General features: G+C 44.7%; 1 long non-coding RNA gene and 1 other non-coding gene across 2 annotated transcripts; both read left to right on the top strand.

Moving 5' to 3' along the window:
• Nucleotides 1–2,365: 2,365 nt before the first annotated feature.
• On the top strand, nt 2,366–2,525 carry LOC144577585 (U1 spliceosomal RNA). Its single transcript, XR_013521760.1, has one exon. It is a non-coding gene; the product is annotated as a U1 spliceosomal RNA (small nuclear RNA).
• A 21,697-nt stretch (nt 2,526–24,222) lies between these two features.
• LOC144577576 (uncharacterized) lies at nt 24,223–52,038 on the top strand. Its single transcript, XR_013521753.1, has 3 exons — nt 24,223–24,296; nt 51,592–51,699; nt 51,884–52,038. It is a non-coding gene; the product is annotated as an uncharacterized LOC144577576 (long non-coding RNA).
• Nucleotides 52,039–72,089: the final 20,051 nt, after the last annotated feature.

Here is a 72,089-nt window from a genome sequence, read left to right as displayed (position 1 = left end):
GCTCCAGCACAGGGGAGAGACAGAGGCTGGGAGGCTAGGCCAGTCTAATCTTTTCATGTGTGTTTTTTTTTCTGCCTGCTTTATATTCTGGCTGCACCAGCAGCTGATTAGATTTAAGGGTGGGTGTGCCGTTCCCAACCCCCTGACTCAAATGTGAGTCTCTTGGCACAGCCTCACAGACACACCCAGGAACGCTACTTTGCATGCTTCAATCCAGTCAGGCTGACACTCATATTGACCCTCACACGTGTGTTGTTTCCACAGCAGCTGCACCCTTGTCATTCCCACCAACAGCGTACAAGGGGCCCGATTTCTCCACATCCTCCCCAGCACTTACTTTCTGTGTGTTTCGATAGTACACTTTAACGAATGAGCTGGTCTCTCCTTGTAGTTTTGATATGCATTTCCCTAATCTCAATGACTTCTAATTTCTATTTTTATTATTATTATTTTTGATTTTTTTCTTTTGTAGAGACAGGGTTTCACCACGTTGCCGAGGCTGGTCGCAAACTCCTGGACTCGAGAGATCCTCCTTCCTCGGCCTCCAAAGTTCTGGGGTCACAGGCATGAGCCACCGTGTCTCTGGCTTCTAATACATATTTTTCTATAACTTCACTTTGATGAACCACCCAGATCCCTCTTCCAGGAAGGACCTGTCACCTCAGCTGCTTGGGGTGCCTTCAACTCTCAGTCCCTTCAGAGACTGTTCAGCTGCAAAGCCACCCAGTCCAAAGCCGGGACTCTTCCTGGGCAGCTGTGTCCAGTGATAGCTCAACATGGGGGTCATCTCTGCCCAGTCAGGAAGGGCTTCCGGGACCACGCTAGCTCGGTGGCTCCTGTGGGATGTTTGCGGCTACCACCGGGTCTGCGTGGACGTTTCCCTTCTCCCTCATCCAATCCTGCCTCTCTCTCTTCCACCGATGCCAAGGCGAGCCCCTGGTAAACTTCCTGTGGAGCGTCCCTAAGAACCCAACTGGCAAGGCTCACTTGATGTAGAATGGGGACTGGAGACTGATGCTTGGGCACCGTGTCAGCTTGACGGGTGGGAAGATGTCTGTTTTAATTTGCATCTCTTTGTTAACCGTCGAGGTTGAACTTTTTTTTTTTTTTTTTTTTGAGACGGAGTTTTGCTCTTGTTACCCAGGCTGGAGTGCAATGGCGTGATCTCGGCTCACCGCAACCTCCGCCTCCTGGGTTCAGGCAATTCTCCTGCCTCAGCCTCCCGAGTACCTGGGATTACAGGCACGCGCCACCGTGCCCAGCTAATTTTTTGTATTTTTAGTAGAGACGGGGTTTACACCATGTTGACCAGGATGGTCTCGATCTCTTGACCTCGTGATCCACCCGCCTCAGCCTCCCAAAGTGCTGGGATTACAGGCTTGAGCCACCACGCCCGGCCGAGGCACCGCGCCTGGCCTTTTTTTTTTTTTTTTTGCAAGCATTGACTGAATGACTTCCTCTGCCTGTTTTTCTACTGATGTGTTTGTCTTTTGCTCATGGCTAAGACTGCACATACATATTACCGTCATAAAGATATCATCTTTGCGTTTCGGATATGGTTTACAAGATGTTCTCACGCCCCCCCAGTCTCCGTGTGCCTGTTCCTTTTGTGGTTCTGGGCATAGGCGTAGTCACTCTGCCCCACCACTTCCTAACCCTCACTTTGGGTGCGTTTCTTCGCTTACCAGAGGCTTCGTAGTACCTTGGAGGTTTGTTGTGGAAAGTAGGTGAGTTAATAAAGTACTTATAACAGGGCCTGGAATACAGTGAGTAGGAGGTCATTATTTGCTATTTTTTTTAGTGTCCATATCATTTTTTCTTTCTTTTGAGGTGCAGTTTCTCTCTTGTTACCCAGGCTGGAGTGCAATGGTGCCATCTCGACTCACCACAACCTCCGCCTCCTGGGTTCAAGCGATTTTCCTGCCTCAGCCTCCTGAGTAGCTGGGATTACAGGTATGCCCACCAGGCCTGGCTAATTTTGTATTTTTAGTAGAGATGGGGTTTCTCCATGTTGGTCCGGCTGGTCTTGAACTCCCGACCTCAGGTGATATGACCGCCTCAGCCTCCTACAGTGCTGGGATTACAGGCATGAGCCACCGTGCCTGGCCTATATTATTTTTTCTTATTGGCCGTATATGTAGTATTATATTTCATGTAGTTAAAGCTATCTTTTGTGGTTTTTGTCTTTGGAGTGATATGTAGAAAGAACTTATTTTTATTTTATTTTTGTAGAGACAGAGTCTTCCCATGCTGCCCATGCTGGTCTCAAACTCCCTGACTCAAGTGATCCTCCTACCTCAGCCTCCCGAAGTGCTGGGCTTACAGGCGTGAGCCACCGTGGCCAGCCAGCTTCTTTATTTTAAAATCATATACCTGGCAGGGCAGATACCATGATCACGAAGGTGGTTTTCCCAGGGCGAGGCTTATCCGTTGCACGCTGGATGTGCGGACCCCGGCGATTTCCTCAAGTGTGGGAAAGTCGACTGCACAATTTGTGGTAGTGGGGGACTTCGCGCTTTCTCCTGGTTATTCAAAAAAAAGATCACGTAAGTATTTACCTCCATCTTCTTTTTAGTACCTTTGTTACTGGTAGAAGGTGTCCAGGTTCTTGGTGTGTTGAACAAAGAAGTGGACAAAACGCACAAGCAAAGCAGGGAAGGAACGAAGAGATTTATGGAAGATGAAAGTGCCCTCCACAGTGTGGGAGCGGCCTGAGCATAGGGGCTCAAGGCCCCGGGACAGAATTTTTGGGAATGAAAATACCCTCTAGGGCATCCCTTTGGTTACTTGGGGTATGCCTGGTGCAAATGGAGAGGATGAAGGAAAGTTACAAAGTCATTGAAGGCGTGTGCCCTCAGGAGAGGATGTTTCCTATGATAGCTGAAGTGTGAATCAGCCTTACGTTCCCTGCTTCCAGACCCTATTTTCCTGCCTCGAAACCTTCAGGGTTTCATTAAAAAAATAATGTATACATATCATATATGTATGATATATATGTCTGCATATATACCTATAAGATTGGTACATACGGTGCATTTCTCACCATTACCACACTGTTATTGACACCTTAAGTCCACACGTTATTCAGACCCCTTAGTTTTTCCCTAATGTCCTCTCCGTGTTCCACGATTTCACTCAGGATCCCACGTGACATTCAGGTGACATGCCTCCTTAGGCTTCTCTCAGATGACAGTTTGAATGTGACAGTTTTGTGGATAAGTGGCAGAATGCTCCATATATATATTTATGGAGAGAGTGAGAGAGAGAGAGCGACAGAAAGAAAGAAACAGGGTCAGGGTCTAGCTCTGTCACTCAGGCTGGAGTGCAGTGGTGTGATCTCAGCTCACTGCAACCTCCACCTCCCAGGCTCAAGTGGTCCTCCCACCTCAGCCTCTCAAGTAGCTGGGACAACAGGTGCACACCAGCATGCCTGGCTAATGATTATTTATTTATTTTTTTTGGTAGAGACAGGATTTTATCATGTTGCCTAGGCTGGTCCCAAATTCCTGGGCTCAAGCCATCCACCAGCCTCAGCCTCTCAAAGTGCTGGGATTAGAGGCATGAGCCACTGCACGTGGCCTAAAAATACGTATGTTTGGATCTTATATCCATCTGGAATTCAGAATGTAGTTTGATGTGAATTTTAGTAGATACAGGTTTCTTGAGTATCCACCATTCTTTTTTGGCCCCAACTGGCCCCGTCTTTTTTTTTTTTAATTGATACTTTTAAATAAACCTTTTCTTTGAGGGCAGCTTTGCAGCCACAGAGTTATTGCGAAGCGAGTACAGAGAGTTCCTGTGCACCTCATGTGATTTCCCTTATGAGGAAGATCTTACAGCATATGGTGCATCTGTCACCATCACGGCACTGTTACTGACACCTCAAGTCCACACTTTATTCAGATCCCTTTAGCGTTTCCCTAATGTTCTCTTCCTGTTCTACGATTCCACTCAGACCCCACGTGACATTCAGGCCACAGGCCTCCGTAGGCCTCTCTCGACAGTGACAGTGTGAACGTGGCAGTTTTGAGGATAAGTGGCTGAGTGCTTTGCAAGACGTCCCTCAGGTGGGATTTGCCTGATGTTCTCACGGTTAGATTGGGGTTATAGGAGGCCATTTCATCACTTCGAGGCCAAGGGTCTGTCCATCAGTGCCACTTATCCCTGTTGATGCTGGCCGTGACTACCTAGTGGAGATCATGCGTATCGGGTTTCCCCAGACAAAAAAAAAAGAGGAGCTCCTCCCGCTGCCCCACTCCACCATGCTGTCCTCTCGGGATGCCTCTCAGTGCAGCCCAGGCTCCAGCAGCCGGGACTTCTGCTGCACCGCCTTGAGGGAGGTGTTTCTCCCTGCATGAGGCGGGATTCTTCTGCGGGACAGTCACCTCTTCTCCCTCTTCCGTTGTTTATCCAGTCATTTATCTGATCCCTACAGACCCGGGGACGTTCGCTTTCTGCTTTGTGTCATAACCCACGACTGTTGCCTGTTTTGTGGCTCCATTGTCCCAGCCTTGGCCATCGGGAGCTCCGTCAGGGGCCTGCTGGGTCCTTTGTCATCACTGTGGGTTCCTTCTGAGCTGCCAGTTTCATGTGCAGCCCCTGAAATCTGCTGTGTCCTATGTCCTTTTGTCCTTGTGTCCTGTGTCCATTGTCACTGTGTCTTATGTCCTGTCATCCCTGTGTCCTGTTGTCACTGTGTCCTGTTGTCCTGTTATCACTGTGTCCTGTCATCATTATGTCCTGTTATCACTGTGTCCTGTTGTCACTGTGTCCTATTGTCACTGTTACTATGTCCTATCCTGTTATCACTGTGTCCTGTCCTGTTATCACTATGTCCTGTTGTCACTGTGTCCTGTTGTCACTGTTATTACTATGTCCTATCCTATTATCACTGTGTCCTGTCCTGTTATCACTGTGTCCTGTTGTCACTGTATCCTGTTATCACTGTGTCCTGTTGTCACTGTATCCTGTTATCACTGTGTCCTGTTGTCACTGTTGTCCTGTTATCACTGTATCCTGTTATTACTGTGTCCTGTTGTCACTGTATCCTGTTATCACTGTGTCCTGTTGTCACTGTATCCTGTTATCACTGTGTCCTGTTGTCACTGTGTCCTGTTATCACTGTGTCCTGTTGTCACTGTATCCTGTTATCACTGTGTCCTGTTGTCACTGTTGTCCTGTTATCACTGTATCCTGTTATTACTGTGTCCTGTTGTCACTGTATCCTGTTATCACTGTGTCCTGTTGTCACTGTATCCTGTTATCACTGTATCCTGTTGTCACTGTGTCCTATTGTCCTGTTATCACTGTGTCCTCTTCTGTTGTCACTGTGTCCTGTTGTCCTGTTATCACTGTGTCCTGTCATCATTATGTCCTGTTATCACTGTGTCCTGTTGTCACTGTGTCCTGTTGTCACTGTTACTCTGTCCTATCCTGTTATCACTGTGTCCTGTCCTGTTATCACTATGTCCTGTTGTCCTGTTATCACTGTGTCCTGTTGTCACTGTATCCTGTTATCACTGTGTCCTGTTGTCACTGTTGTCCTGTTATCACTGTATCCTGTTATTACTGTGTCCTGTTGTCACTGTATCCTGTTATCACTGTGTCCTGTTGTCACTGTATCCTGTTATCACTGTATCCTGTTGTCACTGTGTCCTATTGTCCTGTTATCACTGTGTCCTCTTCTGTTGTCACTGTGTCCTGTTGTCCTGTTATCACTGTGTCCTGTCATCATTATGTCCTGTTATCACTGTGTCCTGTTGTCACTGTGTCCTGTTGTCACTGTTACTCTGTCCTATCCTGTTATCACTGTGTCCTGTCCTGTTATCACTATGTCCTGTTGTCACTGTGTCCTGTTGTCACTGTTATTACTATGTCCTATCCTATTATCACTGTGTCCTGTCCTGTCATCCCTGTGTCCTGTTGTCCTGTTATCACTGTGTCCTGTCCTGTTATCATTATGTCCTGTTATCACTGTGTCCTGTTGTCACTGTTACTCTGTCCTATCCTGTTATCACTGTGTCCTGTCCTGTTATCACTATGTCCTGTTGTCACTGTGTCCTGTTGTCACTGTTATTACTATGTCCTATCCTATTATCACTGTGTCCTGTCCTGTCATCCCTGTGTCCTGTTGTCCTGTTATCACTGTGTCCTGTCCTGTTATCATTATGTCCTGTTATCACTGTGTCCTGTTGTCACTGTTACTCTGTCCTATCCTGTTATCACTGTGTCCTGTCCTGTTATCACTATGTCCTGTTGTCACTGTGTCCTGTTGTCACTGTTACTATGTCCTATCCTGTTATCACTGTGTCCTGTCCTGTTATCACTATGTCCTGTTGTCACTGTGTCCTGTTGTCACTGTTATTACTATGTCCTATCCTATTATCACTGTGTCCTGTCCTGTCATCCCTGTGTCCTGTTGTCCTGTTATCACTGTGTCCTGTCCTGTTATCATTATGTCCTGTTATCACTGTGTCCTGTTGTCACTGTTACTCTGTCCTATCCTGTTATCACTGTGTCCTGTCCTGTTATCACTATGTCCTGTTGTCACTGTGTCCTGTTGTCACTGTTATTACTATGTCCTATCCTATTATCACTGTGTCCTGTCCTGTCATCCCTGTGTCCTGTTGTCCTGTTATCACTGTGTCCTGTCCTGTTATCATTATGTCCTGTTATCACTGTGTCCTGTTGTCACTGTTACTCTGTCCTATCCTGTTATCACTGTGTCCTGTTGTCCTGTTATCACTGTGTCCTGTTGTCCTGTTATCACTGTGTCCTACCCTGTTGTCACTGTGTCCTGTTGTCACTGTTACTATGTCCTATTCTGTTATCACTGTGTCCTGTCCTGTTATCACTGTGTCCTGTTGTCACTGTTGTCCTGTTATCACTGTGTCCTGTTGTCACTGTGTCCTGTTGTCACTGTGTCCTGTTGTCACTGTTGTCCTGTTATCACTGTGTCCTGTTATCACTGTGTCCTGTTATCACTGTGTCCTGTTGTCACTGTTGTCCTGTTATCACTGTGTCCTGTTATCACTGTGTCCTGTTGTCACTGTGTCCTGTTGTCACTGTGTCCTGTTATCACTGTGTCCTGTTGTCCTGTTATCACTGTGTCCTACCCTGTTGTCACTGTGTCCTGTTGTCACTGTGTCCTGTTATCACTGTGTCCTGTTGTCCTGTTATCACTGTGTCCTACCCTGTTGTCACTGTTACTATGTCCTATTCTGTTATCACTGTGTCCTGTCCTGTTATCACTGTGTCCTGTTGTCACTGTTGTCCTGTTATCACTGTGTCCTGTTATCACTGTGTCCTGTTGTCACTGTGCCCTGTTGTCCTGTTATCACTGTGTCCTGTTGTCACTGTGTCCTGTTGTCACTGTGTCCTGTTGTCACTGTATCCTGTTATCACTGTGTCCTGTTGTCACTGTTGTCCTGTTATCACTGTGTCCTGTTATCACTGTGTCCTGTTGTCACTGTGTCCTGTTGTCACTGTATCCTGTTATCACTGTGTCCTGTTGTCACTGTGTCCTATTGTCCTGTTATCACTGTGTCCTCTTCTGTTGTCACTGTGTCCTGTTGTCACTGTGTCCTGTTATCACTGTGTCCTGTTGTCACTGTGTCCTGTTGTCACTGTGTCCTGTTATCACTGTGTCCTGTTGTCCTGTTATCACTGTGTCCTACCCTGTTGTCACTGTGTCCTGTTGTCACTGTTACTATGTCCTATTCTGTTATCACTGTGTCCTGTCCTGTTATCACTGTGTCCTGTTGTCACTGTTGTCCTGTTATCACTGTGTCCTGTTATCACTGTGTCCTGTTGTCACTGTGCCCTGTTGTCCTGTTATCACTGTGTCCTGTTGTTACTGCGTCCTGTTATCACTACGTTCTGTCCTGTTGTCACTGTGTCCTGTTGTCACTGTGTCCTGTTATCACTGTGTCCTGTTGTCACTGTGTCCTGTTGTCACTGTGTCCTGTTGTCACTGTTGTCCTGTTATCACTGTGTCCTGTTATCACTGTGTCCTGTTGTCACTGTGTCCTGTTGTCACTGTTGTCCTGTTATCACTGTGTCCTGTTATCACTGTGTCCTGTTGTCCTGTTATCACTGTGTCCTACCCTGTTGTCACTGTGTCCTGTTGTCACTGTTACTATGTCCTATTCTGTTATCACTGTGTCCTGTCCTGTTATCACTGTGTCCTGTTGTCACTGTTGTCCTGTTATCACTGTGTCCTGTTATCACTGTGTCCTGTTGTCACTGTGTCCTGTTGTCACTGTATCCTGTTATCACTGTGTCCTGTTGTCACTGTGTCCTATTGTCCTGTTATCACTGTGTCCTCTTCTGTTGTCACTGTGCCCTGTTGTCCTGTTATCACTGTGTCCTGTTGTCACTGTGTCCTGTCCTGTTATCACTGTGTCCTGTCCTGTTGTCACTGCGTCTGTTGTCCTGTTATCACTGTGTCCTGTCCTGTTATCACTGTGTCCTGTCCTATTGTCACTGTGTCCTGTTGTCACTGTGTCCTGTTGTCCTGTTATCACTGCATCCCATTGTCATTGTGCCCTGTTGTCCTGTTATCACTGTGTCCTCTTCTGTTGTCACTGTGTCCTGTTATCACTGTGTCCTCTTCTGTTGTCACTGTATCCTGTTATCACTGTGTCCTGTTGTCCTGTTATCACTGTGTCCTGTTGTCATTGTGTCCTGTCCTGTTATCATTGTGTCCTGTTGTCACTGTGTCCTGTCCTGTTATCAGTGTCCTGTTGTCACTGTATCTGTGTCTTGTTGTCACTGTGTCCCATCCTGTTATTACTGTGTCCTGTCCTGTTGTCACTGTGTTCTGTCCTGTTATCACTGTGTCCTGTTGTCATTGTGTCCTGTTGTCACTGTGTCCTGTCCTGTTGTCACTGTGTTCTGTCCTGTTATCACTGTGTCCTGTTGTCATTGTGTCCTGTTGTCACTGTGTCCTGTCCTGTTGTCACTGTGTTCTGTCCTGTTATCACTGTGTCCTGTTGTCATTGTGTCCTGTTGTCACTGTGTCCCATCCTGTTATCACTGTGTCCTGTCCTGTTGTCACTGTGTCCTGTCCTGTTATCACTGTGTCCTGTCCTGTTGTCAGTGTCCTGCCCTGTTGTCACTGTGTCCTCTTGTCACTGTGTCCTGTTGTCCTGTTATCACTGTGTCCTGTTGTCACTGTGTCCTGTCCTGTTATCACTGTGTCCTGTTGTCACTGTGTCCTGTGTCTTGTTGTCACTGTGTCCCATTGTCACTGTGTCCTGTGTCCCATTGTCACTGTGTCCTGTGTCCCATTGTCACTGTGTCCTGTGTCTTGTTGTCACTGTGTCCTGTGTCCCATTGTCACTGTGTCCTGTGTCCCGTTGTCACTGTGTCCTGTGTCCTGTTGTCACTGTGTCCTGTGTCTTGTTGTCACTGTGTCCCATTGTCACTGTGTCCTTTTGTCACTGTGTCCTGTGTAAGCTGCTGCCTGGCCTCTGTGAGTCTCTCAATACCTTAGCCTTGAGCTCCTGGAGGGAGTGCTTCCTGTCTATGGAAGTTGCTGAAGGGACAGGCACACACCTGAAGAGTCACTCCAGGACAGAACCAGGGAGGAGAGGGCCACTGGGAGAGGCATTCGTAGAAACAGAGAGAGATGGGACTTGAAACATCTGGAGACTGCTGTGCCTAGATCTATGTTTGGATTGTTCAGTTGTTTAGCTAAGAACCTCCCCTCTCCTCCCATCCACCCACCCTCTCCTCCCATCCCCCTCCCCTCTCCTCCCATCCCCCTCCCCTCTCCTCCCATCCCCCTCCCCTCTCCTCCCCTCCTCTCCCCTCCCCTCCCCACCCCCTTCCTCTTTCTTGCCCTCTCCTCCCATCCCCCTCCCCTCTCCTCCCATCCCCCTCCCCTCTCCTCCCATCCACCCACCCTCTCCTCCCATCCCCCTCCCCTCTCCTCCCATCCCCCTCCCCTCTCCTCCCATCCACCCACCCTCTCCTCCCCTCCTCTCCCCTCCCCTCCCCACCCCCTTCCTCTTTCTTGCCCTCTCCTCCCCTTCCCTCTCCTCCCTTTTCCTCTATTCTCCTTTTTTTTTTTGAGACAGGGTCTCACTCTACCACCCAGGCTGGAGCACAGTGGCACTATCTTGGTTCTAGCCTCAACCTCCCAGGCTCAAACAATCCTCCCACCCTCAGCTTCCTGAGTAGCTGAGACCATAGGCATGTGCCAGCACATCAAGCTATTTTTTGGTATTTTTTTGTACAGACGGATTTTACCATGTTGCCAAGGCTGGTCTCAAACTCCTAAGGTCAAGGGATCTGCCCACCTTGGCCTCCCAGAGTGCTGGGATTAGAGGTGTGAGCTACCATGCCCAGCTAGAGATTTTCCCGTGGTTAAAGTGGTTTAATTTGGGTTTATGTCATTTGCAACCAAATGACAGTAGATAAAGCTCTGGGTGGCATTTTCTTCTGCTCAGGTTGCTATAAGAAGTGCCACAGACTGGGTGGCTTAAAGAGCAGAAATTGGTTTTTCATAATTCTGGAGGCTGGAAGTCCACAGCAAGGTGCCCGTGAGGTTGGTTTCTGGGAAGGCCTCGCTCCCTGGCCTGTGGGTAGGACACCTTCTCAGAGTGTCCTCGCGTGGCCTCCACACTTAGACGGGGGTGGTCTCTTGTGTCTCTCCTCTCCTTGTAAGGACACCAACCCTATCGGGGTGAGTCCCCACCCCGTGGCCTCATAATCTCAGTTACCTCCCGAGTGGTCCTGTCTTCAACTGTGGTCGCATTGGAGGACAGGGCTTCAGGATGGGAATTTCTTGGGGACCGTTCAGTCCGCAACAGGTTGAATCGTGTCTGCCAAAATCCACGTGTTGAATCCTAACTCCCAGCATCTCAGAATGTGAACTTTCGGAGCAGGTTCATGCAGATGTGTTTAAGTGAAGATGTGGTTGTTGTGGGGGTCCTAGGCCACCTGACGTGTGTCTTTATCCAAAAGGGGACATTTGGACACAGGCACGCACGCAGGGAGAGGGCTACGTGTGGACCGGAGCTCTGCCGCCCCGAGCCAGGAAGCCAGGTCCTCCCCAGCGCCCGGGGGAGCATGGCCCCGCCTGCACCGTGCTCTCAGACTTCTGGCCTCCAGAACTGCGAAGGGGTTGTGTCTAGTCCAAGCCATGATATTAGTCAGCCAGTGCTGCTCTAACAGATGCCACTGACCGCGGGGCTTAAGCCACAGAACTGTGTCCTGCCCCGGCTCTGGAGGCCGGAAGTCTGAGAGGAAGATTCTCCGGAGGCCTCTCCCCTCGGCCTGCAGGCGGCCGCCTGCTCACGGCACCCGCACAGCCTCTATTTTTATGCACTCACACCTCCCTCATGTCTCTTTGTGTGTCTGAATAGTCTCTTTTTTTTAGGACATCAGCCAGGTTGGATGAGGGCCAACCTAAGGGCCTCATTTTAACTCAGTCACCTCTTTAAAGACCCAGCCTCCAAATACAGCCACATTCTGAGGTGCTGGGGATTAGGGCTTCAACATAGGAATTGGGGGTGAGGGGTGACTGGGGGACAGCCGGCAAGCTTTGTTACAGCAGACCCCTCGGGCCGGCTCTGTGCAGTCCCAGGGTGGTCTCCTCTGCTCTCACCCTCTAATGCAGACCCTCAAAGCTGTGGCCTGGCCTGTGACCCTGGTGCTACAGCCCCTCCCATCCTTCCCAGCTCCTCTGCACTCCCTGCCCTCATTAATGTCTCCCCGGCTGCGGGTTCCCAGGCGCCTCCTGTACTGTGCCCTCGGCATAACTGCACCTGTCCATTCATTGGGTGTCTAGGGATCTGCCCTGGCAGTGCCCATGGTCTAAAAGGGAAGTCAGACAAGTAAAGACAGCAGGTTGTGAGATAATTACAACTGGGCACTGTCTGGGGCAGACACTTCCCTTCACAAGCCCCCGCCCTGCGGCCAGCAGGGGAGCCTTTTCCGTGTTGGCGCAGAGACTCCTTGCAGGCCAGCCAAAGAGGGGGCACAGGGTGGGCATTCTGGGAGCTGAGGGTGGCTCCACTGAGGAGTGGACACTGAGCTAGGTATTGGCTAAACTCTCCTGTTGAGATGCTGCTCAGGTGGTATCAGGCAACAGGGGGCTCCAACATGGGAATTTAGGTAGGTGCAGCGGTGGGAGAGCCGAGAGGTGCGGAGATGGGTCAAGGGCCCGGGAGAGTGCAAGGGAGAAACATGTGAAGGCATGAGTAGAGGCAGCCATGGTGGGAACGAGAGGTTGACATGGGTGCCAGAGGAGTGGAGAGCTGTCGTCCTGCAGGGGCACCTGGGGCAGGAAGCGACCCCCTGGCAGGCCTGCTGAGAGGCTGGGATGGGTAAGGTTAGTGCCTGGGTCAGTGGTTCCACTGCAGTCTGTGTCAATTCCAAAATTCTGTGCCGCAGAAGAGAGCGAGCCTCAGAATCTTCAACACTGCAGCCATCTGGCAGTCCCTGGTTGCCATCCTGACTTGGGGTGTGGCAGGCAGGGGGCGTTGCTCAGGCCCAGCAGACAGACCTCAATGAGTTCTCTCCAGCGTGACTGTCCACGTTGCCGCCCACGGCCCCTGTCTGGCCATGTCCTGTTCTATACTCATGACCCTGACCCCAGGGTATGGTTTGCATCTGTGCCTCTGCCCAAGTCTCATGTGGAATTGCAATCCCCAGTGCTGGAGATAGGCCTGGTGGGAGGCAGCTTTGCTAGGTCTTGAGGTCACCACCTGGTCAGCCATGTGACTTATTCATCCCCAAGGGGGCTCTTGGCTTAGCGTGGGGTGAAGGTCCACAGGTCCCAGATGACCGAAGAGCCGAGGCTGGAAGTGGAGCTGCCCCTGCAGAGAGCCGGGTGCTGGAGTGTAGTCCGTTCTCGCACTGCGGTACAGAAATGCCCAGCCTGGGTAATTGATAAAGAAAGGAGGTGTCATTGGCTCGTGGTTCCCAGGCTGAACGGACAGCATGGCAACTTCTGCCTCTGGGGACGCCCCAGGGAGCTTTGACTTATGGCGGAAGGCGAAGCAGGAGCACCAAGGGGGGTGCCGTTAAACCATAAGACACAGCCCCACGATCCGACCGCCTCCCACCACGCCCCACCTCCAGCACTGGGCTTTGCAACTGCAGTATTCCCAGCTCTCCCCAGGCCTTCCCAGACAAACCCCTGAAGACCTGGAAGACAGAGAACCAGAAGCCCCGAAGCTCCCACTCACCGCCCTGCAACACCTGGGCCGCCTGCCTCCCTCCACAGCATCACACACATTTAACTCATCAGCCCAAGAGTGACAGCAAGATCCTCTTCACCGCTTCTGCACCCCGGAGGGGAGAGCACGTATGACTCAGACAATCCGAGGCTCAGAATCCTCCAGACCAGCTCCGCCCAGTAGGAACGTCACGTGAGCCACAAGTGCGAACCACACAGGTGATTAAGAAATTCTTAGTGGCCACATTTCAAAAGTTAAACGAAAAAGGTGACACTGATTTTAGTAATTTATTTAATGTCATTCAAAATATGCTCAAAACATTATCATCTCAAAATGCCGTCAAAATGAAACTTAATAAGATGTTTTGCCTTCATCCTTTTTTCCTACTAAATCCTTTTTTAAAATTTATTTTATTTATTTATTATTTATTATTATTATTATTTTTTGAGACAGAGTCTTGCTGTTGTTACCCAGGCTGGAGTGCAATGGCACAATCTTGGCTCACCGCAACCTCCGCCTCCTGGGTTCAAGCAATTCTCCTGCCTCAGTCTCCCGAGTAGCTGGGATTACAGGCACGCACCACCATGCCCATCTGATTTTTGTATTTTTAGTAGAGACGGGGTTTCACCTTGTTGACCAGGATGGTCTCGATCTCTTGGCCTCGTGATCCACCTGCCTCGCACTCCCAAAGTGCTGGGATTAAAAGCGTGAGCCACTTTGCCTGGCCAAATCCTTTTTTTTTTTTAAATTGAGAACAGAGACTCACTCTGTAACCCAGGCTGGAGTGCAGTGGCAGGATCATAGTTCACTGAAGCCTTCACCTCCTAGGCTCAAAGGTATCCTCCCACCTCAGCCTCCTGAGTAGCTGGGACTACAGGTGCCAGCACCATGCCTGGTTAATTTTAAAAAATTTTCTATAGAGACAAGGTCTCACTATGTTGCCCAGACTGGGAAATTTTTTTCTAGAGATGGGGTCTTCCTATGTTGCCCAGGCTGGTCTTGAACTCCTGGGCTCAAAGGATCTTCCCACCTCAGCCTCCCAGTGTTGGGATTATAGGCGTGAGGCACTGTGCCCAGTCTTTACACTAAATCTTTACACTCCAGTATCTACCTTGCATTTTATAGCACATCTCAATTCATACTGGCTCAGTAGCCACATGTGGCTCGTGCCTGTGTCTCGGATGTCATAGGTGTCATGGACTAAATGTTTGTCTCCCCCAAATTCACATGTTGAATTCGTAACCTTCAACACAAGGATATTCAAAGGTGGGGCCTTTGGGATGTAGATAGGTCATAAGGGGTCAGCCCTCATGAATGTGATGAGTGCTCTTATAAGAAGAGACAACAGTTTGCTCCTCCTCCCTCTGCTGTCACACACAATGAGAAGGCGTCTGTCTGCAGACCTGGAAGTGAGCCCATATCAGACAGTGGATCTGCCAACACCTTGATCTTGGACTCCCCAGACCCTAGACTCTAAGGAATAAATCTGTTTTTAAGCCACCCATTTAATGGTAGTTTGTTACTGCAGCCTGTCTTAGTCCATTTACTGTGGCTTCTAACAGAATACCTGAAACTGGGTAATTCATAAGGAAACAAAATTCATTTCTTACAGTGCTGAAGGCTGGGAAGTCCAAGGTCAAGAGGCTGCATCTGGTGAGGGTCTTCATGCTGGCAGGAGCTTTCTGCAAAGTCCCAAGGCAGCCCTGGGCATCTCAAGGTAAGGGGCCGAGTGTGTGAGCTCAGTTCTCTCTTCTCGTAGAGCCGAAAGTCCCACTCCCAAGAACACCCATGAACCCATTACTCCCTGAATGGAGTAATCTACTCACGAGGGAAGGGGACATATGACACAATCACCTCTTAAACGCCCACCTCCTGATACTGCCACATTGGAGATTAAATTTCAACTTGAGGAGGGGACAAATATTCAGACCATGGCACAGTGCAAGATGGGGAAGACGGTAGGTCTGGTATGTCCTGGGATGAGGAGGAACTGCTAAAACCATGCGTGAGCCGTCAGCAGTGAGACACTAGAGCCAGGCTTTGTAACCACCGTGAGCCGTCAGGGAGGCACTAGAACCAGGCTTTGTAACCACCGTGAGCCGTCAGGGAGACACTAGGACCAGGCTTTGTAACCACCGTGAGCCGTCAGGGAGACACTAGAACCAGGCTTTGTAACCACCGTGAGCCGTCAGGGAGACACTAGAACCAGGCTTTGTAACCACCGTGAGCCGTCAGGGAGACACTAGAACCAGGCTTTGTAACCACCGGGAGCCGTCAGGGAGACACTAGAACCAGGCTTTGTAACCACCGGGAGCCGTCAGGGAGGCACTAGAACCAGGCTTTGTAACCACCGTGAGCCGTCAGGGAGACACTAGGACCAGGCTTTGTAACCACCGTGAGCCGTCAGGGAGACACTAGAACCAGGCTTTGTAACCACCGTGAGCCGTCAGGGAGACACTAGAGCCAGGCTTTGTAACCACCGTGAGCCGTCAGGGAGACACTAGAGCCAGGCTTTGTAACCACCGTGAGCCGTCAGGGAGACACTAGAACCAGGCTTTGTAACCACCGTGAGCCGTCAGGGAGACACTAGAGCCAGGCTTTGTAACCACCGTGAGCCGTCAGGGAGACACTAGAGCCAGGCTTTGTAACCACCGTGAGCCGTCAGGGAGGCACTAGAACCAGGCTTTGTAACCACCGTGAGCCGTCAGGGAGGCACTAGAACCAGGCTTTGTAACCACATCAGTGGCCCAAGAACACCCAGCATCTTCTCACCTGCTTGGTTAAGACATTAGAAAAAAAATCAGTGCTGCAAGATTACAGTTGGGTGGGGTCCGATGACAGTAGGTGCGGTGAAATGACAGTGGGCGGGGTGAAATGACAGTGGTGGCGGGGAGATGACAGTGGGGCAGGTGAGTTGACAGTGGGGCATGGTGAGATGACAGTGGGGCGGGGTGAGGTGACAGTGGGGCAGGGTGAGGTGACAGTGGGGCGGGGTGAGGTGACAGTGGGGGGGGTGAGGTGACAGTGGGAGGGGTGAGATGACAGTGGGCGGGGGGAGACGACAGTGGCCGGGGGGGGGGAGATGACAGTGGGGCATGGTGAGATGGCAGTGGGGCGTGGTGAGATGACAGTGGGTGGGTGAGATGACAGTGGGTGGGTGAGATGACAGTGGGTGGGTGAGATGACAGTGGGTGGGTGAGATGACAGTGGGCGGGGGGGAGATGACAGTGGGGCTGGGAGAGATGACAGTGGGTGGGGGGAGATGACAGTGGGCATGGGGAGATGACAGTGGGCGGGGTGAGATGACAGTGGGCGGGTGAGATGACAGTGGGCGGGTGAGATGACAGTGGGCAGGGTGAGATGACAGTGGGCGGGGTGAGATGACAGTGGGCGGGGTGAGATGACAGTGGGTGGGTGAGATGACAGTGGGTGGGTGAGATGACAGTGGGCGGGGGGGAGATGACAGTGGGGCTGGGAGAGATGACAGTGGGCGGGGGGAGATGACAGTGGGCATGGGGAGATGACAGTGGGCAGGGTGAGATGACAGTGGGCAGGGTGAGATGACAGTGGGTGGGGGGGAGATGACAGTGGGGCTGGGAGAGATGACAGTGGGCGGGGGGAGATGACAGTGGGCATGGGGAGATGACAGTGGGCGGGGTGAGATGACAGTGGGTGGGTGAGATGACAGTGGGTGGGTGAGATGACAGTGGGCGGGGGGGAGATGACAGTGGGGCTGGGAGAGATGACAGTGGGTGGGGGGAGATGACAGTGGGCATGGGGAGATGACAGTGGGCAGGGTGAGATGACAGTGGGCGGGGGTGAGATGACAGTGGGCGGGGGGGAGATGACAGTGGGCGGGGGGAGATGACAGTGGGCATGGGGAGATGACAGTGGGCGGGGTGAGATGACAGTGGGTGGGTGAGATGACAGTGGGCGGGGGGGAGATGACAGTGGGGCTGGGAGAGATGACAGTGGGGCTGGGAGAGATGACAGTGGGTGGGGGGAGATGACAGTGGGCATGGGGAGATGACAGTGGGCAGGGTGAGATGACAGTGGGTGGGTGAGATGACAGTGGGCGGGGGGGAGATGACAGTGGGCGGGGGGAGATGACAGTGGGCATGGGGAGATGACAGTGGGCGGGGTGAGATGACAGTGGGTGGGTGAGATGACAGTGGGCGGGGGGGAGATGACAGTGGGGCTGGGAGAGATGACAGTGGGTGGGGGGAGATGACAGTGGGCATGGGGAGATGACAGTGGGCGGGGTGAGATGACAGTGGGTGGGTGAGATGACAGTGGGCGGGGGGGAGATGACAGTGGGGCTGGGAGAGATGACAGTGGGTGGGGGGAGATGACAGTGGGCGGGGGGAGATGACAGTGGGCGGGGTGAGATGACAGTGGGTGGGTGAGATGACAGTGGGCGGGGTGAGATGACAGTGGGTGGGTGAGATGACAGTGGGCAGGGTGAGATGACAGTGGGCGGGGGGAGATGACAGTGGGGCTGGGAGAGATGACAGTGGGTGGGGGGAGATGACAGTGGGCATGGGGAGATGACAGTGGGCGGGGTGAGATAACAGTGGGTGGGTGAGATGACAGTGGGCGGGTGAGATGACAGTGGGTGGGTGAGATGACAGTGGGTGGGGGGGAGATGACAGTGGAGTGGGGTGAGATGACAGTGGGCCTGGGGGAGATGACAGTGGGGTGGGTGAGATGACAGTGGGCGGGTGAGATGACAGTGGGTGGGGGGAGATGACAGTGGGCCGGGGGGGGGAGATTGCAGTCGGGAAGTGCTGAGTTCTGTCCTCTGTCTTTCCTCTGAAGACTTGGCCTGTGAGGGGACAAGGCAGGAGTGGCTGCCCCTTAGCCACAGTGGAAGCTTCCTGCTGAGTGTCTGGACTCTGCTCTAGCTGCTGCTCCCTGTGGCGGTCCTTTGGTGGACACGCTCCCCACACAGGCTGCCTCCCTTCTCGGCCCTGCAGCTGGGGCATTCATGCTGTGTGGGCCAACCTCATGCTGCCCCTCTGCCTGCCTCCTCCTTTCCAGGAGTGAGTGTGGGTCTGCGGCAGGGGTTCCACCGGGAACACGGTGCTGCAAAGAGCCTGTCTGGTGTCTGTCGTGGAGAATGGAGGCAGTGGGTAAAGGAGGAATGCTGTTTCTTGTCCTGGAGCCACATGAAGTGGGAAGGGAGATGAAGCCTGGGAGGGGAGCAGGGTGAGATTCTCAATGGAGTGGCCACGAAGGCTTCTGAGACATTCACACAAAGACTTCCTTGCACTTCAACATGGGTGAGAGCAGGTGACCAGATGGGGCTCCGCAGGTGGGCAGGGGCCTGGCTGTTTTCTCATCCGCAGCACTGCTGGCCCGGTGGCTGAGTGAGGGGCAGACGGGAGGCCCCTGGGAACATGGTCTGTGGGGGTTTCTGAGCCTCTTGTCTTTCTGAGCCCTCCCCAGAATCTCCCTTAATGGTTCGTTCATGGCAGTGTAGGTGCTTTCTGGCAGGTACCCCCAAACCCTTCCAGTTCCAAAGCTGCTTCCACAGTTTTAGGTATTTCTTACAGTAGCACCCCCATCTTGGTATCCATATCCTCGAATACCATTGCCTGGGAGTTAGGATTTCAACACAGGAACTTTGGGGGAGCATATCCAGACCGCAGCACCCCCTTCCTTCGAGTTACTGGCATCTTTTTGAGATCCATTGAGAGGCAGGTGGAGCTGATCCTGGGGTGCCTGTCTTAGCCTCATGCCTGGCATCCCTAACCAGGGAGTCACTGGAGGTGGACAAGCCCAGCGACGGAGGCCCATGAGGTTGCTACAAAACCGCTGTGTGCCGCTGGGTGTGTCATGGACCTCTCTGAACCTCAGTGTCTTCTGCTGTACAAGGATGGTAGTGATTCTGGCCTCACAGAGTGGTTTTAAGGAGTGGTTGGGCTCCCCATGTTCTCACAGTGTGCCCTGGCTCCTAGTGAGGTGAAGATGCCTGCTTCTTGGTGTTTGGGTCCCCTGAGATGTTTGTTGGAGAGGAGTCTCCTGGACCCCAGCTCACCTCTGAGCCTACTCCCTCTCCAAACGCCTCCCATGAGGGAACAGATGCTGATTGAATTGGTGGAAGCTGAGTCACTGCTTGGGCTGTGTTTAGCAGTGGGTGTGGCCAGCAGGTGTGGTCGGTGGGCAGGGTCATCATGTAAAAGGCCCCGCCTGCCCACTTCTCGCTTCCTGGACCCCTGTGCTGACAGGCAGACAGTCCCGTGTGCTGGCCTGGGCTCAGGCAGGGCCTAGGGGACCAGGCGGGCCCACCTAGGATACATCTGGGGCTGATGTAGCCTTCATTTCCTTCTCGCGGAAGCCATGATCTCTCTCCGGTAGCCTCAGGTGGTCTAGGAGAGGTTGGGGAATGTTCGTGGTGGGTTGTGTTGAGCAGTTGGGGCCGATGTGAGATTACGGTGTCACGTCATTCTAATAAAGGCAGAACTCAGATGTGACTGTGTGTTGGTGATAGACCGTTTTGTCACAGAGGCTTTTTTTTTAAACCTCTATACCCTTTCTCTTCCAGGACTGTGGCCTTTGGCGCCTAAGATCCCAAGACCCCAAGCTTTTGGAGCCTAAGTGTAGGGCACTGCCAGGTGGCACTCATTTGGCCTCCTCCAACTAAGGCCTCCTCCTTCTGTTTGGCACATCTCCAGCCAGGGAGTATGCTGTGTCGGGGGTCCGTTGCCTCCACCAATGCCCCCACCACATGTTCTCAGCTCCCCTCTGACCTCAGCTCTTCCCTTTATCTCCACTGGCCCCCGTGGAGCCCCCACCTGCCTGCCAGCAATGCCCAAATACCTCTCCCGCCCACCTCCGGCTGTCTACTAGATGTGGCTAACAATATTGAAAATGCCTGTTGGAAACAGTTGCTCCGTGCCACAAAGGATCTTTCAGCAACACAATTTTTACTTCCTGGACTGCAGGAAGGGTATTCTCACACTAGCAATCTAGCCATGAGAGTACAATGAACAAAGGAAAACACACATTTATCCCTTATGTATTTGGGGTCGTCCTTACTGCCGTGTCTGATCTCCACTGGCTGGAGCCAGACCTCACAATCTAAACAAAAACCCGATTGGCTAAGAACTTAAAACTTTTCTAAACACGTGAAAGCAATGGAAAGCTGGGACATGTCTGTGAGCATGTCCAGCACAGATATCTTGGTTAAAGTACAAGGACACAGAATGTACTATGTGCCTGTAAGCGTGGCATGTCTAACAGCTGCATAGGATAGGGCTTTACAAAGAGTTATTAGCCCATATTCTTTAACAAGAAAGGAAGCTTTAAAAAAGGAAGCTTTCTATTTCCTACATGCCCAAAACTTCAATCCTCACCTCTGTCCCCACCCCCCCACTGCCCACCTCTGTCCCCACCCCCCCCGCCGCCCACCTCTGTCCCCACCCCACCACCACCATCCACCTCTGTCCCCACCCCGCCGCCGCTCACCCCCCACCCAGTTTTCCTGCAGCTTCTTAATCTGAGAACAAAGGTGACTGTGAGGCTGGTGTCCAACACAGCTGCCAGCCCCTCCCTGCTGCATCTGGGCGGTGAAAGGAGGCACTGGCAGGCAGGCCTCCTCTCCAAACATCTGCAAAGCTGCGGGGTGACAGAAGCAGCAAACAGACAGCCCAGGGCAGGCTGGGATCCAGGGCAGTGGGGGTGTGTCCCAGTGGGGATTATCTTCCTGACTGTTTAAAGCTGAACCGGCTGGCCAGACCACGGTCCTCCGCACTCAACGAGAGGGCTCATTCGGGGTGGATTTGTCTTTGTGTCTGGACATCACCCAGTGGCTACGCTAAGGTACTTGGGCTTCCGACGTGTCCTGGTCCAAGTTGCTAAATGCCCTTATGCGGGGTGACAGAGGGCTTAGAGCATCTTGCCTTAGGATCACTTTGTTCACAGTGTCACCTCAGTTCCATCCTTCACAACCTGACAGTCATTAGTAAAATTAAAGGCTATATTGAGTATATATCTTTATAATTATAAGTAACTATAAGATTATATATGATTAGATAAAGGAATAACAATGTGCTTATATTTCTAATTCTTTTCTAAATCAATATTTATATGGGAACGGCCTGAGGCTTCAGATTCATGCCTCGGCACTTGTGGGGTTCCCCCCAACAGCTAAACAGCGTCATGCTCTGATTCTTCACTCCTTTGCTGGAACGCCTCTGGGTTCCCCTGCCCTCAAGATGTTTTAAAAGTGCAGTTTGACTGTCCCTGTGGACCATAGTGCACTTATGTGTAAATGTTTAACGACCGATCTGGATAAAAAGCCCTGATTAGCAGTGTTTGCCAATTACCGTGGTGTAAATCTGCCCGTCATGGCCAATTTCAAACTACCAACCAGAAGGCACTGACTATGCCATGGGGAAGAGGTCACAGTAGCACATTGTCACCCAGGCTCTTCTATACAGACGTAATCTCAATGGCAGAGAGAACAGTACAGTATAGTCAAATGTTAGAAAGTTTTGAGTATTTATCTTTTTTCGAGTATAATTTTATTTTTAATAATGGCTGTGCTTAACAACTGATCTACAAAATTCCTGAAAATGTAATAGTCTGTGGGAGCTGGCACAAGCACACCCTGCTACAGGGACAGACCCAGACTCCTGGGACGAAGCCTACACCGATGGCCTCTGCCATGCAGACTCACCACCCTCCACAAGCCATGCCCCATGCCAGCTGCCTGGGTCCACTTGCTGGACCCTGCTGATCTCAGCCCCTTCCATCCCATCTGAGCCTCCCTCCCTCCATCCTTCCCTTTCCCTTTCGCACTCTCCCTCTTTCCCGCTGAGTGTTTATGGAGCCCACTGCTATGTGGCACGGCCTTGCAAACCCGGGGATGCAAATGTGGCCCCCGCCCTCTGGAGCTGGGGTCTTCTCAGAGCTGGGTCTCCAGGACCATATGAAGCTTCCAGATTTGGGTGAACAGGGAGCTCAACTTTTGGCTGGAGCCGCACGGCCCTTCCTCAGCTGCTAACCCTACAGCAGCCCCCAGATTGGTCCCTTCAGTTACCTGGATAATACCCTGTGTGTTTGCCCCCCGCCCCCAGCCCACCCTGGGACATGCACTTCCAAGAGCTCAGAGGCGGAATTCTTTTCCTAGATGGCCTGCGTGATGGCTTCGGGAGGTCCAGGAGGCTGCCTTGGTGATCAGGAGCATGCGAGCACTGGTGGGGATGAGGGAGCCCGGAGTGTCCTACTATGCACCCCGCACAGAGGGGACTTTCCTCTCTGCTGTGCTGTGCATGCTCCTGGCATTTCAAGTTAAAGTTTGGCACCTTATACAGGGAGGCGTTTTGCTGGAAGATGAACTTAAATGCAGGCAGTATCACAGGGGTGGAACAGGAAGCAGTGCAGGGGGTGCCCAGTGCAGCCTCTGGGGACGAGACCTGGGCTCGTTCCTGCCTCTAAGAGTCACAGCTGCGTGACCTCAGGAAAATTACTCAAATACTCTGAACCTCAGATTCTTCGGCTGTGTAAGGGCAACAACAAATACTTCATGGTTGGTCGTGAGAATTAAGTTGACACAATGAACACGCAACAGTGGCTCGTGTGTGCTGAATGGGCAGGAAGTTTTCTGCTGCGTAATTTGAGATACTAAAAGCAAAGATGATTATTGAGCGTCACCTGGTGGCCAGATGTTACCATTACACCTTAGATTGCGCCCAGCTGGGTCATTTTTTCTGCAGGCCCCGAGGACTCACAGGCCCTGCTGGTGCATTGCCTGCGGCCCCTTCCTGCTTCTGTCAGCTCCTAGACCGCTGTGCTTGGCAGCCTCCTCGGAAAAGGGGAGGATTTCACTGGACAGGCATCTTCACCACACCTGTCCCGGACTCTTCAGAACTAGCTCCTGCTCTGATGCCTCCAGCTAAGGAAGCTGGTCCCTGCTGCAGCTGGGCTGGGGACTGCCAGGGATTCAGGGGCCTTGGAAAAGGAGACGGCAGCCCCTGCTCTCTGTGTGTGAGGGGTGTGTGTGTGTGTGTGTGTGCGCGCGTGCGTGCGGCGCCAGACCCAGCCCTCGTGTCTCCAGGTGAACCATAGGGCCTCATTCTGGATTTTAAAACCTGAGTTGTGAGTGTGTGTGGTTGTGTGTGTGTGTGTGTGTGTGGTGCAGGCCCAGCCCTTGTGTCTCCAGGTGAACCGTAGGGCCGCATTCTGGATTTTAAAACCCGAGGGATGTGTGTGTGTGTGTGTGTGTGTGGTGCAGGCCCAGCCCTCGTGTCTCCAGGTGAACCGTAGGCCTCATTCTGGATTTAAAAACCAGAGTTGTGACTGGGCCTGGGCTGCATCCCTGCGGGTTCTCTGCAGTCCTCGCCTCTGTGGGCAGCCCTGCTGTGTGCCAGGCACCGTATTGGCTGCTGGGGATGCGGGATGGCACCTGCGGCTTAGGTTGGAGTGGGGAGGTGGAAGGGGATTTGGGTGGGGACTTCTGGAGCCCTGTTCCAGGGTGTTCCTGGGTTCAGGGGGGAGCCTCCATCTCCCCCAGGCGGTGGGTGTAGCGGTCTTCTTCCCTTCCCCCAGCATTTCCTCATGCACAAGGCCTGTGCTGACATCTGGGTCACTCTGCCATGTCACCTGTGACCTTGAATTTAGTGACAGCCAATATTTACCAGCTCTGTCCAAGGGCCACGTGTGGTAACGCGTTTCCTCGGGCCCTGGAGATGGCCTTGTGAGGTCGGTACAAGCTCCTGCCAGCACCATCCCCTCCACTTTGCAGAGGAGGAATCTGACCTGGAGAGGTCATGTCCACGGGACAAGGGAAGGCAGGGTCAGGCTCTCGGAGCCCAGAAGCTCTCGCCCCTCCTGTCGTGAGGCCTCATGATTTTCCACCTGAAGCGGGTTAGGGGCAGGAATCCGGCACCAGCAGCTTCTCACTCCACCCAGGGCGGCACATCAGGTTCAGGCAGGAAGAGGAGGCCCTCGCCGCACGTGCCTCCAGCGTCCACCTGCACACGCGGCACCCAGGAGGTGAGGCTAGGTGGGAGTGGCCTCTGTCCCTGCCTCCGGGGCTCTGCCGCCATAGCCTGGGAAGGAGGCCGAGCCCGTGCTGCCGCGCCCGTGATCCCTGCACAGGTGAGGGCGTCCCCAGGCCCCGGCTGAGACTAGGTTCTGGCCTTTTCAACAGAGCGCTGCATAGAGCCCTTCACGCGCGTCCTTTCCCTGAGGTGCTCAGCGGGTCCTGGCTCCTCCTGCGCTGGGGACAAGCGGCCCCGCACCCCCAGTCACCGCACAGCGACCTTCACTATCCCGGTCCTGTTCACGGCCGACACGGGGAGCTAGGGGCGGGCTGCAGAGGAGGCTGGGGGTACGGGGTGGGCCCAGGGCCGGGCTCCAGGGAGGCTGAGGAAAGTGGACCCCCTTCCCACCCCACGCCGTCCCCGCCGCCGGCTGCGGACCCAGCCCCTTGCCCAGGTGCAGGAGTTGGCTGCTCCCAGAAGCCTGGGGAGGGTGTGTGGGAGCGGCCGCTTGCGCCCCCTCTGCGGGGCTGCGTGTGGACACCTGGGCCTGCGCCTCCTCCAGTCCCGGCCCGCAGGGTCCTGCCTTGGGCACCGCCCTGTCTCCCCAGGGCCCAGCTGGAGGTGCTCACCCATGGCGAATACACGCAGGCCGCCGGGCAGGCATTGAGGCCACACTGTCATCTCTGGGGACTGGACGAAAATGTCCAAATCTACGGAAAAATGAGATGCGGAAATCTCTCCTAACTCTTCACAGTTGTTAACGTTTTGCCTCCTTTTGTCACGTTCGTTCTCTGTCCCTCTTTATATATATGTACGTTCCCCCCATCCCACTGGAAAGTAATATTCAGACAATGTGACGCTTCATTTCTCTATACATTTCCCCCAAGCACTTCTAGCATTGAATAAAGACCATTACAGATAGAACGTTAAAGCTCTGTATTAGAAACAAAGGCATCCCATCGATGACCTAAGCTCCCACATTAAGAAACTGGGAAAAGAAGAGCAACAGAAATCCAAGGCGAACAAAGCAGGCCATAAAACACAGAAGGCCGGTGGCTCACACCTGTGATCCCAGCGCTTTGGGAGGCTTGAGGAGGGCGGGTCACCTGAGGTCAGGAGTTCAAGATCAGCCTGGCCAACATGGCGAAACCCCATCTCTAATAAGAATGCAAAAATTAGCCAGGCGTGGTGGTGCGCGCCTGTAATCCCAGCTATTTGGGAGACTGAGGCAGGAAAATCACTTGAACCCAGGAGGCAGAGGTTGCAGTGAGCTGAGATTGTGGCACTGCCCTCCAGCCTGCGCAACAGAGTGAGACAAAACAAAAAACAAAAAAGGAGCAACAACAACGAAAACAAAAATATTAGCTGGGCATGGTGGCGTGCTTCTGTAACCCCGGCTACCCAGCTGCCTGAGGCAGAGAATCGCGGGAAGCTGTGAGGCGGAGGTTGCAGTGAGCCGCACTCCAGCCTGCACGACAGGGCAAGACCCTGTCTCAGATGAAGGAAAAAAAACACCCTGAAACAAACAATCACATGAGAGCAGAAACTAACTCAATTGAAAACAGAAAAGAGAAAAATGTTCTAAAAACAGTTTTACTATTTCGTTCTGCAGTCTGTCTAGACTAGATTGTGATGCACGACAAGCAAGCCCCTGAACTGGGGCTTACTCCTGTGCGGGGGGCGGTTCCTGGCTTCTGCCAGGTAAGAGTTCAAGGGTGAGCCGGTGGAGGTAGCCCCCAACGTTTACTGAGGCGGCAAAGCACGGCACTGTGGAGGGACTGCCCCTTGAAGATGCAGAGCAGGGCCAGGGAGACCCCAAGACAGTGAGCCCAGAGCAGCAGCTCAGAGGCACATCTGCATGATGTTTACACCCATGCTTAATTATATGCAAATTAAGGGATAGTTTATACAGAGATTTCCAGGTCGAGGGCGGTAGCTTGTGGGTTATCAGGTTGTTGCTGTGGAGAGGGGTGGTCAATCCCTGGTGTTGCCCCGGCACTGGTGCCCTGGCAGAGCACACTGGTGCTGTGCCTCATGTGAGGTGCTTTGGCCCCAGACCTGTTTAGCTAGTCCTCAGTTTGGTCTGGTGTCTGAGCCTCCCCTCTGGAGTAATCCCGCTTCCTACCTCAATTCTTAGACATGATCTGAAATAGCAATTAACACCATTTACTGACAAGACCCTCACATTTCCAGCACTCTCCTGCGTCACCTTGTCATAAATCGGGGGACTGTGTATTTTCGAATCCATTTCTAAACTCTTTTTCTGTTGGTTTATATTTCTGTCTTTGTGCCTGTACCATGGCGCCTTAATCACCTCCTGTCTTCTCCTTCTCATCCTCATCCTCCACCTCCTCCTCCTTCAAGATCGCCTCGGTTATTCTCAGCCCTTTGCATTTTCATACACATTTTACAGTTAGGTTATCATTTTCCACCAAAAACGAATTCTTCTGGGATTTGGATGTGATTATATGAAATATTTAAATGATTTTGGGGGGACTTTCTCATCTAAAAATGTTGAGCCTTTCAATAATTAACATAGTATATATTTATTTGTTTAGGGTTTAATCTCCCTTAATAGTGTTTGGTAGCTTTCGGTTTAGAAGTCTTATACATCTTTCAGTATATTCATTCACCTGAGTGTTTTATGTTTTTCAAAAGCTTTCCTAAATTTCTAACGTATGTTGCAGGCATATAGAAGCACAAGTGATTCTTGTATATTGACCTTGTATACAGCAGCCTTGCTAAATGCGCTTACTGCTTAAAATCATTTATTGGTAGATTCATTTGGATTTTCTAACACACAATCACGTTATTTGCAAATAATAACAGTTTTGTAGTTTTCTATCTGGATGCCTTTCGTCTCCATCCTTGCCCTTCCACCCTAAGACAGTCAATACAATTTTGAATAGAAGAAGTGAGAATGGATATCTTTGTCTTGTTCTTGGTATTAGGTGGAAAACTTCAACATTTTACCAATTCATGTGATGGCTTCTCTAGACTTTTTTTTCAGGTTATGGAAGTGTTATTTTATGCTCAGTTTGCTAAGAGTTTAATCATTAATTTTGTTAAATGCCTTTTTTGCATCTATTGAGATAATCATGGGAGTTTTCTCCTTTTTTTTCCTTTCTGTGAATGTGGTGTATTAGGGCTTTTCAGAGAGAAACAGAACTAATAGGATAAATAGATAGCATATTGGTCCATTTTCACGCTGCTGATAAAGACATACCTGAGACTGAGCAATTTTCAAAAGAAAGAGGTTTATTGGGCTTACAGTTCCACATGGCTGGAGAGGACTCACAAACATGGCAGAAGGCGAGGAGGAGCAAGTCACAGCTTATGTGGATGGCAGCAGGCAAAGAGAGAGCTTGTGCGGGGAAACCCCTGTTTTCAAAACCGTCGGATCTTATGAGACGTATTCATTATCATGACGACAGCATGGAAAAGACCTACCCTATAATTCAGTTATTTCCCATTGGGTACCTTCCACAACCTGTGGGGATTATGGGAGTTACAAGATGAGATTTGGGTGGGGACACAGAGCCAAACCATATCATTCCACCCCTAGATGCAATGGGGGTACAGGCATTGGGTAAATGCAGCCATTTCAAATGGGAGAAATTGGCCAAAACAAAGGGGCTAGAGGCCCCATGCAAGTCTGAAATCCAGCACGGCGGTCAAAACTTAAAGCTCCAAAATGATTTCCTTTGACTCCAGGTCTCACATCCAGGTCACACTGATGCAAGAGGTAGGTTCCCATAGTCTTGGGCAGCTCTGCCCCTTTGGCTTTGCAGGGTACAGCCTCCCTCATGGCTGCCTTTGTGGGCTGGTATTGAGTGTCTGCAGCTTTTCCAGGCACATGGTGCAGCTGTCAGTGGATCTGCCATTCTGGGGTCTGGAGGATGGCGGCCCTCTTCTCGCTCCTCCACTAGGCAGTGCCCCAGTAGGGCTATTAGATGACATTTGGGTGGGGACACAGAGGCAAACCATATTCGATAGATAGATGTAGATTTGCTGTAAGAAACTGGCTCATGTGATAATGGAGGCTGATAAATCCCAAGATTTGCAGTGGGCAAGGTGGAGACCCAGGAGAGCTGCTGATTCAAAGGCCAGCAGCCTCAAGACCCGAGAAGAGTTGATGTGTCTGAGTCTGAAAGCCTGAAAAACCAATGTCTCAGGTCAAGTAGTCTGGCAGGAGGCCTTCCCTCTTTCTCTATCTTTTTATTCTGCTCAAGCCTTCAGTTGGTTGGGTGAGCGCCACCCACACTGGGGAGGGCAATCTGTTGTGCTCAGTCTATTGATTCATGAATAGGACTTCAATGTTAATCTCATCCAGAAACACCCTCACCGACGTCCTCAGAATAATGTTTGGCCAAATGTCTTAGCAACCTGTGACTCAGTCAAGTTGATACATAAAATGGACCCTCATAAGTGGTGAAGTATTCTGACTTTATTTTAGATTTACAGAAAAGTTGCAAAGATGACACAGAGAATTTCTCATATGCCCTTCATTCAGTGTCCCCTATCACTTTTAATGTTCTATTTATTTATTTTATTTTTAATGTTTGTGGGTTCATAATAGGTTTGTATATTTATGGGGCGATGAGATATTTTGATAAAGGCATGCAGTCTGTAATAATTCCGTCAGGGGAAATGGTGTATTCATCTCAAGGATTTATCATTTTTTGGTGTTACGAAGAATCCAATTAGACCCTTTTAGTTATTAAAAAAATGTTCACTACATGGTTGTTATTGAACAACCTGTATTCACCCTGCTGTGCTGTCAAATACTATATCTTATTCATTCTATCCAAGTACGTCTTTGTACCCCGTAACCATCCCTGCCATTCACCCTTCTACCCTTACCAGACTCCGGTAACATTCATTTTCCTCTCTATCTCCATGAATGCCATGCTTTTCATTTTTAGGTCCCACAAATGAGTGAGAACATGTAAAACTTGTCTTTCTGTGCCTGCCTTATTTACTTAACATGATGTCCTCCATTTCCATCCACGTGGTCACAAATGACAGCATCTCATTCTTTTTTATAGCTGATTCAGCCATCAAAAAGAATGAGATGCTGTCATTTGTGACCACGTGGATGGAAATGTGCATATGTACATTTTATTTATTCTTTTGTCTGTTGCTGGACAACTAGGTTCCAAATCTTGGATATTGTGAACAGGGCTGCAATACATAGGAGTGCAGACATCTCTTTGATTTACTGATTTATTTTCTTTTAGGTAGATCCCTATCAGCAGGATTGTTGGATCACACAGTAGTTCTATTCTTCATTTTGTTTGTTTTTTGATTTGTTTTCCCGAAATGGAGTCCCGCTCTATTGCCCAGGCTGGAGTGCAGTGGTGCGATCTCGGCTCACTGCAGCCTCTACCTCCTGGGTTCAAGTGATTCTCCTGCCTCAGCCTCCCAAATAGCTGGGATCACAGGCGTGCACCACCACGCCTGGCTAATTTTTGTATTTTTTGTAGAGATGGGGTTTCACTCAGTTGGCCAGGCTGGTCTCGAACTCCTGACCTCAGGTGATCTGCCCGCCTTGGCCTGCCAAAGTGCTGGGATTACAGGTGTGAGCCACCGTGCCCAGCCAATTCTTAGTTTTTTGAGGAACCTCCATGTTTTTTTCCAAGTGACTGTACTAATTTACATTCTCACCAACAGTGTATGAGGGTTCCCTTTCTCCACATTCCAGCATTCATTATTTTCTGCCTTTTGGATAAAAGCCATTTTACCTAGTATGAGATGATGTCCCATTGGAGTTTTGATTTGTGTTTCCCTGATGATCAGTGATGTTGAGCACCTGTTCCTATACCTGTTTGCCATTTGGATGTATTCTTTTGAGAAATATCTATTCAATCTTTTGCCTATTTTAAATCAAATTATTAGATTTATTTTCCTATTGAGTTGTTTGAGCTCCTTATATATTCTGGTTATTAATCCCTTGTCAGATGGATAGTTTTCGAATATTTTCTTTCTTTCTGTGGATTGCCTCTTCACTTTGTTGATTGTTTCCTTTGCTATGCAGAAATGACGTTATTTTAAAAAATGTGATTCCATTTGTCCATTTTTTTGCTTTGGTTCCCTGTGCCCGTGAAGTATTACTCAAGAAATCTTTGCCCAGACCAATGTCCTGGAGAGTTTCTCCTGTATTTTCTTTTAGTAGTTTCATAGTTTCAGGTCTTAGATTTAAGTCTTCAATCCATTTTGATTTGATTTTTGTGTATGGTGAGAGGTAGCGGTCTGATTTCATTCTTCTGCATATGCACACCCAAGGCTGCACAATTTACTGACAAGACTATCCTTTTCTCAATATGTGTTCTTGGAAGCTTTGTTGAAAAGGAGTCCACTGCGGCTGTATGGATTTATTTCTGGATTCTCTATCCTGTTCTATTGGTCTATGTGTCTGTTTTTATGTCAGTACCATCCTGTTTTGGTTACTGTAGTTCTGTTCTGGCTCTTTTGTGGTCCCACATACATTTTAGGATTGTTTTTTCTATTTCTGTGAGGAATTTTATTAGTACTTTAAGAGGGATGGCATTGAATCTGTAGATTGCTTTGGGTAGCATGGACATTTTAATAATATTGATTCTTCTAATCCACGAACATGGAATATCTTTCCATTTTTTGATGTCCTCTTCAATATCTTGCACAAAAGTTTATATTGTAAAGATCTTTCACTTCCTTGGTTACGTTTATTTCTGGGTATTTTGTTTAATTTGTAGCTATTGTAAATGGGATTCATTTCTTGATTGCTTTTTCAGGTTGTTTACTGAGTTTTAAATGTTGATTTTGTACTCTGCAACTTTACTAAAGTTGTCTATTAGTTTTAATAATCTTTTGGTGGAGTATTTAGTTTTTTTCAAGTATAAGGATCATATTATCTGCAAACAAACATAATTTTACTTTTTCCTTTCCATTTTGAATGCCTTTTACTTCTCTTGTCTGACTACTCTAGCTAGGACTTCCTGCACTACGTTGAAGAACAGTGGTGAAAGTGGGCATCCTTGTCTTGTTCCAGATCTTAGAGGAAAGGCTTTCAGTTTTTCCCCATTCAGTATGATACTAGTATGCTCAATTTATGCATATATATATTTATATATGTATATATAATCTTATGTATGTATATATAATCTTATGTGTGTGTATATATATGTGTATACACATACACACACACACACACACACACAAAAGTTGCAGGATGCAAAAACTGGGTATAGAAGGAATCATGCCTCAATACAAAAGGCATGCTTTTTATTGTGTTGAGGCATGATTCCTTCTATACCCAGTTTTTGAGTTTTTAAAAAATATTATGAAAGGATGTAGAATTTTATCAAAAGCTTTTCCAGCATCAATTGGAATGATCATATGGTATTTTTCCTTTATTATGCTGATACGGTCTATCACATTGATTGACTTGTGTATGTTGAACATGCATGCAGTCTTGGGATAAATCCCACTTGGTCACGATGAATGTTTTTTTTAACGTGTTGTTGAATTTGGTTTGCTAGTATTTCGTGGAGGATTCTTGCATCAATGTTCACTGGGGATATTGGCCTGTAGTTTTCTTTTTTTGACGTGTCTTTGTCTGGTTTTCATATCAGGGCAGTTCTGGCCTCATAGAATGAGTTGGAAGTATTGTCTCCTCTCTTTTTCGGAATACTTTTTTGAGTAGGATTGGCATTAGTTCTTCTTTAAATGTTTGGTAAAATTTAGCAGTGAAGCCATTGGGTCCTGGGCCTTGCTTTGCTGGGAGATGTTTTATCATGATCTCATTACTTGTTATTGGTATATTCGCATTTTGGATTTCTTCACAGCTCAATCTTTGTAGATTGTATGTGTCTACAAACTTATTTATTTTCTCTGTTTTCCAATTTATTGGCATGAGTTGGTCATACATAATAGTTTCCAACTGAATTTCTGAGATATCAGTTGTCATGTCTTCTTTTTCATCTCTGATTTTATTTATTTGGATTTTTTTTTTCTTAGTCTGGTTAAAGGTTTATTGATGTTATCTTTTCAAAAAGCCAACTACTTGTTTCATTGATCTTTTGTACTTTTTCATTTCGATTTCATTTATTTCTGTTTTGATTTTTATTATTTCTTTTCTCTAATTTTGCGTTTGTAGTTCTTTAAGATGAAATATTAGGTTGTTTATTTGAAATTTTTCTACTTTTTTGATGTAGGCACTTTTGCTGTAAACTTTCCTCTGAGTATTGTTTTGGCTGTATCCCATGGGTGTTGGTATGTTGTGTTTCCATTTTCATTTGTTTCAAGAAAATTTTCAGTTTTCATCTTAATTTCTTCCTTGACTTACTGGTCATTCAGAAACATATTGTCTAATTTCCATGTGATTGTATAGTTTCCAAAGTTTCTCTTGTTATGATTTCCAGTTTTATTCCATTGTGGGCAGAGAAGATACTTGATGTAATTTCAGGTTTTATTTTTTTTGAAATTTTAAAGATTTGTTTTGTAACCTAACATATGGTCTATCATTGAGAATGATCCACATGATGAGGAGAAGAATGTGTATTTTGCAGCCATTCGATGATATGTTCTGTAAATATCTGTTAAGTCCTTCTGTTCTATAGTGCAGATTAAGTCTGATGTTTCTTTGTTGATTTTCTCTCTGGATGATCTGGTCAATGCTGAAAGTGGGGCATTAAAATCTCCACCTATTATTGTACTGGTATCTATCTCTCTCTGTAGATCTAACAATATGCGCTTTGTATATCTGGAAGCTCCAGTGTTGGGTGTATGTATATTTGCGACTGTTATATCTTCATGCTGAATTGACCCCTTATCATTACATAGTAAACTTCTTTGTCTCTTTTTATAACTTTTGTCTTGAAATTACTTAATCTGATATAAGTATAGCTACTGCTGCCCTTTTCTGGTTTCCGTTTGCATGGAATATCTTTTCCTATCCCTTTATTTTCAGTCTATAGGTGTCTTTATAGGTAAAGTGTGTTTCTCGTAGGCAACACATTACTGGGTCTTGTTTTCATAAAATCCGTTCAGCTACTCTTTGTCTTTAATGGTGAGTTTAGTCCATTTACACGAAATGGTATTATTGATAAGTAAGGACTTACTACTGCTATTTTGTCACTTGTTTTCTGGTTGTTTTGTGGTTTTCTCTTCCTTCTTGTTTTCCTTTTTGTGAAGGTAATTTTCTCTGGTGGTATGTTTTAACTTCTTGATTTTTGTGTATTTGTTGTAGGTGTTTTGATTTGAGTTTACCATGAAGCTTGCAAATAGTATCTTTAAAGTCATTATTTTAAACTGATAGCAACTTAACACTAATTGCAAAAACAAGCTAACAAATAAGCAAAGAGAAAACTAATAAAAACTACACTTCAACTTCATCCCCCCTACTTTTGAACTTTTTGTTTTTCCCATTTTATTATACTGTCTGTATCTTAAAAAGTTGTAGTTATTATGTTTGATATGTTCATCTTTTTGTCTTTCTACTCAAGATATGAGTAGTTTACATACCGTAATTACAGTGTTATAATATTGTGTGTTTGTGTACTTACTATTACCAGTGAGTTTTGTACATTCAGGTAATGTCTTGTTGTTAATGTCCTCTTCTTTCGGACTGAAGAACTCCCCTTAACATTTCTGGTAGGACAGGTCTGGTATTGATGACATTCCTTTGCTCTTGTTTGCCTGGGAAAGTATTTCTCCTTATGTTTGAAGGATATTTTTTGCTGGATTTACTATTCTGAGATGAAAGTTTTTTTCCTTCAGCACTTTAAATATGTCATGCCACTCTCTTCTGGCCTGTAAATTTTCCACTGAGAAGTCTGCTGCCAGATGTATTGGAGCGCCTTTGTATGTTCTTTCTTTCTTTTCTTTTGCTGCTTTTAGAATCCTTTCTTTATCCTTCACCTTTGGGAGCTTGATTTTTTTTTATTTTTTGAGACGGAGTTTAGCTCTTGTTACCCAGGCTGGAGTGCAATGATGCGATCTCCGTTCACCGCAACCTCCACCTCCTGGGTTCAGGCAATTCTCCTGCCTCAGCCTCCCGAGTAGTTGGGATTACAGGCACGCGCCACCATGCCCAGCTAATTTTTTGTATTTTTAGTAGAGACGGGGCTTCACCATGTTGACCAGGATGGTCTCGATCTCTTGACTTTGTGATCCACCCGCCTCAGCCTCCCAAAGTGCTGGGATTACAGGCTTGAGCCACCACGCCCGGCCTCAGGAGCTTGATTATTAAATGTCTTGAAGTAGTCTAATTTTGGCTAAATCTCATTGGTGTTTCATTACCTTCTTGTACTTGAATATTGATATATTAAGGTATATTGGGAAAGTTCTTTGTTATTATCCCTTTGAATAAACTTTCTATCCTAATCTCTCTCTACCTCCTTTTTAAGGTCAATAACTTAGATTTTCCCTTTTAAGGCTATCTTCTACATCTTGTAAGCATGCTTCATTCTTTTTTTATTCTTTTTTCTCCTCTATTTTCAAACAGCCTGTCTTCAAGTTCACTAATTCTTCCTTCTGCTTGATCAGTTCTGCTTTTGAGAGACTCTGATGCACTCTGTAGTATGTCAGTTGATTTTTTCATCTTCAGGATATCTGATTGATTTAAAAAAATTATTTCAATTTCTTGGTTACACTTATGATAGGATTCTGAATTCCTTCTGTGGGTAAATCCCCTTCTGGGCACCAAGGAAGGAGAGCTAAGCAGACCCCTGGCACAATTAGTGCCTGAAGAATAACTTATTGTTCATGTATTTCCTTTTATATAATCATATCTTAGTTTGTAGTTGGAGGAGTGTCAAGAGCAGACATGCACAGAGCATGAACTAAGGAAAGACTGCCATACCAGGACAAGAATCAATGACCCAGGTGGTGGGGCCACTGCCTAAAAAGGCAGGCGCTACATTGCAGGGCAGTCCAGGCAGCAGCGTTCAGTATTGTAAAGATACCTGCTGTATGGCAGCTCGGAGCAAGAGTCACTCCTCCTGTAAGGGAGTTGTAGTATCTTGCGTCCAGTTCTTGTGGAAAGCTGGCCTCAGGCCGGCAATCCCACTAACGTCCACGGGCTTAAAACTCCTCTGGTATAATCGTGCCTCGCTGGCTGGGAACCCTGGCAGCTCTCTTGCTACTGGGCTGACTCAAAGCATCCTCCTATAGAAAACCTTAGACGTTGCCTGCCACTAGATAAGAGTTGTTGCACACTGCACCCTTTGTGCTGCGCACTGCCCACCTCCTTGCCTCGGTGACCTAATGGGAGCGGGCCCCTCGTTTATTACTCATGTGATTGTCTTAACCTAACTATCACTGTCCTTAAGATGACCTCACTCACTGCCCTTTCCCCCCATACCTAAGAAATACAGACTCTCCTGGACACTCAGGGGCCTCGTCTGTCTCCACTTGTAAGTGGCATTGGCCCCCCAAGCCCAGCTGCTCTTACCCAGTCCTTTGGTGCTTTGTCTCCTTATTGCTCAGATCCAGTGCCTCAGCACAGTGATAGGGGACACCCATGACCCTAGCAGGGCTGGACCCTACACCTTCTTCGTGTTATCTTGACTTTTGTTATGTTTCCTCAAAACAACTATTTTTAATTCTCTGTTACATATCTCTGTTCCTCGAGAATTGGTCATTGGGATCTTGTTGAGGTCATTTGGTAATGTCATGTTTTCCTAGATGTTCACTGATGTCCACCTCGGCCTCCCAAAGTGCTAAGATTTCAGACATGAGCTACCATGCCCACCAGCCCCTCTCCCTTTTTCCTATTGGGAATATCCAAAACTCATTGTAGAAATAATTATCTTTTAACATAAACAAATATGCACCTGGTATCATTCAGATCACTTACCCTAATTTTTTTTTTTTTTTCACTTTTCTTTTTTATTGCATTTTAGGTTTTGGACTTACCCTAATTTTTGAACAATGTTTGAGGTATGAGAAAACTGTAAGATTAAAGAAATCAGACAGAGTTTCAGATCTTCCACAGTGACATGGCCAGACAGGCAGAATACAGGTTTCCAAATACAGATGCTAGCCCTAAAGTGTATCCTCTTAACCACTGCATTAGGCTACCTCTCCTGAATTCAGTACACTTTTAAATAAAGTATTCTAGAGGTAATATAGAGCCTCTCCCTCTAAAACAGTTTTTGTCCAAGTGTTACATACATAAAGCTATACAAGATATAGGTATACAGTTTGATGGATTTTTACTAGGTAAACACATTTCTGCAACCAGCATGCAGCAGAGAAAGATAATAATGACCAAACCACCAGGGGCCCTCCTTATGCCATCTTCTGGTTTTTAAACCTCCCAAAGGCTGATCTCTCTATAGATGTCCAACACTACAGATTATTATATAATCGTTTTGTCTGTTTGAATTTTACGTGAGTAGAATCATTTTGTATGTACCCTCTGTCTGGCTTCTTCTCTCCACACCATTGGTTTGAGATCTGTCCATATTGTATGGTTGCATTTTGTTTGTTCTCTTTGCCCGATAGTATTGCATTGTGCAAATAGAATACTATTTATTCATCCTTCTGCAGAGAGACACCTGTTCAGTGAGCGGTTACTAGGGCTAACATGCAGAGTTTTATATATACGTCATGTAAGGTAAGCTTTTGTTTAGCTCTCTTATATCTTTGCTGATTTTTGTTTTAGTAGTTATAGCAGTTTTTTTTTTTGAGACAGGGTCTTACTCTGTTGCCCAGGCTGCAGTGTGGTGGCATGATCTTGGCTCACTGCAGCACACGACTCCCGGGTTTGAGCGATTCTCATGCCTCAGCCCTCGAGGAGCTGGAGATGTGTGCCACCACAGCCAGCTAGTTTTTTGTATTTTTAGTAGAGTTGGGGTTTCACCACATTGCCCAGGCTGATCTCGAACTCCTGACCTCAAGTGATCTGCCATCTTTTGCCTCCCAAAGTGCTGGGATTACAGGTGTGAGCTACCGCACCTGGCCATTATAGCAGTTTAAAAATCTCATACTCTGATAAGGATTTGTCTTTATTTCATATTATGCCAATTTTTGGTTCACTTTTTCCAAGTTATGTTCTTTAGGGCCTCTAGAATTAGGGCGTTGATATACTCTCGGGGGATTGACCCTTTTGTTTTGGTGAAAAGTCCTTGTTTTCCTCTAGGAATGGTTCCCGCCTTAACTGGTACTTGTGTGGTATTGGCATAGTTGTACCTGCTCTTTCTGTCTTGTGTTTGCCTACTGGCCCTTTTCTCATCCCTTTTTTTCGACCTATTTGTGATCTTAAATTTACATTAAAGTTGTACCTCTTCTTCTTTTTTTTTTTTTTTCTGAGACAGAGTTTCACTCTCGTTACCCAGGCTGGAGTGCAATGGCGCGATCTCAGCTCACCACAACCTCCGCCTCCTGGGTTCAGGCAATTCTCCTGCCTCAGCCTCCTGAGTAGCTGGGATTACAGGCATGCGCCACCATGCCCAGCTAATTCAGACAAAAATTTTTTTGTAGAGATGGGGTCTTGCTGTGTTGCCCAGGCTGGTCGCAAACTGCTGGCCTCAAGCTATCCTCTCACCTCAATGTGAGGATGAGTTGCTGGGATTACAGGCCACGATGCTCAGCTGTGTCTCTTTAACATAATGTATGTTTGGGTTGTTTCTTTATCATGTCTGACATTCTTAATATTTTTCTTGAAATTACTAATGTAATTAGGTTTATATCTATGATGCGATTATTCATTTTGTATTTTACTCATCTGTTTTTATGTTCTTTTGTCTCCTCTCTGGCTTTTTTTCCCCAATTTTTACAATTATTCTATTTTTTCCTTCTATTTGCTTGTAAGTTATATATTCTCTTACTAGCCTTTTAAAAGTCACCCTAGAGAGATTACAGCACTTTTTTTTTTGAGACAGAGTCTTGCTCTTTTTGCCCAGGCTGGAGAGCAATGGCACAATCTTGGCTCACTGCAACCTCCGCCTCCTGGGTTCAAGCGATTTTCCTGTCCCAACCTCCACAGTAACTGGGACTACAGGCGACCACTACCATGCCCAACTAATTTTTTTGTATTTTTAGTAGAGATGAGGTTTCACCATGTTGGTCAGGCTGGTCTCGAACTCCTGACCTCATGATCCACCCACCTTGGCCTCCCAAAGGTGTGGGATTACAGGTGTGAGCCACTGCACCCGGCCACAGCACATATTCTTGACTTGTGATCTAGTACAGATTTTTACCTCTTTCATGTCACCCATAAAATGCTGCGCCATCAGAATTTTTTTTTTTTTTTTTTTTGAGACGGGGTTTTGCTCTTGTTACCCAGGCTGGAGTGCAATGGTGCGATCTCGGCTCACCGCAACCTCCACCTCCTGGGTTCAGGCAATTCTCCTGCCTCAGCCTCCTGAGTAGCTGGGATTACAGTCACGTGCCACCATGCCCAGCTAATTTTTTGTATTTTTAGTAGAGACGGGGTTTCACCATGTTGACCAGGATGGTCTTGATCTCTTGACTTCGTGATCCACCCGCCTCGGCCTCCCAAAGTGGGATTATCCCTCCCAAAGCTGGGATTACAGGCGTGAGCCACTGCACCCGGCCCAGAATATTTTTAACTATGATTCCTCCTCACCTTTTGCTTTATTACCGTAATGTATTTTCTTTCTGCATGGATTTAAAACCTCACACAGTATTTCTAGTTTTGCTTGGCACAGTCAATATTCGTGTAGATGTGACCGTGTAATTACTGTCTCCAGTGCTCTTCATTCCTGCCCGAGTTTCCATGTGGTTTGCATCATTTGCATCTGTCTGGAGAACTCAGTTTCCTTTAATGCAGACCTACTGACAACAGATCCCCTTAGGTTTTAACAATCTTTTTGTCTAGAAGTGTCTTTATTTATCAGCCCTTAGTTGCACCCAGCTTGGCAAGTGCACCCGGGAAAAAGCGGCTGCGGCTTGTTAGTATCAGCTCATAACTCTCACCTGTCCTCTGGGGCCTTCTCCAGGAGGTCTTTGTCAGTCAAGCTCCACGAGGTTGAAGGATGTTCTGAGGGAATCTGTGGGGATCACTCCCGTGTGAGACCCCTGGGAAATGGGCCTTGCCATACGGTGAGCTTGAGCCCGGACACAGATCCCTGGTTGGGGGAGTCGAGCTGAGGGAAAGCAGGAACCGAGAGAGGGACTATGTTATTCTAAATAATGAACAGACATTACTTTATGGATATGAGGACTTGGGAGGCAATGTGTCCACTTTTGGCTCCTTATGGTTTATTGCTTGATTGTGTTCATTTTGGACCCTTGTTACCTTCATTGTAAAATATTAACTTAAGTATTTACACTTGGTAACTTGCTTACAGGGCGTAACTGTAACTTATTTACCGTAGCTTACAGGGCATGGCTGTAACTTACTTACCATAGCTTACAGGGTGTAACTGTAACTTACTTACCATAGCTTACAGGGCATGGCTGTAACTTACTTACCATAGCTTACAGGGTGTAACTGTAACTTACTTACCATAGCTTACAGGGTGTAACTGTAACTTACTTACCATAGCTTACAGGGTGTAACTGTAACTTACTTGCCATAGCTTACAGGGCATGGCTGTAACTTACTTACCATAGCTTACAGGGTGTAACTGTAACTTACTTACCATAGCTTACAGGGCATGGCTGTAACTTACTTACCATAGCTTACAGGGCATGGCTGTAACTTACTTACCATAGCTTACAGGGTGTAACTGTAACTTACTTACCATAGCTTACAGGGCATAACTGTAACTTACTTACCATAGCTTACAGGGCGTAACTGTAACTTACTTACCATAGCTTACAGGGCGTAACTGTAACTTACTTACCATAGCTTACAGGGTGTAACTGTAACTTATTTACCATAGCTTACAGGGCATGGCTGTAACTTACTTACCATAGCTTACAGGGTGTAACTGTAACTTACTTACCATAGCTTACAGGGCATGGCTGTAACTTACTTACCATAGCTTACAGGGTGTAACTGTAACTTACTTACCATAGCTTACAGGGCATAACTGTAACTTACTTACCATAGCTTACAGGGCATGGCTGTAACTTACTTACCATAGCTTACAGGGCGTGACTGTAACTTACTTCCCATAGCTTACAGGGTGTAACTGTAACTTACTTACCATAGCTTACAGGGCATGGCTGTAACTTACTTACCATAGCTTACAGGGTGTAACTGTAACTTATTTACCATAGCTTACAGGGTGTAACTGTAACTTACTTACCATAGCTTACAGGGCATGGCTGTAACTTACTTACCATAGCTTACAGGGTGTAACTGTAACTTACTTACCATAGCTTACAGGGCATGGCTGTAACTTACTTACCATAGCTTACAGGGTGTAACTGTAACTTACTTACCATAGCTTACAGGGCATGGCTGTAACTTACTTACCATAGCTTACAGGGTGTAACTGTAACTTACTTACCATAGCTTACAGGGCATGGCTGTAACTTACTTACCATAGCTTACAGGGTGTAACTGTAACTTACTTACCATAGCTTACAGGGCGTAACTGTAACTTACTTACCATAGCTTACAGGGCATGGCTGTAACTTACTTACCATAGCTTACAGGGTGTAACTGTAACTTACTTACCATAGCTTACAGGGTGTAACTGTAACTTACTTACCATAGCTTACAGGGCATGGCTGTAACTTACTTACCATAGCTTACAGGGTGTAACTGTAACTTACTTACCATAGCTTACAGGGTGTAACTGTAACTTACTTACCATAGCTTACAGGGCATGGCTGTAACTTACTTACCATAGCTTACAGGGCGTAACTATAACTTGCTTACAATTGTTAAGTACTTACTGGGCATAACTTACTTGCTGGGTGTAACTGACTTACTGGGCTTAACTTACTTACTGGGTGTAACTTAGTGGGCGTAACTTGCTTACTGTAACTTAAGTATGTTGATCTGGCATAAACAACTTTGACTTCAGAAAAGTATATAATGAGACGTATTGCAAAAATAAAATTGCTGCTTGCACATAGCCTAAGCCAGCCCTCCAGACTCCGCTTTCCTTTATTCTTTCACTTCCGCACACTCTCTCCCTCAGGTTGAACGAGACATCTACGTTGGCGGTCTCGGGGACTCCTGCAGGTCGGTAGTCCCCCGGCAGATGTGCCGGACCCCAACAATGTTCCACTTTGTTTTTCTAAACATGGTGAATTATTTAGCCTCTCACTGTGAAGCTGCAGGATCTAGCCTTTTTGAGGCCCCTCGTCTTGGATTTTGTTATTCCTGCCTCCCATGACCACCTGCATCTCTGACAGTTTTGCTTTTTGCCACAGTTGACCTGCTTCCTGGGTCAATCTAAGGTGGGCCAAGTTGAGATTTTACCTTACCTATTGTCCTAGAGGCTGTGAGGGGAGGAAGCTGTTCAGATCTTGAGGGAGGCAAGAACCGTCATGCAAAGCATTTGCCTTGGGAGTGGGCTTTGAAGGCCGTTAGGCAAGGGACGGTCGCTGCCCTTTAACAAGGGTGTGCATGATTTCCACAGGACTAGTGGATACGGGGGACTCTGAGTATTCAAGTTTCCCAAGTGCACCCATCAGATGTCCCTATGGCAGGTTTTAGGGTCCCACATCTCCCCCAGCAGAGCCTTGCATGTAGCAGAGATTTGCCAGGGATATGAGGTTGGGCTTCTCCGTAATTCTGTCCCCCTCAGCATCAGGTCTTCCTCCATCGACAGGAGAAGAGGTCACTTTCTGTGTTTTCACAAAGGCCTCTGCCTTTTACATCATCCCGTGTTAGTGGTTGGTTGACTTCAGCCATCTTTTTTTCTCCTGTAGCAGATTTCAGGCAGTTCACAGCAAGGAGACAGCTCCACTGCGCTTAAAATTCCCCATACCCTCTGCATCTCTCACATGCTGTGGACATTTCCCAATGGGAAGGGATAGGGTTTGGCTTTGCATCCGCACCCAAGTCTCATGTTGAATTGTAATCCCCAGTGTTGGCAGAGGGGTTTGGTGGGAGGCACTTGGCTCGTGGGGGTGAGTTCCCCCCTTGCTGTTCTTGTGATGGTGAGTGAGTTCTCAGGAGATTTGGTTGTTTGAAAGCGGGTAGACCTACACCTTTGCTCTCTTCCTCCTGCTCCCACCATGTGAAGACATGCCTGCTGCCCCTTCACCTCCCCAGCCACGCTTCCTGTACAGCCTATGGAACCATGAGTCAATTAAACCTCTTTTTTAAACAAATTACCCAGTCTTTCTTTATAGCAGTGCAAGAACTGACTAATACAGGAAGGCACAACCTTTACACCCTGTGTCTTCTCCCAGTTCAGCATAGGTGACAGCCTTTTGAAGGCAGTGCTGTGACATACCCCACAGACTGATGACAACCCCAATCACACCAGCAGCCCTGTGGCTACTGGTCTCATTCCAGGGTCCCACTAGAGGATCTGCCTCCTACTCCTGGCTCTAAGAGTTGAAGAAGGAAGAAAGAAACATGAAAGGTAGCTGAGTAGTCAAATACAAGTTTAGTTCAGAGAATAAACCTGAGAGGGGTTTCTTGCCACGTTAGGTCAGGAGCACTTTCTCTTACAGATGAAGAGTATTTAAGGATTCAGGGTGGGAGAGCTTATCACAGGCTTGAAATGTTTCTGTGTCTCTTTGTCTTGCTTGTCTGGGAGGGAGAGTTTTGCATCTGTTCCCATACATCTGCCTGCAGCTGCAGGCATATCCCCTGAGTTTACATTTAGCTTTGCTGTCTTAATGCACCTAAAGGGAAAGGCATGTGCTTACTAGGGCCCACGGTTTTTGTGGGGCTCACTGTATAAGTGTGAACTAATACAGGAAGATACAACCTTTACTCCCTGTATCTTCTCCCAGTTCAGCATAGGCGACAGCCCAAGAGACTTTCCCCCTGCCTCCTTGCCTGGGCTGTCTTATCTGTGTTTTACTGTCTGCTCTTTCTGGCTGCTTGTTGTTAGAAGAGAAGGGATTTCCTTGAAATGCATGAGGCTCAAAAGGGAGCTGGAACTTAAAATGGCAGTGTCTGTCTGAGATGACGGTGCTCCTGCTCTGGCACTGACACCAACGCTTGTAGATTGCATTCTTCCCAAAGTTGATCCTGAGATGAAAATTTGAGAGAAGGATGTTTATTTGGGTGAAGAAGTGACACCTGGAAGGGGATACAGCCAAGCAAAGTTGTGTCATTAAGCTAGCCACCACAGGGGAAACCAGAGCTTAGCACTGTTGGGCGATGCTGGGAAGTTGTGTAACACACAGGCCTTAGAATTATCTCATTTGGAGGAGGGCCAAGGGAGCTGGAATATTTATGCACCAACTCTCATCAGTCATTGGCGCAAGCTGCTTCAGAGGATTGTTAATACCCCAGCACTCCTGCTTCTCCTACGGGTGGGCAAAAAGCCCCCAGGGTAGAGGTGCTGAAATGGCAATGGGAAGTCACGTGGAGCATAGTGAGTGGAGAGTCTGAGGCAGGTGGGACAATGATTCTTCTCCATCCAACCATCTTTCACTAATGACCCTCCCCTGAATCAGTTATTACATTGGTGGTTGCAAAATTGTGATTTTTCTAAATCCCTGACTTCTAGATGAATTAGCTGGCATTCTTTCACAAAAAGCTCCCCACCATTTTTTCTTTTTCTTTTTATGAGAAAAAGTTCACTGCTATGGATGAACTTTTCTTTTCTTTTTTGAGACAGAGTTTCACTCTTGTTGTCCAGGCTGGAATGCACTGGCACAATCTCACCTCACCGTAACTTCTGTCTCCCCTGTTTAAGCGATTCTTCTGCCTCAACCTCCTGAGTGGCTGGGATTACAGGCCTGGCTAATTTTGTATTTTTAGTAGAGACAGGGGTTTTCCATGTTGGTCAGGCTGTTCTCAAACTCCGGACCTCGGGCGATCCGCTGCTTCAGCCTCCCAAAGTGCTGGGATTACAGGCGTGAGCCATCGTGCCTGGCCAAATGAACTTTTCTTTTTGCAATGTGTTCATTAAATGTGGTGTCAAGCTGGCTTCTGTGTCTTTTTCCTTTTTGTCTTGAGACAGAGTCTCATGCTATTACCCAGGCTGGAGTGCAATGGCGCAATCTTGGCTCACTGGGTTCCAGTGATTCTCCTGCCTCAGCCTCCTGAGTAGCTGGGATTACAGGTACATGCTACCACATCTGGCTAATTTTTGTATTTTTAGTAGTGACAGGGTTTCACTATGTTGACCAGGCTAGTCTTGAACTCCTGACCTCAGGTGATCCACCTGCCTTGGCCTCCCAAAGTGTTGGGATTACAGGCATGAGCCACCACGCCTGGCCAGTTTTGGTGTCTTTTTGGCAAGAAACAAATAGTCTTTGGCTTATTCCTTGATTTTAGCACAGATGCCCTGACTTATCTTAGGCATCCCCTGTCCTGCACCTTGAATCAGCCACTTCTCTAAAGAGCTAATGGCTGGAGGGATTCAGCATTTAAAATCTGATGCTCACTGTGTTCGCTGGAAGTGAGGCATTGTTGCTTGTGGTCCTTTTCTTGCTATTTTCCCAGTGATCTCTGTTAGTTGTAACAGTGGCCTTTATTCCTTTAAACATTTTGCACATCTTTTCTTTTGTTTTGACAATGTTATTATTTTGAATAATATAGGATAAATTAAGACTTTTAGGCTGGGCTTGGTGGCTCACACCTGTAATTCTAGCACTTTGGGAGGCCAAAGAATGTGGATTGCCTGAGCTCAGGAGTTTGAGACCAGCCTGGCCAACATGGTAAAACCCTGTCTCTACTAAAAATACAAAAAAATTAGCTGGGTGTGGTGGCGTGTGCCTGTAGTCTCCACTACTTGGGAGGCTGAGGCAGGAGAATTGCTTGAACCCAGGAGGTGGAGGTTGCAGTGAGTTGAGATCACGCCACAGCACTCCAGCCTGGGCAACAGAGCGAGACTCCGTCTCCACAAAGAGAAAAAAAAAAAGACACTTAAGGAGCTTAAGTACATATTTCCTGTGTCAATAATTTTGTTTAGTTTTTAATTGACAAGCAGAAATGGAACGTATTTGTGGTGTATGACATGATGCTGTGATACACTGTGGAATGGCCAAGCATTAACATACACATGTATCACCTCACACACTTACCATTTTTCTGTGGTGAAAACACTTAAAATCTACCGTCTTAGGAACCGTCAAGTATATAATGCATTGTTACCAACTGTAGTCACCATGAGGTACAAGAGATCTCTTAAATTTACTCCTCCTACTTAACAGAAATTTTGTGTCCTTTGACCAATATCTTCCCTATCCCCCCACCCCCGGCATCTGGTAACCACGGTGGTTTTATTCTCTGTTCCTATAAGTTTGACTTTTTTACACTATACATACAAGTGAGATGACATGTTTATCTTTCTGTGCCTGGCTTATTTTACTTAATATGATTTCCTCCAGGTTCATCCACGTTGTTGCAAATGACAGGATTTCATTATTTTTAAAGCTGAATAATATTTCATGTGTACACACACTGCATTTCCTTTCTTTGTTCATCTATCATGGACCTTTAGGTTGATTCCTAGCTTGATTCTTGTGAGTAATGCTGTAGAGCCTGGGAGCGCAGATATCTCTGACACACCGAGTCCACATCCTTTGGATTCATGCTCGGCGTTGGGATTGCTGGATCATATGGTAGTTCTAGTTTTAATTTTTTGAGGCACCTCCATGCTGTTTTCCACAGTGGATGCACCAATGTACCTTCTTGTGTATTGTACCTGTATGACAGCGTACAAGGTTCCTCTTTTCTCCACGTCCTTGCCAACATTTATCTTTTGTCTTTTTGGTAAGATCCATTCTAACAGGTGTGAGGGGATATCTCGCTGTGGTTTTAATTTGTGATTTCCTGATGTTTAGTGATGTCGAGCATATTTTCATACACCGTTGGCCACTGGTACGTCTTCTCTTGTAAAACCTCTATTCAGGCCCTTTGTTCATTTTCATATCAGGTTATTTGTTTTCTTACTACTGAGTTGAGTTTCTTATGTATTTTGGATCTTAACCGCTTACCACATGTATGGTTTGCAAATATATTCTCCCATTCTGTAGATTATCTCTTCACTCTGTGAAAGGAAAATAAATCTTGGGGCCCCCAAATCACTAACTAAGCGAAAGGGAAAAGTCAAGCTGGGAACTGCTTAGGGTGAACCTGCCTCCCATTCTATTCAGTCATCCCTCTGTTCACGGAGATAAATGCATATCTGATTGCTTCCTTTTGGAAAGGCTAACCAGAAACTCAAAACTATGCAACCATTTTTCTCTCACCTACCTGTGACCTGAAAGCTCCCTCCCTGCTTCCAGTTGCCTTGACTTTCTGAATGGAGCCAACTGTACATCCTACATATATTGATTGATGTCTCATGTCTCCCTAAAATATGTAAAACCAAGCTGTGCCTTGGCCACCTTGGGCACATGTTGTCAGGACTTCCTGAGGCTGTGTCAGAGGCATGCATCCTCAACCTTGGCAAAATAAACTTTCTAAATTAACTGAGACCTGACTCAGTTCTGGGTTCACATTTTGGTAACCACGAAGGGATTCTGAGTGGAGGTGCCCCTGACCTTGGACAAATCTCCTATTTGTGCTTGGTACCAGCTTGAGCTATTTTTATGGCTCAAACCAATAGGACAATTTGCTGAGTAAGCACCCCCTCCAGAAAATCCCTGATCTCCCAAAATTTGGTGGAGATTTAAAGTTAATTTTGAGGTACAACTCCTTTTCTGGAGTTTTACTTGTTTCAAACACAAGGAAGGCAAGTTTTTCCCGCTTCCATCATGATGGAAGGGAGGCAACTTTTTTATGGAGTTTGAACTCGCTCCCAACAGGGAAGGTGAGCTCAAGTTTGTTCCTGCTTCCAGGATAGTAGAGAGCAGTCTTCAGCCTGAAGCCCACCCCTGGCTAAGTAACTGAGTGGAGGCTTGTTTGGCTAAAGTTAAGATTAACAACAAGCTGATCTTAATTTCTTCTCACTATTAGAGAGCACTGAGTACTCCTATACATTGTGTGATTATTTGTTTCACTTAGTTTTTTGTTGTTTGTTTGTTTTTTCCTGTTTTCGTTGTTATTTGGGTCTTTTTCCTTGATCAGATCTGAAGGAAGGTTCCAAATTATGGGGAACAAGGTCTCTCAACTGGCTAACTTCTGCCCCCCACCAAAAGGTGATGTGGTGGGGGAGAGAAAGATAGCCATCACAAGGAAAAGAAAAATGGAAAGAGTTTTGATTGACTACGTAAGGGGCTTTATTTATTTACAGAACAGGGCTAGGTTTCTGCTAGCCAGTCCACACAGAAAGAGCAATGCCTGTCGCCCCATGCTGCAGTTCCATAGCTAAGGTTCTGCCTTCTTTTTTGCCATTAGGACAGTCTGGGTTTGGTTCCTAGATCAAGCCCTTTCTGGTTTGATATTTGGTACTTCTGCAACAGCAGCAATTTGTTCTAGCTGAAATACGGTAATGAGATTTTAAAAGTTTTTTTATAGGAGTTAAATGGTTAGCTCCTATTAAAACCTTGATTGTAGCTAACATCCAATATATGTGTGTGTATGTGTGCATGTGTGTGTGTGCATGTGTGCACATGTGCACGTGTGTATGGGTACATGTATGCTTATATGCATGTGTGTATGTGTGCATGTGTGTTCGTGTATGTGTGCATGTGTGTATATGTGTGCATGTGTTTGCATGTGTGTGCATGCATGTGTATGTGTTTGTATTTAACAGGCTTTCGTGTTTTTTTTTTCCCCTCTCCTAGGACCTTGTCTTTTTTTGAGCAAATTTTTTTCTTCTTAGTTGATTGAATTATATTTTCTCCAGTTACTCCTGCTGTCTCTCCTTCCTCTTGCACCCTCTGCTGCAGGAGGGACCTAAAATAGTTTTCAATAGCCTGGGGTTACTTAAGGAAAATAAGGAAGGCACCAGGCTCCCTGTTTTTCCTTATGGAATTCCAAAAGTTTAAACAGACAAGTTTGTCTCAGCTCTTAAACCACTTCCTTTTGTGTTGTGTTACGTGACTTTTTGACTAAAATAGCTATTGTAACAGAGGCTACTCTTGGGTTTTTAAGGAATATTGTAGTTTAGACACTTAGAAATGCCTTTGATTAAAAGTATATATTTTTAAATGTACTGTAAAAGCACCAAATGTTCTAGCCTCATAATAATTCTTTTTTGGAGATGCAGGATTCAGTGTGGGCTCTGCCCAGAGCTCAGAGATTCAGTTAAAACATAGGTAGTTCCCATCTAAATAAAATTGGGCTCTTTACACAATCCTATGATAGATTTCTATAATTTCATGTTTGATTTGGCATCCATCTTTATCTCCCTCTAGCTCCACCAGACTTTCTCTCTATATCTTGAGATGTAAATTTTGCTGTCTGATTTTTCTTCTAAGAGTTGTTTCCTTCAATATGCAGACTTAGGGCTATTTAGCTGACAACTTCCAGGGTAATGAAACAGGTTATCAAAAGTTTGCAAGCCTAATGTAGGAAAAAAAAAAAGGAGGTCTTAGGAACCTATAAGATGTAGTTCTATCGGTATGCCTAATACATCTATGTACTTATGTGTTGTGTACCCATTTCACTACTAAAAATATATAAAGGAGCTTAAATTAATTGGCTTAAAGGAAAATAAAAGCACTTAAATCAAATACTTCATCAGAAAAAAGGAAATACTAGTGAAATATTTTTTCAAGTTTATATGACTTAAGTAAAATCTTTAATAAGTAAGCTAGCTTTCAAATTATAGGTAATGTAATATTAGAAATGTCTTAAGAATTTCCAGCATACATTTTTGTTTCCATTTATTGATTAAGCAATTTCATACTTATTCCTGCCAAATACTATAAAGTGTCAAAGTTTGACGTTGGGGTTATGAAACTATAAACCCAGCCCCAAACAGAATAATCTTTACTTGTGTAGTTTTTAATAAATAAGACATTGTTATTGGTTTAGGGAAAATAGCATCATCTTGAATTATTTAGTAAATACTATAACTTCTAATCTTGTGGCTGTAGCAGCCTAGTCCACAGGCATAAAAGAGATTTGCTTTGGGTAAGGACAGTTATCATCTTTGTTTCAAACCTCAGCTATAAACTAAGTTCCTCCCAAAATTAGTTCAGCCTATGCCCAGGAATAAATAAAGAGATGAGAAGCAAGATGGAGTCAGTTAGCTCAGATCTTTTTCACTGTCTCAGTTATGGTGTTTTCATAATTTTAAATGATGACTATTACAGTTTTCACAAATAATCTAGATAAATGATTAAAATAAAATAATTAGGTAAATTTAATGAAATAAATACTTGTAGATAAACTTGTCATAATTTACAATCTAAAGTTAAAATAAATAGTAGATATTTTATTATTTGGGTATTTTCCAATAAAAATATATTGTAGGAAAACATTCTTTCCAAAAAAAAAAATGTCCTTTTAAAAAGGTGAATTACTTTTGTCTAATTCAAAGCTTATTTAGAGGTTATATAAAAATAAGGTAAAAGAAACCAGGAAATAAGAGAGATGTAAAGAAAGTTATAGAAATAAGCAGGTATTTTTTTGGTAAGAAAGCTTAAAGAGAAATAATTTTATGTGAGAAAGAGTCTTGTATGGTAAATTTTGTCCTAAAATAAAATGACTTGTTGTTTAAGAAAGAGTGATATTCAGGACAAACAAGAAAGTCCAAGCATGTCATGAATGGTCTGTGCAAGTCACAATAAGATAATTTATTTAAAAAAAACCGTTGAATGAGTTCATGTCCTTTGCAGGGTCATGGATGAAGCTGGAAGCCATCATTTTCAGCAAACTAACACAGGAACAGAAAACCAAACACCCCATGTTCTCACTCATAAGTGGGAGCTGAACAATGAGAACACATGAACACAAGGAGGGAAACATCAGACACTGGGGCCTGTCAAGGGGTGCAGAGCAAGGGGAGGAAGGGCATTAGGTCAAATACCTAATGAACGTGGGGCTTGAAACCTAGATGACAGGTTGATAGGTGTAGCAAACCACCATGGAACATGTACACCTATGTAACAAACCTGCAGATTCTGCTCATGTATCCCAGAACTCAAAGTAAAATAAAAACAGAATTAATTCAATGAACTAATAAATGTACCAAAAAGCTTGAAACAAACAAACAAAAACCCCAGAAAGTTTTATATGATCAGGTTGTCTATAACTGAAGGAAAATTATAAAGACCTTTCTAGAGATTGAATTTGATGTAAAAAATCACTTATACACTAAATAATTGTTTAGAACAATGAAATTTTCTTAAGGGGTTGATTTACTCTTAATAAATTATAAGAAATTTTAATTTTTAAAAATTTAACCAAAAATTAAACTTTTATTGCATTTCACCATTTTTGGTTTACTCTCCCCTTTTAAAAGGTGCAAAATGACTCTCCTTCACCTCATTTTCAGCTCATATAAGTTTTTTTTCCCCTTGGATTCTGTGGCCTGATGTTAACCATGTTTTCTTTTCTTTTTCTTTCTTTCTTTCTTTCTTGAGATGGAGTTTCACTCTTGTTGTCTGGGCTGGAGTGCAATGGCATGATCTCAGCTCACTGCAACCTCCATCTCCCAGGTTCAAGTGATTCCCCTGACTCAGTCTCCCAAATAGCTGGGATTAAAGGCATGCACCACCATGCCTGGCTAATTTTTTGTATTTTTAGTAGAGACAGGGTTTCTCCATGTTGGTCAGGCTGGTCTCAAACTCTTGACCTCAGGTGATCCACCCACCTCAGCCTCCCAAAGTGCTGGGATTACAGGTGTGAGCCACCACACCCAGCCAACAATGTTTTCCTAAGGGTCTAAAGAAAATGTTTTCTTCCAACATAATATTCTGTGCACTGTAGAAGGTCTTTTCTTTTGCCTTTTGTTAACTGGCTTACATTTTATCAAAATAATTCCTATGCCATTATTATTAAGATTTTATATGCTTGGGAAAAAAACTGAGATTAAAAAATTTTTAAAAAAATTATGGTTATTACATCTCTGTATTTTTCTGTATGTAGTTTTAAAGTCCTTGTGACATTGAATTATGTGGCTTTGACTCCTGGGTCCAAAAAGGACATCAAGTCCCACTAAATCTTTTTTTTTTTTTTGAGACGGAGTTTCGCTCTTGTTATCCAGGCTGGAGTGCAATGGTGCAATCTCGGCTCACCGCACCTCCGCCTCCTGGGTTCAGGCAATTCTCCTGCCTCAGCCTCCTGAGTAGCTGGGATTACAGGCCCGCACCACCGTGCCCAGCTATTTTTTTGTATTTTTAGTAGAGATGGGGTTTCATCATGTTGACCGGGATGGTCTCGATCTCTTGACCTCGTGATCCACCCGCCTCGGCCTCCCAAAGTGCTGGGATTACAGGCTTGAGCATGGACTGAACTAATAGAAGGCTGAAGTAATCTTTTTGACTTTTTGCTTAAAATGTTGCTGATCCTTTGTTTTGTTTTTCAGAGTCAAGGAGACTTTTCTTTTGAGCTACTGACAATTAAATATACTCCTATGAACAAAATTCGAAGCATATTTGTTTCTCTCCACCTGATTCTCCAGAGTTTGGAAACTGTGAGTATTCTTAACTTATGCCTATATAGTTATTTGCAAAAGAGCAATAAGAATCTGACAATAGCAAAGACCTGGAATCAACCCAAATGCCCATTGATGATAGACTGGATTGGAAAAATGTGGCACATATACACCATGGAATATTATGCAGCAATCAGAAATGATGAGTTTGTGTCGTTTGTAGGGACATGGATGAATCTGGAAAACATCATCCTCAGCAAACTGACACAAGAACAGAAAATGAAACACTGCATATTCTCACTCATAGGCGGGTGATGAAAAATGAGAACACATGGACACAGGGAGGGGAGTACTAAACACTGAGGTCTATTGGGGGGAAAAGGGGAGGGCCAGCGGGAGGGGGAGGTGGGGAGGGATAGACTGGGGAGAAATGCCAAATGTGGGTCAAGGGGAGAAAGGAAGCAAAACACACTGCCATGTGTGTACCTACGCAACTGTCTTGCATGTTCTGCTCATGTACCCCAAAACCTAAAATGCAATAAAAAATTAAAAAAAAAAAAAGAATCTGTTTTCATTTGTAACAGGACACAACTGGAGAAACCGGTTATTTTACCAAGACTTTGAATGGAATGGTGTACTTTCCTTTAAGGAATAAAACTTGACTTGTAGAGCCAATAAAAGCCTCTTGGGAAAACTGTCCTTATACCTCATCTACACAGTCCCTGTACAGGGTTCCTGAACCTGTGGTAAGTAAAGAATGTCACTTTCTGAGAGGCCCAGGAGCCCCAGGTTATCTTGGGACCTCAAGAGGTGAGGAACTCACCCAGCTCATAGGTATTTGATGGCTGAGATCAGCTTTAAAAAAAGTCTAATCTGAGATTCTTCTATGGAACAAAGTTCTATCAAAGACAATTTAAAAAGCCTATGTGAAAAATCATTATTCTTGCTGTAGTTTATACAGATAATCTGGCCAAGTATAATAAAGCAAATCAGTCAAATGATGATTTGCCTTTAGTAAAAAGACAAATGTGGAAACTGGAGAGGGAAAAATTATGTTTCAAAAACTATAGTACACCTGTTAGATTCTAGTCTTGCCTCATGTTTTTCAATTTTTATTACTTTCTACAGTCTGGATTGAATTCTAATTTTTCCTGGCTACAAGTCTCCAAGATAATGTTTTAAATTTTTTTTTTCTTCCTTTTCCTTATTTTCCCCATTTTTCTAATTTGAAATCACTGAAAACTAAGCTATGCTTTTTAAAAGCCCTGCAAACTGAAACTAAACAGCTTAAACTTTGGAAGAAAATAACAGCGACCTTTTGCATACATAAGCCACTTTTACACTTGCCTATTGATGGATGGACTTCAGAGTAATGTGGCCTATATTGATTTTCCAGGATTATTATTTTGTTTATTGTTGTTTTTCTTCCTTCCTCCCCCTATTTTCTCTTCATAGGACATGAGACTTTACAACCTGCTAAAAATGAGCTTTCTTTATTATTTTTTTTTTTTTTGCCAATCAGTTTGAGCTTATGAGGTTGCTCAGGTTAGCCTTGAACTGATGACCTCGCCTTCGCGAGCGCCATGACCTCCGGCGGGAGCCACTTTGGACCCCAAAATGAGCTTTCCTAATAACTTGGGACCCCACCCATCTAGGAATAAACTGTCCTAACCATGAGAGATCAGATGAAACCTGAGACCAGAGACTGATTTTCTTCTAAAATGCTTTCTCCAAAAGATTTTAAGGAGAAAAGAGGAGAAATATGAAAGAAAAATAAATCCTGGGGCCCCCAATCTCTGAGCTGAAGGGTAAAGTCAAGCTGGGAACTGCTTAGGGCAAACCTGCCTCCCATTCTATTCCAAGTCCTTCCTCTGCTCACTGAGTTAAATGCATACCTCATTGCCTCTATTGGAAAGGCTAATCAGAATCTCAAAAGAATGCAACTGTTTGTCTCTCAGCTACTTGTGACCTGGAAGCCCCCTCCCTGCTTTGAGTTGTCCCGCCTTTCTGAATGGAACCAGTGTACACTAAAATGTATAAAACCTAGCAGTGCCCTGACCACCTTGGACACATATAGTCAGGACCTCCCAAGGCTTGTCATGGGCTCGTGTCCTCAACCTTGGCAAAATAAACTTTCTAAATTATAATTATTAAGTAGCTGTCTCAGATATTCTGGCTTCCCAACTCTGTTGGGTGCTTTCTTTTTTTTTGTTGTGCAGAAGCTTTATAGTTTGATATAGTCCCACTTGTTTATTTTTGCAAATGTTGCCTCTGCTTTTGGGGTCATATCGAAAAAATCATTGCCCAGACCAATATTATGTAGCTTCCCCTCTATGTTTTCTTTTAGTAGTCTTAGAGTTTTAGGTCTTATGTTTAAGTCTTTAAGAATCCTTTATGAATTGATTTTTTATATGGTGTGAGGTGACGGTCTAATTTCATTCTTCTGCATATCAATCTCTAGTTTTACTGTTACCATTTATTGAGGAGATTGTCCTTTCTATTTTTTAAAATTTATTTAGTTTACTTTAGGTGCATACTATATCTGGCATTTCTCCCCATGTTATCTCTCCCCACCCTCCCCTCCCTCCCCACCTCCTATTGTCTCTCCCCTACACCCCCAAACTGTCCCCTGTGTGTGATGCTCCTCTCTCTGAGTCCACATATTCTCGTTGTTCAACACCCACCTATAAGCGAGAACATACGGTGCTTGGCTTTCTGTCCTTGGGTCAGTTTGCTGAGAATGATGGTTTCCAGATTCATCCAAGTCCCTACAAAGGACGCAAATTCATCGTTTTTTATGGCTAGGTAGTATTCCTTGGTGTATATGTACCACATTTTCTTTGTCCAGTCTATCATTGATGGGCATTTGGGTTGGTTCCAGGTCTTTGCTATTGTACACAGGGCTGCAATGAACATACGTGTGCATGTGTCTTATAGTAGAATGATTTATAGTTCTTTGGGTATATACCCAATAGGGGATTGCTGGGTCAAATGGAATTTCTATTTCTAGATCCTTGAGAAATCACCACACTGTCTTCCACAATGGCTGAACTAATTTACACTCCCACCAACTGTGTAAGAGTGTTCCTATTTCTCCACATCCTCTCCAGCATCTGTTGTCTCCTGATTTTTTAATGAGATGATATCTCAGTGTGGTTTTGATTTGCATTTCTCTAATGACCAGTGATGATGAGCATTTTTTCCTATGTTTGTTGGCCTCATATATATGTCCTCTTTTGAAAAGTGTCTGTTCATATCCTTTGCCCACTTTTGAATGGGGTTGTTTTTTTCTTGTTTATCTGTTTTAGTTCTTTATAGACTGTCCTTTCTTTATTGTGTTTTTTTTGAATCTTTGTTGAAATGCTGTTCTGATTATTATAACTTTAAAAATTCAAGGGCTGGGCGCGGTGGCTCATGCCTGTAATCTCAGCACTTTGGGAGGCCAAGGCGGGTGGATCATGAGGTCAAGAGATCGAGACCATCCTGGTCAACAAGGTGAAACCCCGTCTCTATTAAAAATACAAAAAATTAGCTGGGCATGGTGGTGCGTGCCTGTAATCCCAGCTACTCAGGAGGCTGAGGCAGGAGAATTGCCTGAACCCAGGAGACAGAGGTTGCGGTGAGCTGAGATCGCGCCATTGTACTCCAACCTGGGTAACAAGAGCAAAACTCCATCTCAAAAAAAAAAAAAAATTCAAAACAGGCCAGGTGCAGTGGCTCATACCTGTAATCCCAGCACTTTGGGAGGCTGAGATGGGCATTTCATGAGGTCAGGAAATCGAGACCATCCTGGCCAACATAGTGAAACCCTGTCTCTACTAAAAATACAAAAGATTAGCTGGGTATGGTGGCACACACTTGTAATCCCAGCTATTAGGGAGGCTGAGGCAGGAGAATCACTTTAACCCAGGAGGTGGAGGTTGCAGTGAGCTGAGATCATGCCACTGCACTTCAGCCTGGTGACAGAGCAAGACTATGTCTCAAAAAAAATTAATTAAAAAAATTGAAAAAAAATCTACTGGGTTTACTATAACTTTTTAGTAGATTTTAAAATCAGATGGTGAGATACCTTTAACTTTATTCTTTTTGCTCAAGATTGCTTTGGATATTCAATGATTTTTGTGGTTCTATGTGTATTTTAGGATTTTTTTCTAGTTTTGTGAAAAAGTTCATGGAATTTTGACAGGAATTGCACTGAATCTGTAGATCACTTATTTTAACAATACTAATTCTTTCAAGCCATGAACATAAGTATCTTTCCATTTGTTTGTCTTTAATTCTTTTACCAGTGTTTTAATTTTTTTTTTTTAATTTTTTATTGCATTTTAGGTTTTGGGGTACATGTGAAGAACATGCAAGACAGTTGCATAGGTACACACATGGCAATGTGTTTTGCTTCCTTTTTCCCCTTCACCCACATTTGGCATTTCTCCCCAGGCTATCCCTCCCCAACTCCCCCTCACACTGGCCCTCCCTTTTCCCCCCCAATAAACCCCAGTGTTTAGTACTCCCCTCCCTGTGTCCATGTGTTCTCATTTTTCATCACCCGCCTATGAGTGAGAATATGCGGTGTTTCATTTTCTGTTCTTGTGTCAGTTTGCTGAGAATTATGTTCTCCAGATTCATCCATGTCCCTACAAATGACACAAACTCATCATTTCTGATTGCTGCATAATAGTCCATGGTGTATATGTGCCACATTTTTCCAATCCAGTCTATCATCAATGGGCATTTGGGTTGATTCCAGGTCTTTGCTATTGTAAACAGTGCTGCAATGAACATTCGTGTGCATGTGTCCTTATAGTAGAACGATTTATAGTCCTTTGGATATATACCCAGTAATGGGATTGCTGGGTCAAATGGAATTTCTATTTCTAAGGCCTTGAGGAATCGCCACACTGTCTTCCACAATGGTTGAACTAATTTATACTCCCACCAACAGTGTAAAAGTGTTCCTTTTTCTCCACAGTCTCTCCAGCATCTGTTGTCTCCAGATTTTTTAATGATCGCCATTCTAACTGGCGTGAGATGGTATCTCAATATGGTTTTGATTTGCATCTCTCTGATGACCAGTGATGATGAGCATTTTTTCATATGATTGTTGGCCTCATGTATGTCTTCTTTCTTAAAGTGTCTGTTCATATCCTTTGCCCACTTTTGAATGGGCTTGTTTGTTTTTTTCCTGTAAATCTGTTTGAGTTCTTTGTAAATTCTGGATATCAGCCCTTTGTCAGATGGGTAAACTGCAAAAATTTTTTCCCATTCTGTTGGTTGCCAATTCACTCTAGTGATGGTTTCTTTTGCCGTGGAGAAGCTGTGGAGTTTGATTAGGTCCCATTTGTCTATTTTGGCTTTTGTTGCCAATGCTTTTGGTGTTTTGTTCATGAAGTCCTTGCCTACTCCTATGTCCTGGATGGTTTTGCCTAGATTTTCTGCTAGGGTTTTTATGGTGCCAGGTCTTATGTTTAAGTCTTTAATCCATCTGGAGTTAATTTTAGTGTAAGGTGTCAGGAAGGGGTCCAGTTTCTGCTTTCTGCACATGACTAGCCAGTTTTCCCAACACCATTTGTTAAACAAGGAATCGTTTCCCCATTGCTTGTTTTTGTCAGGTTTATCAAAGATTGTATGGTTGTAGATATGTTGTGTTGCCTCCGATGCCTCTGTTTTGTTCCATTGGTCTATATCTCTGTTTTGGTACCAGTACCATGCTGTTTTGATTACTGTAGCCTTGTAGTATAGTATCAAATCCGGTAGTGTGATGCCCCCTGCTGTGTTCTTTTTGCTTAGAATTGACTTGGCTATGTGGGCTCTCTTTTGGTTCCATATGAAGTTCATGGTGGTTTTTTCCAGTTCTGTGAAGAAAGTCAATGGTAGCTTGATGGGGATAGCGTTGATTCTGTAAATTACTTTTGGTAGTATGGCCATTTTCACGATATTAATTCTTCCTAACCATGAACATGGAATGTTTCTCCATCTGTTTGTGTTCTCTCTGATTTCGTTGAGCAGTGGTTTGTAGTTCTCCTTGAAGAGGTCCCTTACGTTCCTTGTGAGTTGTATTCCAAGGTATTTTACTCTTTTTGTAGCAATTGTGAATGGCAGTTCGTTCTTGATTTGGTTCTCTTTAAGACTGTTATTGGTGTAGAGGAAGGCTTGTGATTTTTGCACATTGATTTTATATCCTGAGACTTTGCTGAAGTTGCTTATGAGTTTCAGGAGTTTTTGGGCTGAGACGATGGGGTCCTCTAGGTATACTATCATGTCGTCTGCAAATAGAGACAATTTGGCTTCCACCTTTCCTATTTGAATACCCTTTATTTCTTTTTCTTGCCTGATTGCTATGGCTAGAACTTCCAGTACTATATTGAATAGGAGTGGTGAAAGAGGGCATCCTTGTCTAGTGCCGGATTTCAAAGGGAATGTTTCTAATTTTTGCCCATTCAGTATGATATTGGCTGTTGGTTTGTCATAAATAGCTTTTATTACTTTGAGATACGTTCCATCGATACTGAGTTTGTTGAGGGTTTTTAGCATAAAAGACTGTTGAATTTTGTCAAATGCCTTCTCTGCGTCAATTGAGATAATCATGTGGTTTTTGTTTTTGGTTCTGTCTATGTGGTGAATGACGTTTATAGACTTGCGTATGTTGAACCAGCCTTGCATCCCCGGGATGAATCCTACTTGATCATGATGAATAAGTTTTTTGATTTGCTGTTGCAATCGGCTTACCAATATTTTATTGAAGATTTTTGCATCTATGTTCATCATGGATATTGGCCTGAAGTTTTCTTTTCTTGTTGTGTCTCTGCCGGGTTTTGGTATCAGGATGATATTGGTCTCATAAAATGAGAAGTATTCCCTCTTTTTGGATTATTTGGAAGAGTTTCAGAAGGAATGGTACCAGCTCCTCTTTGTGTGTCTGGTAGAATTCGGCTGTCAACCCATCTGGACCTGGGCTTTTTTTGTGTGGTAGGCTCTTAATTGCTGCCTCGACTTCTGCCCTTGTTATTGGTCTATTCATAGTTACAGCTTCCCCCTGGTTTAGGCTTGGGAGGACACAGGAGTCCAGGAATTTATCCATTTCTTCCAGGTTTACTAGTTTATGTGCATAGAGTTGTTTGTAATATTCTCTGATGATGGTTTGAATTTCTGTGAAATCTGTGGTGATTTCCCCTTTATCATTTTTTATTGCATCTATTTGGTTGTTCTCTCTTTTCTTTTTAATCAATCTGGCTAGTGGTCTATTTTGTTGATCTTTTCAAAAAACCAGCTCTTGGATTTATTGATTTTTTTGAAGGGTTTTTCATGTCTCAATCTCCTTCAGTTCAGCTCTGATCTTAGTTATTTCTTGTCTTCTGCTGGGTTTTGAGTTTTTTTGATCTTGCTCCTCTAGCTCTTTCAATTTTGACGATAGGGTGTCAATTTTGGATCTCTCCATTCTTCTCATATGGGCACTTATTGCTATATACTTTCCTCTAGAGACTGCTTTAAATGTGTCCCAGAGATTCTGGCATGTTGTGTCTTCGTTCTCATTGGTTTCGAAGAACGTCTTTATTTCTGACTTCATTTCATTGTTTATCCAGTCAACATTCAAGAGCCAGTTGTTCAGTTTCCATGAAGCTGTGCGGTTCTGGGTTGGTTTCTGAATTCTGAGTTCTAACTTGATTGCACTATGGTCTGAGAGGCTGTTTGTTATGATTTCAGTTGTTTTGCATTTGCTGAGCAGTGCTTTACTTCCGATTATGTGGTCAATTTTAGAGTAGGTGTGATGTGGTGCTGAGAAGAATGTATATTCTGTGGATTTGGGGTGGAGAGTTCTGTAAATGTCTATCAGGTTTGCTTGTTCCAGGTCTGAGTTCAAGCCCTGGATATCCTTGTTGATTTTCTGTCTGGTTGATCTGTCTAATATTGACAGTGGAGTGTTAAAGTCTCCCACTATTATTGTGTGGGACTCTAAATCTCTTTGTAAGTCATTAAGAACTTGCCTTATGTATCTGGGTGCTCCTGTATTGGGTCCATATATGTTTAGGATCGTTAGCTCTTCTTGTTGTATTGATCCTTTTACCTTTTACCATATGTAATGGCCTTCTTTGTCTCTTTTGATCTTTGTTGCTTTAAAGTCTATTTTATGAGAGATGAGAATTGCAACTCCTGCTTTTTTTTGCTCTCCATTTGCTTGGTAAATCTTCCTCCATCCCTTTATTTTGAGCCTTTGTGTATCCTTGCATGTGAGATGGGTTTCCTGGATACAGCACACTGATGGGTTTTGGATTTTTATCCAATTTGCCAGTCTGTGTCTTTTGATTGGTGCATTTAGTCCATTTACATTTAGGGTTAATATTGTTATGTGTGAATTTGATACTGCCATTTTGATGCTAGCTGGCTGTTTTGCCCATTAGTTGTTGTAGATTCTTCATTGTGTTGATGCTCTTTAGCATTTAGTGTGATTTTGGAATGGCTGGTACTGGTTGTTCCTTTCTATGTGTAGTGCCTCTTTCAGGAGCTCTTGTAAAGCAGGCTGGTGGTGACAAAATCTCTGAGTCCTTGCTTGTTTGCAAAGGATTTTATTTTTCCTTCACTTATGAAGCTCCGTTTGGCTGGATATGAAATTCTGGGTTGAAAGTTCTTTTCTTTAAGGATGTTGAATATTGGCCCCCACTCTCTTCTGGCTTGTAGTGTTTCTGCCAAGAGATCTGCTGTGAATCTGATGGGCTTCCCTTTGTGGGTGACCCGACCTTTTTCTCTGGCTGCCCTTAGTATTTTCTCCTTTATTTCAACCTTGTTGAATCTGATGATTATGTGCCTTGGGGTTGCTCTTCTTGCAGAATATCTTTGTGGTGTTCTCTATATTTCCTGCATTTGAGTGTTGGCCTGTCTTGCTAGGTGGGGGAAATTTTCCTGGATAATGTCCTGAAGAATATTTTCCAGCTTGGATTCATTCTCTTCGTCACATTCTGGTAGGCCTATCAAACGTAGGTTAGGTCTCTTCACATAGTCCCACATTTCTTGGAGACTTTGTTCATTCCTTTTTGTGCTTTTTTCTCTGATCTTGGTTTCTCATTTTATTTCATTGAGTTGATCTTCGACTTCTGATATTCTTTCTTCTGCTTGGTCAATTCGGCTGTTGAAACTTGTGCATGCTTCACGAAGTTCTCGTATTGTGTTTTTCAGCTCCTTTAATTCATTCATATTCCTCTCTAAGTTATCCATTTTTGTTATCATCTCCTCGAATCTTTTTTCATATCTTTTTTCAAGGTTCTTAGTTTCTTTGCATTGATTTAAAACATGTTCTTTTAGCTCACAAAAGTTTCTCATTATCCACCTTCTGAAGTCTAATTCCGTCATTTCGTCACAGTCATTCTCCGTCCAGCTTTGTTCCCTTGCTGGTGAGGAGTTTTGGTCCTTTCTAGGAGGCGAGGTGTTCTGGTTTCAGGTGTTTTCCTCCTTTTTGTGCTGGTTTCTTCCCATCTTTGTGGATTTATCCACCTGTCGTCTGTGTAGTTGCTGACTTTTCGGTTGGGTCTCTGAGTGGACACCCAGATTGTTGATGATGATGTGTTTCTGTTACTTGGTTTTCCTTCTTCCAGTCTAGCCCCTTCGTTGTATGACTGCTGAGGTCCACTTTAGGCCCTGCTTGTCTGGGGTGCACCTATAGCAGCTGCGGAACAGTGAAGGATGCTACCAGTTTCTTTTTCTGCTATCTTTGTCCCAGGATGATGCCTGCCAAATGTCAGTCTTTTGGATATAGAGGGGTCAGGGAGCTGCTTGATGAGACAGTCTGTACTTTATAGGAGCTCAATTGCTGAGCTGTGAGCTCTGTTGTTCATTCAGGGCTGTTAGGCTGCTATGTTTAATTCTGCTGCAACAGAACTCATAGAAAAACCCTTTTTTTCTCAGATGCTCTGTCTGAGGGGGTTGGGGCTTTATTTTTGGATGTCCATTGAGGTGTCCTGCCCAGCTAGGTGGCAGTCTAGTCACTATTTGCCTGCGGAGGCTCTGCCCTGCTGGTGTGAGGTCTGCCCTGTTGCTGCAGGCTCTGCCCTTCTGCTCTGGTCTCCGCCCTGCTGCAGATTTTTTACCTCTTGAGTTAAATTTATTCCTAAGGATTTTGTGTGTGTGTGTGTGTGTGTGTGTGTGTGTGTTTGTAGCTATTGTAACTGGGATTGTTTTCTTGATTTCTTTTTCAGGTAATTTTTGTTAGTGTTTAGAAACACTACCAATTTTCATATATTGATTTTGTATGTTGCAATTTTACAGAATTTATTTATTCTATCAGTTTTTGGGTAGACTTCTTAGGGTTTTCTTCATAGAAGATCATGTTGTCTGCAAATTTAACTTTTTAACTCTTAAATTTAACAATTTTACTTTTTCCTTTCTGATTTGAATGGTTTTTACATCTTTCTCTTGCCTGATTGCTCTGGCTAGGACTTCTAGTACTATATTTAATAGAACTGGTGAGAGTGGGCATCCTTGTCTTATTCCTGATCTTAGAGGAAAAGATTTCAACTCTTTGCCACTGAGGATGATGTTAGCTATGGGTTTGTGTATGTGGGCTTTATTGTGTTAAGGTAAGTTTCTTCTACATGTAATTTGTTGAAAATTTTTAGGATGAAAGTATGTTAAATTTTGTCAAATGTCTTTTCTGTATCTATTGAGATGATCATACAGCTTTTGTCCCTCATTCTGTTAATTTGATGCATCATACTTATTGATTTGTATACGTTGAACCATCCTTGCATCCCAGGGATATATCCCAGTTGATCATGGTGACTGATCCTTCCAATGTGTTGCTGAATTGTTTGCCATTTATTAACGAATTTTGCATCTATGTTTATCAGGGTATTGGCTTCTAATTTTCTTTTCTGTAATATCCTAGTTGACCTTGGTATCAAGGTAATAATGGCCTTGTAAAAGGAGTTTGGAAGTACACCCTCCTTTTCAATATTTTGGGATAGTTTGAAGAGAATTAGTATTAGGGTTCTTTAAATGTTTGGTAGAATTCAGCATGGAAACCATCAGGTCTCAATGGAAAAGTCTCAAATGTGAGACTTTATATTACTGATTCAATCTCTTTACTCATTAGTAATCTGTTCAGATTTTTAATTTATTCATGATTTAGTGTTGGTACATTGTATGTGTCTGGAAATTTATTCATTTCTTTTAGGTTACCTAATTTGTTGGGCTATACATGTTTATAATAGTCTCTTTTAATCCTTTGTATTTCTGTGATTGAGTTGTAATGTCTCCTTTTTCATTTATTGTTTTATTTTAGGTCTTTTTTCTTACTGTAGCTAAAGTTTTGTCAATTTTATTCCTCTTTAAAAAAGACCACTCTTTGTTTTGTTGATCTTTTCTATTTTCTTCTAGTGTCTATTTCACTTATTTCAGCTCTGATCTTTATCTTAATTTTCTTCCTTTTACTGTCTTTGCGCTTAGTTTGTTCTTTTTCCAGTCCTTTGAGGTGTAATGTTTGGTTGTTTATTTGGGATCCTTCTTTATCTTTTCTGATACAGGCATTTGTTTCTCTTAGGATTGCTTTTGGTATGTTGTACTTCTATTTTTTTGGTCTTCTATTAAAACCATTTTCCTTTTAATTTCTTTTTTGACCCCTTGTTCAGGGACATGTTGTTTCATTTCCACATATTTGTGAATTTCTTGAAATTTCTTCTGTTACTAACTTCTAGTTTTTTACCATTGGGGTCTGAAATGGTTTCAGTCTTCATAAATTTGTTAAGGTTTGTTCTGTGGTCTAACATACTGCTATATCATAGAGAATTTTCTATGTGTGTGCTTTTGAGAAGAATGTATATTCTGCTGTTGTTGAATGAAATGTCCTATTTAGGTTGGTGCAAAAGTAATTGTGGTTTTTGCCATTAATGCAAATACTTTTGCACAAACCTAAAGTATGTGTCTGTTAGGGTCATTTGATCTAAAGTATAGTTCAAGTCAATGTTTCCTTATTGATTTTCTGTCTGGATGATTTGTCAATTGTTTGTTGACAAGGTGTAGTGTTGGAATTCTCTATTATTATATTGCAATCTATTTCTCTCTTCAGCTCTATTAATATTTGCTTTATATATTAAAGTGGTCCGATGTTGGATGCATATGTATTTATAATTGTTATATCTTCTTGATATATCAATCCCTTTATATCATTATGTAATGACATTCTTTGTCTCAATTTACAGTTTTTGGCTTAAGTTCTATTTTATCTGTTATAAGTATAGTTACTTACAGTAAATAAGTAGCTACTACTTATAGTATATAAAACCTGCTCTCTTTTGGTTTTCATTTGCATAAATGTCTTTTTCCATCCACTCACTTTCAATCTGTGTGTCTTTTTAAGTTAAGTGAGTCTCTTGTAGGTAGCAGCATATAGTTGGGTCTTTTAAAAAAAAATCCATAGAGCATTCTGTTTTTTGATTGGATATTTTAATGTTTACATTCAAGATGATTGTTGATAGGTAAGGACTTACTACTGCCATTTTGTTAATTAATTTATGGCTGCTTTATGGAGTTTTTGTTTCTTTCTTCCTCTCTTGCTGCCCTCCTTTGTGATTTAATAATTTTATGTAGTGTAGTGTAGGCTTTTATTTTTCTTTCTTTTTTTGTGCATCTACTATAGGTTTTTGCTTTGTATAAAACCTTTTATGATAGGCTGTTTTAAGCAAATAAAGACTTTGCATACAACTACTCTATATTTCACTTCCCCACATTTTATGTCATTGATGTCACAATTTTCATCTTTTAATATTGTATATCCTTTAGCAAATTAATATAACAATATTTTAAAACAATTTTGTCTTTTAACCTTAATACTAACAAAATAAGTAATTTAGATACCACCATTACAACGTTAGAGTATTCTGAATTTGACTGTGTACTACATACTTTTACCAGTGAGGGTTATGCTTTTGTATGTTTCTGTGTTGTTAATTAGCATACTTTTGTTCAACTCAAAGGACTCCCTTTAGCATTTCTTGTAAGACAGGTCTGGTGGTGATAAACTCCCTCAGCTTTAATTTTCCTGGGAAAGACTTTATCTCTCTTTTATTGCTGAAGAATAACTTTTCTGGGTAAAGTAGTTTTGGTTGACAGGTTTTTTCCCCCTTGAGCACTTTTAATATATCCCACTTTCTCATGGTCTATAAGGTTTCTGCTGAGAAATCCACTGTTAGCCTTACTGGAATGTCTTCTTCTTCTTCTTTTTTTTTTTGAGGCAGTGTCTTGCTCTGTTGCTCAGGCTGGAGTGCAGTAGCATAATCCTGGCTCACTGCAACCTTTACCTCCCAGGTTCAAGTGATCCTCCTGCTTCAGCCCCCTAGTAGCTGGGATTACAGGCACATGCCACCATGCCCAGCTAAGTTTTATATATTTTTGAGTAGAGACAGGGTTTTGCCATGTTGGCCAGGCTGGTCTTGAACTACTGACCTCAGTTGATCCATCCACCTTGGCCTTCTAAAGTGCTGGGAATACAGGTGTGAGCTGCTGAGCCCGGCCAGAACCCCTTTACATGTATGTGATTTGTTTCTTTTCTCTTGCAGCTTTCAGAATCCTCTCTTTGTCTTTGGTTTTTGACAAACTGATTATGTCTCAGGAGTAGTCTTGTCTTGACTGAATCCGATTGGAGATCTTTAACCTTCTTGTACTTGGATATTTATATTGTTCCCCAGGTTTGGAAGATTTTCTGCTATTATTTCTTTAAATAAGTTTTCTTCCCCTTTGTTTCTCTCTTCTTAATCTTCTATAACTTGAACCTTTGCTCTTTGGGTACTGTCCCCTAACTCCCATAAGTTTTCATCATTCTTTTTCACTCTTTTCTTTTTTATCCTCTGACTGTATATTTTCAAATAATCTGTCTTCAAATTCACAGATTCTTTCTTCTGCTTGATCATTCTGTCACTGATGCTTTCTATTACATTTTAAAATTTCATTCATTGTATTCTTCAGTGCCAGAATTTCTGTTTGCTTTTTTTTTTTTAATTTCAGTCTTTCTGTTGCATTTCTCATTTTGGTTGCTTATTGTTCTTCTGATTTCACTGAATTACTTCTCTGTATTTTTTCTGAAGTTTGCTGAGCTTCCTTAAAATAATTATTTTGAACTTTGAATTACTTGTCAGTTTTTTTTCATTTCTCTGTGGTCAGCTTTGGGAGATTATTGTGTTCTTTTGATAGTAATGTATCCTCCTTGGTTTTACATGTTTCTTGTTGCTTTCATTGATGTCTGCACATTTGATGGAGCAGTCACCTCTTGCAGACTTTACAGACTAATTTCACTGTGGAAAGATCTTCCCCTACAGGGAGATAAAAGTGTACTTGCTGGTGGTGTGCAGTGGTTCAGTCACCAGTGAGAACACAGCTGTGTAGTCTATGTACAGCTGTTCTTATATTGACATATCTTTCTTTCCCTGGAATAAAAACTACTTGATCATACTATATGATTTTAATACATATTTATTTTTTTCATCTATCATAAGAAATGAAAACTGTTTATTTCTTTTTTGAAATAACTTAAGAAAGTTTTGATATTAAGGTGTGTTAGCATCATAAATTGAATTGAGGGAATTTCTGACTTTTTCTATGGCTTGGAATACTTTGACTAACATAAAAAATATCGTTATTTGAATGTAAGCTAGAACTAATTTGTAAAATCATTTCGGCCTAGAACACTTTTATAGGGATGCCATTATTTAGATATTTTAAGCATTAAAATTAATTTGAACCTCTGCTTCTGGTAAACTTGAAATCTAGGTAGTTTATCTCCTCTTCTGAAGACAGCCAGAAAAGCTAGATAAAAAAAATCTACTTGAAGGTATTAGGACATAATAAAATAGTGAAGAAATACTGGCCTGAATTTGGCAGAAGTGACAAACCATTTTGGGTTGCTTCTCCTCTCAGAAGAAACTGCCGATTCAGTGTGGGAGGTACTGAGAGGCTGAATGATGCTTTTTTGGAAAGTAATATGTCTTTTATATTCTGCTTTTGATATTTTCTCTTTTTCTTTAGTTTTCTGCAGTTCTACCATGCTATATCCACGTATGCATTTCTTTTACTTTTTCTGCTTGGGTTTTGAAAGTTTCTTAAATCTGTCCTTGATCTTTCAGCACTTTGAGTAAATTCTAGGGTGTTATTTCTTCCATTACAATTTGATTCCATTAACATGTATTGTTCAATGATTCTTTTGCCCCCTCACTTGTTTTTTTTCTTTACTTATGTAGAAGGTCTACATATGTCTCAGACTTTATTTTCTATTTCTTTTAGCAGCTTTTCTGGTTTTTCTCTTTTTTTTTGATCCTCATTATGCCCCAAATCCCCTATTCTTTTCTATTCTATTCTATTCTTCTTTTATTCTGGATTCTGTCCCTCAACCCATCTTTAGCTCAGTCTAACTCACTATTAAGCTCATCAATTAAGCTTATAATTTTAGTTATAAACTTAATAAAATAATAAACTATTATTTAATAAATTATTATCATTTAGTTATGGAATTTTTACTTGTTTTTTTGTCTTAGCCAGGGTTCCCTAGTGATTGGATTCCACTGAACTGTGTCCTTTACAAAAAGATACGTTGAAGCCCCAGCCCCCAGTGGCTCAGAATGTGAAGTTATTTGGAAATTGGATCTTTCAGAGGTAGTCTCTCAACATGAAGTTATTAGGGTGGACTGTAATTCCATATGATTGAGACCCTTCCTTATAAAAAGGGGAAATTTGGAAAGAGATGGACAGACACAGAGGGAAAACATGCAGGTGAGAACACCGTGTGAAGATGGAGGCAGGGATGGGAGGGGTGCGGCCAGAGGCTGAGGAATGTTGGGAGCCACCAGAGGCTGAGGAATGTTGGGAGCCACCAGAGGCTGAGGAATGTTGGGAGCCACCAGAGGCTGAGGAATGTTGGGGGCCACCAGAGGCTGAGGAATGTTGGGAGCCACCAGAGGCTGAGGAATGTTGGGAGCCACCAGAGGCTGAGGAAAGTTGGGAGCCACCAGAGGCTGAGGAATGTTGGGGGCCACCAGAGGCTGAGGAATGTTGGGAGCCACCAGAGGCTGAGGAATGTTGGGAGCCACCAGAGGCTGAGGAATGTTGGGAGCCACCAGAGGCTGAGGAATGTTGGGGGCCACCAGAGGCTGAGGAATGTTGGGAGCCACCAGAAGCTGGAAGAGGCAGGAAGAATTCTCCCAGAGGCTGCGAAGGGAGCACAGCCTGGTTGACTTCTTGATTTTGCACTTCAGCTTCCAGAACTGTGGGACAATGAATTCCTGCTGTGTGAAACCCCCAGCTGTGGTGCATCCTCAGGGCCTCCCTAGGCAACAGATCCCCTTGGAAGGCAGAGTGCCAGGTGAGGGCGGCGCTCCTGTGTCATTAGAGAGTGAAACCCAGGGGGCACAGTGAGGAAGAAGGGGAGGGGCACAGATGTGGCAGAGACAAGGCTGCAGGCAAGTGTGTCTGATGACTGCTTCTCAGAGTCATACCTTCTAAGGGGCTGGAAAACAGCCAGGCATGGTGGCTCACACCTGTTCTCCCAGCACTTTGGGAAGCCAAGGCGAGTGGATCACCTGAGTTCAGGAGCTCAAGACCAGCCTGACCAATATGGTGAAACCCCATCTCTACTAAAAAAATTACAAAAGTTAGCTAGGCGTAGTGGCAGGTGCCTATAATCCCAGCCACTCAGGAGGCTGAGGCAGAGAATCCCTTGAATCTGGGAGTTGGAGGTTGCAGTGAGCCAAGATCACGCCATTGTACTCCAGCCTAGACAACAGAGGGAGACCCTATCTCAAAGAAACCCAAAAAACCAAAAAAAAATAAATAAATAAAAATGAGAAGAGGCTGTAAAACGACAGACTCTCAGCACATTCTGTTTGGGAGGAGGAATGGGGAATAATTTATCTACCAGTCAGTGCTAAATCCCATTTATCAGGGGTTCACTCCACGGAGCAGGAACACCTCTTGTTAGTGGGTCGCACAGGCAAGGGTCCTGGGTGAGTCCTGGGGTGTTTCCCGCCTTGTTGGCAACAGGGAAGACCTGAGGTAGAGACAAGCGGCATCCACCGCAAGCTTGGGTGAAAGGTGCTGCCCACCTGCTGTGGAGTCAGGCGGTGCCCACACAGAACTGGTGACCACTGGGGTGGTGGAAGCGAAACAGATGGCTGCCGTGGACCGAGTGCTTGTCTTCCTCCAACATTCACGTGTTGAAGCCCTAACCCTCAGATGGGAGGTAATTAGGGTCAGATGAGGTCATGAAAGTCGAGCTGCCATGATAGGATTAGTGCCCTTTTAATACCAGAGCCCTGGCTCTCTGCCATGTGCAGACACGGGGCAAGAAGCTGGCCATCGGCAACCCCCAGGAAGGCCCTCACCAGGAACTAAATGTGCTGACATTCTGACTTTGGGTTTCTCAGCCTTCAGAACTGTGCAAATAAATCTGTTATGTGAGTCACCCAGCCTGTGGACTTCTGCTATGGAGGCCTGGGGCGGCCGACACACAGCCAGGCTCCAGGACAAGGAGAGCAAGAGAGTCTGCTCAGGTCTGAAGAGGTGCTGGATAGAACTTTCTCTTTCCCCTCCCCTTCCCTCTGCTCCCCTCCCTTCCCCTCCCCTCCCTTCCACTCCCCTCCCTTTCCTTCCCTCCCTTCCACTCCCCTCCCTTTCCTTCCCTCCCTTCCCCTCCCCTCCCTTCCCCTCCGCTCCCTTCCCCTTCCCTCCCTTTCCTTCCCCTCCCTTCTCCTCCCCTCCCTTTCCTTCCCTCTCTTTCTCTCTTTCCTTCTTTCTTTCTTGCTCTCTCTTTCTGTCTCTCTTTTCTTTCTTTCTCTCTCTCTCTTCTTTTTTTTCTTTTTAACAGTTTTCAGATCTCTGCCAAAATTCTCAGTCTTGTCTTTTCCCTCCATAAACAAAGAGTACATATTTATTTTGAGATCTGTGTATCACAATTTCATTATCTCGGTGCTCATGGACTACTCCGTTTTGTTTGCCCACACAGTTCCTCTTGTCTCCCTATATGCTTATTGTGTGATGGGCCATTCATTGGCGGTATTGTAGAAACACCTCAAAATGCAGAAGGCGGCCTCCCTCCAGGTGTGGGATAAGTTGGCTCTGCCAGGCACCAGGGGGCACCAGAACTCTATGGTTGCCTGAATCCAGTTTTAGGAAGTGTCATGATTGAAAGGCACACTTTACTTCCCCACCTCAACAAGGCTGGGTGCTTCTGGGGTGCCCTTACATTAACCCCTCTAGTCACCACGCCAAGCAAGAGAGGTCCCAGAACCTACCTTTGGTGGGCCCTGGGCTCCCACCTCTTTTCCTTATAGCTGATTTTCAGCAGAAATAAAGGAACTCAACAGCATTAGAACAATGTCTTTATAGAGGGCTGCAAGGAAAACAGCTGCTAGACTGGGATTTTCTATGAAAAGAAAATATTCTTTAAGACTAAAGACAAAGACATCTTCAGACAGATGTTTGGCATGAGAAGAGCCACGCTTACGAGAATACTTCCAGAACCAATGCAATTGGGTTTCACAAAAAAGAAAACACTCAAAGGTATTTTTCAGGTCAGAGGATGAACCCAGGTGAAGGGTTAGAGACACAGGAAGGCATGAGGAGCAACTGAAAGAGTCAATAGACGGGAAATCTAAATGAATATTCAGCTGGGTGTGGTGGCTCACACCTGTAATCCCTCTACTTTGGGAGGCTGAGGCAGGTGGATCAACTGAGGTCAGGAGTTTGAGATCAGCCCAACCAACATGGTGAAACCCTGTTTCTACTAAAAATACAAAATTAGGCAGGCATGGTGGTGCATGCCTGTCATCCCAGATACCTGGGAGACTGAGGCTGGAGAATTGCTTGAACCCGGGAGGTGGAGGTTGCAGTGAGCCAAGATTGTGTCATTGCATTCCAGCCTGGGCAACAAGAGTGAGACTCTGTCTCAGGAAAAAAAAAAAAAAATGATTGCGTATTCATAGCATAGGACAATGATGTCTTGTTGGGTTAAAAATATGAATAGGATGAAAATGTGTGGCAACTTGGCCTATAATTTGTGAGAGAATAGATGGAATTAAAATGTATGATTTTTTGCATTGCTCATAAAAGTATGATTTAATATTAGACTTTAATAAGTCCAGAGCATATTATAATCAATCTCCAAGGCAACTATTCAGAGAATAATACAAGACTGCATAACTTTCAAGCTCATAGAATAAAAAATGGAAAAATAATGCTGGGGCATTGGCTCACACCTGTAACTCCAGCACCTTGGGAGGTCAATACAGGAGGATTGCTTAAGGCTAGGAGTTCCACACCAGTCTGGGCAACACAGAGAGACTCTGTCTCTACAACAATTTTTTCAAAAAATTAACTGGGTGTAGTGGCTCTTGCCTGTAGTTCTAGCTAGTCGGAAGGCTGAGATAGGAGGATCACTTGAGTCCAGGAGTTTGAGGCCACGGTGAGTCCTCTTTATACCACTGCATTCCTGCTTGGGCAATGGCGTGAAATCCCATCTCAAAACAGACACACAAATGAAATAAAATATAATTCATTCAAAAGTAGATAGCCAAAGAAAAAAGGAATAGAAATCAAGTGAAAGAATGTAAAGAATTATTAAACCCAAATATGTCAGTAACTACTGGTATATTTTAAACCAAATATATCAATAATCACATTAAGTAAGGCTAGCCAGGGACTTCTAACTGACGTCAAAAAACAGAGATCAGTTATATCTTACCAACTGAATCATCCAAAGAATGGACAAAATCTATGAAATGGTGAGAGAATCAGGCACCAAAGTATAGTGATTCTTGAGATGTAAGAAATAAGTGGGACAAACCCTATTACTACCTCAGCTTGCTGCCTTGAGAGTTTCTTAGGTGGAGCTTGGTGGACTCTCTGAGTTGAGGAGATGGAGCTGAGAGTCTGAGGAAGGTGAGGTGCTTCCTAGTGTTAGCAGGGCAGAGGAGCTGAGAGGAGAGAGCTGCACACAGACAGAACTCCAGAGATCTGGGCAGGGTCTCCCTTGAGTATTTAGCTGGGTGTTGATTAGTGCATGTATGTGAGAAGACTGCCAGAGGCTGGGGAAATGATAACAGTGATGAATGGTAATAGTGCTCAGTGCTCACAATGGGCACTAAGCACAATGCCGATTCCAAATAGCTATACAGGACAACTTCAGTACTCACTGGGCATTGGTTAGAGTACACAGAAAGATTTTGCTTCAGGAGTTGGAAGTAATTAGTCCTAGATTGTGCAATGCTCTAGTGTATCTAACAAGTCTTAAAAGGAAGACCCAAAAGGACCGCAGTATTTCTGAGGACCTCAGTAGCATCCTAGAATGAAGTTGAAGGCTCTTTTTTTATAGGATTGAGAAAATATCCAGCACCTACTCAGATAAAATTCACAATGTTTGTCATCCAAGCAAAAATTAACGGGCATGCAAAAGAGCCAAAGCA

Source organism: Callithrix jacchus, chromosome 8 (genome assembly GCF_049354715.1).
Source record: "Callithrix jacchus isolate 240 chromosome 8, calJac240_pri, whole genome shotgun sequence".
NCBI classification, from domain to species: Eukaryota; Metazoa; Chordata; class Mammalia; order Primates; family Cebidae; genus Callithrix; species Callithrix jacchus.
The sequence above is the reverse complement of the archived record's forward strand: the minus strand, read 5'-3'. Positions and strand labels throughout refer to the sequence as shown.